We start from the raw sequence: 72,089 nt of genomic DNA, 5'->3' as shown, positions 1-72,089 counted from the left end.
CTTATGGAGGAAGGAAATATCAAATAATAAAAGCACACGTAAAGGTCTGGGCTATTTTAGACTCCAAGAGAACAGCTGAACATTGTATTTAGTGTGGTTGTAGGAGAAATGACAGTCACCTTTAAAAAAAACCATGAAGGCTTGTGAGATGCATCGTGTCAGTAGGTGTCAGACAATGGTCTATAAACTACGAACTAACAGCACTGCACTGGCAGACATGCTGGAACAGGTCGTCTCCAGGGTGGATTAACCTTATATATAAACTCTCCTAAACTAAAAATTATTTCTGAACAGATCAAGGATTATGAATTTCAGGTGACATATGCATTATAAAAGAATGACCTCATGGGCTGTATAAGCAGGAGACCACCAACTACTTTTACTGTGTACTAGTAAAATTATAGACAGTATGGTCTCAGTGTATTTGACTCATGTCCGCATCTTCTAGACCAGGGGTGGGCAATTCCAGGCCTCGATGGCTGGTGTCCTGCAGGTTTTAGATCTCACCTTGGGTCAACACACCTGAATCACATGATTAGTTCGTTACCAGGCCTCTGGAGAACTGCAGGACATGTTGAGGAGCTACTTTAGTCATTTAAATCAGCTGTGTTGGTTCGAGGACACATCTAAAACCTGCAGGGACACCGGCCCTCGAGGCCTGGAGTTGCCCACCCTTGTTCTAGATAGTCAACTACTGTTTAAGGAGCAGTCAGGGTTAAATACCTAAGCAATGTCTGACATTCGTTATATTTACACATCATAAAAAGTGGGAAGGACACATATGCTCATCTGTCATATCTATCTGTTTAGACATATCGAGTGGATTTTAAACCATCCCTCACCTGTCGCAGACTCTATGAAGAGACCTATCCCCTGAGGAGACTTCTTTGTTCTGTCTACAGTATAAGTGAGCCGCAAACACAGCTGAAGGACACATCCTCAATACCAGCAATGCAACCATTGCTGGCAAAGGCAAAGCAATAGCTTTTTTACCCAGAGTGTCCTTTATGTGAATGTCAAAGTGTCCATGCAAGGGCCACAGCGCACCAACATGAGGCACTGTAGTCTACAACCAACATTCCCTCAGTGAAGAACTACTTCAGAAAAGGTGGATGATATTCCTTACCTCACTCATCTAACAAGCTATATATAGCAGGAGAAAAAAAACAGATGCCTTACTTTGCAAGAATCAAATCTAAGTTGTAGGTTTCACCTTACATTTGCAATTATAATAGTCACATTTGTTCCTGTTAATACTTCCCAGACATCTAAGCATTTGCTATCCGTTTCATATAGTGCAGTAAGAGACCAAGACACTCATCTTTCACAACTCCTCTTACGTTAAGATTAGGTTGCTGATGTTGACTCAGATTGCTCTGTGAGCAGTGACACTGTATGTATCATCCTCATCTACATTCCCTTGTGCAGCCAAGTCACTCACCAGAGATGAAGTCAGACTTCAGTAGATGAAATTAATCGCTTAACCTCTACACAATCAGCTGCCAATAAATTACACGGGGAAATGACTTATTGCATACATCAAGCTCGCATCACCAGAAGTTAGTCTGTCATACTTAATCAGAAGGTTTGGTGATATGCACATTTTTTGGAAAGAAATTCCATTGTCACTGTAATCAAAAGATACAGTATACTGCAGATGTAGCACAACTATTACTCCCTGTAGTGGAATCACGCAGAGACTGACTCTCATCAAATATAATCTGCAGCTTCCCACCAAAAGTGTCCGTGTTTATCCATATACTGTCCATATTTCTTCACGAAAGGGAAAGAATAACAGAGCTAATGACAAAAATCACATTCTGATTCCGTTGAATGCTCTTATATAAAAGCTAACTTAGCCATATTGTGAGAAAGGATTCCACTGTGAACATCACAGATGAGTAACATTCAATCAAGTGGAAAAAAAAACCTACATCCATGTCCACAGGCCATACCAATATCTGTATTCATGCTGACAACATGCCGTGGGGATTAATGGTGATGTAAATGGGAGCACTCACACTTCACTGCAGCTGGTTTACATCATCCAAGCATTGGTTGAGCTTTGGCTTGGGTTTCAGTTCTCACAGTCATTTCGTCAGTTTTGAGGGTATCCCTAGGTTTAAAGGAGCTGGTCAAGTAAGAGAGCAGAAGAGACACAAATATTATAATAACATTAGTCATTCTGAAGGGGTAGAGTTTATTCATGGTAAGTGGGGCTGTTAAAACCTCTGCCTCTAGCCGACCCCTCTGTCTGGCAATAAATATTTTAAAACAGGCCCTGAAGGTCATTTCTAAGGTATGTGTGAATTTATATTCAGTGTGACAGTGTTTAAACATCAAACTGAGAGTGTTTATTGCCTTGCACTGTCTAAGCAATGCATGCTACTAAATACTTACTGTAGTTTACTTTTTTCCCCGCTATTTATAGAGATTTTTGTTAACACAGTATGGTGCAGTATCAGACCATAAACACAGATACAGTGGGGGGAAATAATTATTTGATCCCGTACTGCTAATTTTTGTGGTAATTTCATTTTAATGGAGAGAAACAGCCAAACAAATCAAGAAAAAACATATTACATAAAAATTATATATTGATTTGCATGTCACTGAGTAAAATAACTATTTGATCCGTTACAACTCTGCCTCAATTTTGTCTCCCACAGATGTGGCAATCAATCAATCAATTACAGATACTCCTGATCTGAACTTATAAAAAAAACACCTGTACATAGAATCAATTTCTTCCATTCCAACCTCTCCACCACAAAGAGCTGTCAAATGACACGATGGAAAAAATGTAGACCTGCACAAGACCATCACAAAGAAGCTTGGTGTGAGGATAGCAGCTGTTAGTGTAATTATAAGGAAATGGAAGAAATATAAATTGACTATCAATACTGTATGATCTTGTCATGGGACGGTGGTGGATTAACCCAATAATGAGCTGAAGGCAAGTGGGACCACATACACCAAGAACACTATTAATACCAAACTATGGCCTAATCGATTGAAATCTTGCAGTGTCTGTAAGGTCTCTCTGCTCAAGACGGCGCATGTACAGGTTTAAGTTTGCCAGTGAAACATCTAAATAATTTAGAGAAGGCCTGAGACACAGTGCTGTAGTCAAAAGAAACCATTAGACCACCACACGTCTAGACCATCTCCCCAGTCAAACACAGAGGTGGAAACAAATGCTGCTTTTCTGATAAGGGTACAGAACAACTTCACCGCATTGAGGGAACAAAGGACAGAGTCATGTACCGTAAAATCTTGGACAGGAACCTCTTTTTCTCAACCGGAGGACTGAAGATGAGTTGTGGATAGGTCTTCCAGCATGACAATGACCCAAAACACACTACCCAGGCAACAAAGAAATGGAAGAAGCACAATAAAGGTGTTTTCACACCTGTGGTGTTTAAACCTTTTAAATCAAACTCTCATTTGTTTTCCCCTCTGGCTGCGGTTCTTTTGCGCAGGTGTCAAAACCACAAGCGCACTCTGGTGCGGACCAAAACAATCACAATGAGAACCTTTCTCATGTGGTTTACAGTGACACATTTTGGTTCACTTGGATTTGGAAACAAACGAAACCATAGGGAAAAGCTACAAGTTTTAAAAGAAATGCTTGCCATCAAGGATTTCTTCACCAAGTACCAAGTACTATTTTGTTTTGGGATCAAATACGTATTTTACATAATCACATGCAAATCAATTTATCATTTTTATGTAATGTGGTGTTTTGTTTTGTTTTGTTTGGTATTTTTGGTTGATATTCTGTTTCTCTCCATTAAAATGAAACTATCAAAAATGATAGACTGAGTGGGCAAACTTACAAATTCAGCAGGGGGCCAAATAATTATTTGCCCCTCTGTAATTTGGCTATTGTGTACCATACAGTAAGGTTAGTATGTAAAAAGAAAATACATACAGTTTAATACATAAATAGATCACTTTTAACAAAGGGGCTTGTTGAAGGCAACAAAGTTGGGTGGAAACACCAACCTAAGGTAATGCAGTCTTTTATTTTAAGAGCCCACCTTGAATTAATCCAATTTAAGGGTTTAGCTACACCGTGCACAGCAGTATTCACTCAAACTAATCCATCTCACACCCACATCGTTGTGCACACATAAGCTTGTGTGCATGTTTGCAAATACAGGCATCCATTCATGCTGTCATACCATATAAACTTTTGCAGAAGAACACACACATAAACATCATATGTTACCAAGATCCAAAAACTGCCGCTACATAACAGCTATTTCTGTTTATCTGCAAGAAAGAAATTGGGATCACCTCTTAGTCCATGGTCATCATCATCATCATCTACCATACTGACACTCTTATAATGAACTTTTAAAGACTTGTGCCATGCTTGCAAACACAGTCTTCGGCTGGACATTTTAACATTAAGAAATATCAACAAAGATTCATTCTGTCCTCTTATTTTAACCTCCTGAATATTCAGCAGCCAAGTTTTAGATGTCTGTTCTGTAAGTCAGAGCTTCGGGGATAAAAATCTGTACACAGACCACAAATGAATGAAAAAGTACCGTGGCTGTCTCTGGGGCTCTATACACCTTCAGTATCAACACGGCCTCAGGGCAAAATGAATGAGAGCTGCAGACTAGAGGAGTGCAAAGGAAGCAAAGAGGCACCTGGTAAATACTCAAGGTTAGGTTTCATCTCCCTCCTTAAACATACATTTTGTCTGTCTATGGAGTCGATGCTGATGAAAGTCTTCCTACGACCACTACTAAAGTAATGTGTTACGCACCAGTAAAATATTAACTCGCATAACTGCCATGCTTTATTCATACAAATGTACTACATATATGTGTGGGTGTATGCATGTGTTGGTGTGTGTGCATGTATGCATGTCTATACTTGTATACATTTACTCTTTGATCACCAACTGCTTACTTCAAGCTATTTATGCAAAAAAATTTGGATTTTACACAAGAGCATCATTACACGCTTTCCACAATAAGAAGTGGATAATTTAGACACAAATTATGCTTATTGTTGCACTGACAGTTGTCAAAGAGTGCATATGAATGATTTTCAGTACTTGATGACTATTCATATCTCTGCATTTCCATTACTTTTTCTACCTTGAATTGAATTCTTGTAATGAAACATTGAACGCCATTGAAAAGACACTAAGTGTGCTTTAAACTGCCTTTAATGTTGAGATGGATCAGCCAATTAGCCATTGTATCTCACAGCGTGCTATTCAAATTCGCTAGAGTGAAATCAAAATGGAGTGTGTCAGAAAACACTATAATTTATTGCTGCAGCCTACCTCACTATTCTGCAAAGCAGCAAATCCACTTACAGTGCAGGGATCATCAGGCATACTCACACTGCATGATGAGGAAAGACAAAGTGGAGGGTAAATGTAAAATTTTAGACATTTATATGAAGAAACAAAATGAAGGGTGAAAGTATAGGTGATGTGAACATCCTTTCACTCTGACCTGAATTTGATCATTAAAAATTTCACCGGATTACATCATGGAATTTTCTCTTAAAAGCTTACCTAAAGTCTGTTACACACTGTGAATTCCTATAATTTCACTACCACATCATAAAGTGTATTAGCAGTAAAAATGCTTCAGACTTTTTGGTTAAAAAAAATCCAAATTAAGTTGATTTGCACTAATGGCCTCAAAATAGTCAGATGATCTCTACAGAGCTTTCATAATAGACAATTAGTATCATCTGTTTATCTGTCTGTTCTGTGGATCCTTATTTGGCTGTCCCCTACAGTTATGGAACTTCAGGACTTGGCATTTGAACATGAGCCCTGGAAGACACTGGCTAATTAGTTCCTAAGGAAGGAGCTATCCATCTTCCTTAGGAAGTGATGTTTCCACTTCCCATCTGTGGTCAGTGCTCTTTAAATTAAAATGTCTCAAACTCAGGAGGCAAAGAGTGACATAGAATAAAACAGTAGTAAACTACAGGGATTTTTTTTTTAACATACCTCATCAAAAACATATGCTCCCCTAACAGTGTTGCAGTTTTTAAAGAGAAAATGACTGGCTGCAAAATTGTCAAAAATTCTAATTAGGTTCAAGATTTATTATTCGTTATTTTTCAGGTTTTCCAAACAAACTACTGCTCCTCTAACTGAAAATAAAGAACTCAACTTAAGTTTAAAAAAAAAGGACAGAAAAGAAGAACCAGCAGGCTTGAATCTGCTCAAAGGAACTTGGCTGATTAATAAAAGTCTCACCTGCTCAGGGGCTGTTCTCTTCTCTTACCAGATTTTATATTAAATTTTGAATAGTATTATTATCATTATTATTAATGGCACATAGCTTCATGTGAGATAACTGAGTTTACTGAATTTACTGTAGGCCAGGTCAATGTAAACATCACCTAAGTTGGCCCGAGTCAGAGTTTGCTGTGAAGTGACAGCTCTAACCACTGCATGATAATCTTGCCACAGTTGTTTCTATAATAAAAATCAAACCGTTGATGTGTTTGACTTTGGGCACTTAATTGATAGTAGTACATTATGATCAGACTGTATTTACTGTTGCATGTATTTTAACATACATTGTCAAAGGTAGGCAAAGACAGACTTGCAGAGAGAATTATAACCATGCAGCATACAGATGAGAGAACTGTCAGGCAAAGAGAGATCTAAACCCTAATCCAATTAGTTATTTTGTTAGAATCCAAAGTGACTACAAACATTGCTTTTGCTCTTGTTGTCACTGTTGGCTTTTTTTTCCCCAAATGCATAGGGATCTTCCACCTGTATCAACTATGAGCAATCCAATTTGATTTTGTGCTATTAAGCTACAATGATTGCATTAATGTGGTTCATTTATGTTTCATTTATGTTTTAATCAAATTAGCATGTATTTTGCCACAGCATGAGCACAGTATGTACCCATTTAACATGGAAATGAGGTTTATGCTAATTGTGTACGGCCTAATATTATCTCACTTACTTTAAAATGTATTTATTTATCTGGAACAGTGAAAACACATTTTGGTATCTACATGTGTTTTTTACAATAAGAAATATTCTGAACTGTGGTCTGAAATGCCATCGCTTAGTGCCTAGCGCAGGGTAAGACAAAGAGGCCCATCTGCAATGAGGATCTGAGATGGAGGCAAGCAATCAAATATGACTAAAGGCATTACCAAGTAATGAGACTGTGGGTGGGGGATCTTTCCCCATCTAGAGTTATTGGATGAAGGCTGTTTGTGTAAATTCTAATCCTCAAAGTAGGAGTTTAGTGGAGAGAAAATAAGTTTACTGTAGAAAAACTATAAGCTTGTGTTTTATTTCTGCACTTGAAGAGAAGATGACAGTTTGCCATATCCAAATTGCTTTTGCACCAACTTATTACAAAAATAATGGGATGGCATGTGGTGGTTCCCTTCAAATCAAGAAAAACAATAAGCAAGATTTCATTGACATTTATGTTAACTAACATCATTATGAAGAGAACCGGTTACATTTATATGAAGAATCTTTAAATGGAGGAGCAGCAAACTTAACAGGAAATGATTTTCTGAATATTAAAGAGTGCAGACCTCTGTTCTGGGTCCGTAAATTGGTTCTCACAGATTGGAGATAATGTGACCCATGCCTCCTAAATACTGGTGGTTGGAGGTAGTGGTGACCAGTGTTGGTCAAGTTACTTGAAAAAAGTAATCAGTAACTAATTACTGATTACTTCCCCAAAAAAGTAATCCCGTTACTTTACTGATTACTTATTTTCAAGAGTAATTAATTACTTAGTTACTTAGTTACTTTTTTAAAAAAATGATTTACAACCTGAACAGGTGATAAACCGATAGAACTTTCCGCCCAATTCTACTTTTTCTGCATAATCCATCATACAAAATGTAATCAAATGGAAAAGTCCCTTTTTAAAACTTGTTTTATTAGTTTTAATCTTTTAACTTTATGCATCAAGCAAAAATTTAATTATATGCAACATTCTCTGACTGGAAGAAATTTGTTTAATATTTAAACCTATTTTCTGCACATTCTAGCACATAAAATATATATATACTTTGTGTTTACACTCAGTCTTTCAAATAGATGCAAGTAAAACACAGCAGAAAATAAATAAAGTCAAAGACTAATGGTCCGTTTGCTCTATTTTCACCTGTAAAGCAGGAGTTGGGTAGGCGGAGGCTTACCCTGGTGCAGGTGTGCCACAGCGGTCAGTGGAAGGATACGGCAGTTTCTCTGTGAATTTCCCATTACGTCATAGCGCACTCGGTGCTTGCTTGGAAGTTTAGGGGGTTTTTTCGCTGTAAAAAGAAGTTTTCTTCCCACGCACAACACACGCTAATGTTTTTGTCACTTTTTATGGAATCAAACTCAAAATAAGGTCAGTACTTCCACACTTTAAACACTGCATTCTCATACTCTCTCCCGCACTCCCTATATGATCCATTGTTGATCTGCACACAGCTGTTGTCAGGAACGTCGCACTTGCTTGCGTCATTGTCATGAGACATTCTGGCAAAAAAATCACGGTCGTAGTAACGCAGTAACGCAGCGTTCCTACGGGAAAGTAACGGTAATCTAATTACCGTTTTTGCAATAGTAATCTCTTACTTTACTCGTTACTTGAAAAAAGTAATCGGTTTACAGTAACTGCCCATCTCTGGTAGTGACTGGTCCACTTGTTGTTATTGTTTTATTAAGTCCAAAATCAACACAACCATCCAAGAGACTGGAGCATTTCATGCTTCCATCTGCTGATAAATGTTGTGGAGACGTTGAGTCTATTTTTCAGGAGGGCTTGGCATCTGGTGACTGTGGCGAAACTAGTGCCAACAAGTACAAAGAGGACAGACAGCTATCAAAGCAACCTAGGCTTCAGTAACACTTCGGCAGTGCCATAATGTGAATCACTTCCATGTCATGGTATATTAGTAAATATCAGTTGTGCTTAGGGTGGAAAGGTCTACAGTGGTTAGCACTTTTGCCTCACTTTTGTTTTAAGTGAGGAATTTGTTTTTCCCCTCCTCTCTACTTACATTTCTTTAAATAACTGTAATGTGTGGAGATGTAAATACCTGACATGGACACCAAAAGGCCCACCACCAAAGAGATTATGTAGGCGGTATGAACAAAATCAGGCAGCAGTTTAAAAAGTCTCTTATTTTATTTGCGTTAATCAAAGTTGCCAAAAATATGTTTTACTCTAAGCTGTACCATGTTCCTTCAGAACTTCTTAAATAACAGTTGATATAATGCTCTACAGTCACACCCTGACATCCGTCATGTATGAATTCTATATTGTAACCTTTACGCTGTTCACTAAGAAAGTTGGAATTAATATAGATGCAAAAACGTTTGGAACATCTTGAGGATCACATTTGCTTTTTAGGCACTGCATGCATAATCATGAACAGAGCAGTGAAAAAAAATACTTTGCTTGTGCCTCATCTAAAAATGATGCAAATGCTACAGCGTGGGAAGCTGTGAAAGCAATTGTAGTCAATTCAAATGCTGCAGACCGTTCTGTGTCGTGAAAATAGGCTTTTTAGAGCAAATGATCCTGTTACTTACAAAATCCTGATTGAGTAACAGTGATGCAAATGCAAAATGGTCAAGAAATGGTCATCTAGTCACAGAAAAATGTTTATCCATATGACTATCAGTAAATACAAATTGTTAAGCGTGGCTCACTGTAATAGTCTGACTTTATATCTCTGCAATGAATATGACACCCAGTTATTGGAATATTTGCACCCTGTTATTTGCATATTTGCATCGTAGGGGGGATGCCTATCCCAGCTGCCATAGGGCAAGAGGCAGGGTACTCTGGAAAAGCTGCTAATCTGACCCAGGGCAAATAAAGGTTTTACAACTCAATTTTTATTGTGTTTCTAAAATATTATTTAGGTTTTCAGCTTGTACTAACAGACAAGTTAAAAAAAATAAAACCATTGTTAAATTTGTGTCTGATGTAATAGAAAAAATAAAGTTGTTCCGTTAAAACAAGTTTTTTTGACTCAACACAGGTCTATTTTATAGAACACATGAAACGGTTTATGATTATAATACAAATCACAACACACTATATAATAAACATGCAGTAGTATTTTTGCATTTCAAACCTACATTTAAATGCAGCAATTAATATTGTTGTCAAAAGCACTGCAAGAGATTTGTACTCATACACACTGTAACCCTGAAAAGGTTGCTTACAACTAAAAATTACAATATTTCCACAGCTGATATGAAAAAGCACACATTATAAAAACAACATAAAATGAACACATTATTAACAATGGTGTTAAAACTCAAATATTAAAACTTAAATACTAACTAAAGATGCAGTTTTTCAGATAATCAGTCATAAATCACAAATATAGCTGATGGAAATTTCACAATTCTTTCTGGTACTTAGTCATTAACTACTGGGCAAATTATAGTTCTAAAGTTAGATAAGTGGCAGACAAAAAGTCAAAATATCATAAAAAGTGTGAATGTCTATGACAGTCCATTCCCTGACTGTTATTTAATTTTTTTTATGGGGGTGGGGGGTTACTTAGACCACAATTCCCACAAAACTGACACAGAACAGGCCACTCCTTTAGCACTATCTAACAATGTTTTCTTCAAATCAATTGGAGAGGGAATGCTGCAGACTTGATGAACGCCATAGTGAAAGAAATAAAGTGTCTACCTCTCTAATCATTTTGTGTTCATTAACTTGAGGCAGTCACGACTGTTGAATTGATTCTCAGTGGCAGTTTACTAGATTCAGACACACTGGTTTTCAGACTTAAAGCATTACTCCAGGTGGAAAAGGTCTATTTCATTGGTGGTCAGTTTAATGTAAAATATTTGTATATAAATCTTTTTTTTTTTTTAAATTGTGAAATCCATGAAAACTGTCTGGGTAAAATAAACACACTGATGAATACTACTCAAAAAGATATGACAGGCATGGCAGTAATTTGACAGTAATTGGCAAATGCTTCTGTTCCTAGGTACTCACAATGATTTAAAGCAGGAAAAAGCAGAAAATCTTGACTCAAAAGTTGAGTCTGAATAAATAACAAACTAGTTATGGGTATTTTAAGTTAGACCATTGATCTAAGAGTACCACAATTACATTTTTAAATACAACTTTCTTTAGTAAAACATATATACACATATACGCACACGCACACATACACACACATGCACACATATACGCACACGCACACATATACGCACACGCACACATATACGCACACGCACACATATACGCACACATATACATACATATAATACAACTTTGAATTTATTGTACAACAAGGCAGTTAAAAAATTACTTTTATTCTGAAAATAATATATGATGATGATGATGATGATGATATCATTACTACTTTCCACATTAAACTCAGATATTGGCAGCATGTTGGTGCAGTGGTCAGCGGTGGCGGGTGGGGGGGATGTAGCCAAATATCGGTAGTATTGATACCAATGCTGGTATTCTTGATGTTGGAGTGATATTAGTGTGATAGGATCGATACTTTGTTTCTATCCTTTCTATTCTACGTGTAATATGTAGCCCACTGAACTGTGTTGCATGTGTTGTTAGTGGGAAAGAAAAATACCTCAAACATGCAACATGAAAAATGTCTGAATCTTCTTGTGTTGACTGTCGCATCCATTTTGTTTATAACCTGAGCATGTTTAAACAACAGAAGCTGACCCAAAGTCCTTTAAAGACTGATATGTTTACAATGCATGTTTCCAAAAACAAAACTTGGCTATATGTAGTTTGTAATCCAAAGTGCTCTGAGTGGTCAAAAAGACAAGAAAAGTGCTATGCCATTAAATAAGCACCCTTAAACACTTAGCAAGTGTTTGTGAAGTTGAAACTTTAATTAGATGTTTATTTGACCATTTTGATTCCAAAACAATTCACCACCTTCATAACTTCCAGGGTTCTCTAACTAATTACAACTTATCCACTCTCAGCAAAGTTTGCTCCTTCGTGTAATGATGATTTCCCACATATTACTTTAGTGAAATTTGAGCCACAAAAACAGCTCATAGTCTCACTTGATAGAAAAAGATAGGTGTCTTTGTTTCTCAGAATGGATCATAGTGTAGCGAGTCAGGGCTGTTTGGGGTTTTATTTTGATAGCTATGTTCTGTTGTTCCAGGCGGCAGCATTATGTTGCCATGGTTACAGATGACGCTCTCTGTCTGCGACTGTGTGTTTCTGGGTGGAGAGAGCACCTTTTTTTTGTTGTTACGCTAGAGCTGCGCCAAGCGGTTGTGTTAGCGTGGTGTGTTCGTCTGTTGAATGCTAATACCCGGCTGTGCTCCCTGGCTGACTCTGTGGGAAGCAAGACCAGTCTGGTTTTCGCCCCTCCCGTAGCACTGAAACAGCACTTATAAAAATAACCAATGATCTTCTTATGGCAGCTGACTCCAGTTTACTTTCCATTCTTATTCTCCTCAATCTGAGCGCTGCCTTCGACACTATTTCTCACTCCATTCTTCTCAGTAGGCTAGCCTCCATCAGTCTCTCCCATACTCCACTAGACTGGTTTAAATTATACCTGTCTGATCGCACCCAGTTCATTCAACTCAAATCTTTTACTTCTCAGCCCTTTCGTCTGACCACTGGCGTGCGTCAGGGATCTGTCCTGGGGCCCCTTCTTTTCATTATCTACCTTCTACCGCTTGGACATATTTTCCGTAAATACAATATCCATTTTCACTGTTATGCCGATGACACCCAGCTTTATCTGTCCACTAAACCCGATTCTGCTCTTCCCCCATCCTCCCTCACCCTCTGCTTAGCCGAACTAAATTCATGGTTCTCTTCTAATTTTCTCAAACTCAATAGTAATAAATCCGAGCTCCTCTTGGTAGGCACTAAATCAACATTATCCAGAACCAATTGTTTCTCTGTTACTATCAATAACTCGCCGGTCTTCGTTTCTTCCTCTGTGAAACGTTTGGGTGTCATCCTCGATAGTACTCTATCTTTCAATTCACACATTAATAATGTTACTCGGTCTGCATATTTTCAATTGCGCAACATTAATCGTCTCCGTCTTTTTCTCACCCCACATGCCACTGCCATTCTTATCCATAGCCTTGATACTTCCCGGATTGATTATTGTAATTCACTTCTTTTTGGTCTTACTCAAAAATCCATCCACAAGCTTCAACGCGTCCAGAACTCTGCTGCCCGTATCATCACCAGGACCCCTTCTATCCACCACATTACTCCTGTTCTGCAGCAGCTTCATTGGCTCCCGGTCAAATATCGTATCAATTTTAAAATACTCTTGTACACATTTAAGGCTATTCATCATCTCTCCCCTCCATATCTTTCTGATCTGGTTAAGATTACGCCCCATCTCGTTGTCTCAGTTCTACTTCTTCCCTTTCACTCTCCGTCCCCTACCCCCGTCTTGCCACCATGGGGAGCAGGGCTTTCAGCTGCTCTGATCCATGACTCTGGAATTCCCTACCTCCTGATTTAAGAAAAATCTTTTCCTTCTCTCTCTTTAAGTCCCAACTCAAAACTCACTTGTTCAAAATAGCTTATCCCACATAACCTCTCCACTCTGCTCTTTTAAATTTGTTTATGTCTTATGCTTTTATGGTTGTGTAAACTGCTTGCTTTTATGTTGCTTTTTATTCTAATATGTACAGTGACCTTGAGTGTTTTGAAAGGCGCTTTCAAATAAAATGTATTATTATTATTATTATTATTATTATTATAAATAAGGTTATACATGGAAAATATTTGCCAGACTGCAGCAGCAGGATCCTGATGGTTATTTAGCCAAACTACCAACATCAGAAGTCACACAGAGTTGTATGTATTTGCCACCCTATGCTGTACCTTTCATTAGTCAGCTTGGCATGTACTTTGGGATTTAAATACCAGGTGTACATGTCAAGGTACTGAGCAGAAAACTCACAAAAAAAAAAGCACATTCCATTCCATTTACTGAATACATCCTATGAGGTTTATAGTTGTAACTGAATTTTTTTAAGTTAAAATTAGAGGTTACAGTCTTTAATCACCTATAAGCCCACTATAAAATAAATAGTGTAGGGCGAAAATCTCATCTATTTGTATCAGAAAGCTATTATGCATATTTTATGACTTGGTATTTTAACACTTTTATAAAATGGTGTTACTGGAATGCATCTCAGATGTGAACAGTATGAATCACAGTTAGAGTTATACTTTAGCTTCTGATCAACATCCAGGGGCATTAGACATGATGCTTCAGCTTAGAGAAGTGAGGATGTGAGGAGTTCCTCCTGTGTCCAGTGTCACAGTGTTGAACAGGAGATAATGTCAGCACTGTAGAGATTAATCTGCCTCAGCTAAGGGCAGAGATTAAGGCCATCCATGAAAGTGGGACAACATGGCATCAGTGCTTGGCTAAATGGAACTGCTGTTTATGAGCTTGAATAGCGCCGCTCTGTGTACAGCACTTAGAGGAGAAGGTACAGCATCCTGTCAACAGAAAACCAGGATATTCTGTATTTAACCTCCCTGAGTGTAACAAAGGACGGTTGATTGTCTGTGGCTCACCCTTAGCTTTGTGTGAATCTCTTAACATGAAGTCAAGAAGTTTTCAGCTTGTGTCATTACAAGCTTTGAGTAAGCATGGGGTGAGAGCTTTTTTTAAATCTCATTATAATACTTTAGTCATATAAATCTAAGACATCCTCATGGATTATTAGGAGTGGTAGACTTGTAAATGTTAAATAACATTGTTACAGCCTCCTAAATGCATCATAACTCAAAACATGGCCTCATATTAAGCAACCTTTATCATTATCCCTACTGCTGGTCCCAGTGACTCACCATTACTCATACATCAAACCCCTTAAATTAGAGCTAATTGCAGTCAGCATCATAAACAAGACACATGCATATTAAGAGTCGTTAATGACCACACAACTAGCTTATAATTTGTGGGTAACAAGCACTTTTAGTGCTCATGCTGACTGAAGAGACACGGCTTTATTGCACTCTCACATATGAAGATAGTCCCAGTCTTTGCATTGATGCAGCTACAGAGCACCTGAAAATCAACCAGTTAATTATAGAGCTAGCTGAGGTTAAATCGGTAGCAACTGTCATTAGAGAAGCAAAGCTGCATTCAAAGACTACAAGTGACACATTTATTAGTTCTTGCTGGCAAATTGGAATCAGATCTGACTTCAAGCATTTACAAAACACCTCCTTAATTACCTTCTATGCTATAAGTTAGTTTCTTCGTATGTGACCTAATGCATGGATCACAATTTGCCCACATCATCTCTCCCTCTCTCTGTATATCTGCTATCTGTAGGTTTCTTTTTATATCTAGGAAACAAACATAACTGGTCTGCTTAAAGAAACTGCTCAAAAAGTTTCCAAATAATAATAATAAGACTAATATAAACTGGAGCTGAGTTACTGTGATATACAGTGAACAGTTAAAGGGACATTTTAATTTAACAAATGGAAAGAGTATTTACCTAAACATTCTCATTAGTTACTAAAGGTTCGCCTTTAGTTGTACACTTGTGATATAAATAGACTTTGATAGTCCTCTGATCCATTACAGATCAATTTTTTAAAGCTTGTGATGTAACCATAAAAGAAAACATTGAATAAGTCCATTGACAGTTAAATTACAGCTAAATTTAGTGTCAAAATAGCAGTTTGCATGGCAATTTAATAGGGATATGGGAACAATATATGACTCTTAAATGTCAACTGAAAATAATGAATGAAGATCACTTTGAAAGCTTAAACAGGCAAGACTTGACAAAGTAACATCATTTATTGAGAACCTGTCAACTGTAGACAGTCATTGTCTCTTAGTGACTTTTAATTATTGTTGCCCTCAGTTTCTTAACTACATAGTTATAATTAGTGACAATATAACTAAATTATTGAGGTTAGAATGCTAATTGTAACCTCAATAACATCAACATTATCTGAGGTTTGTTTTAAGGAGCTTGGAAAGAAAAAAAGCATCTGGACTTCTTTAAGTTTCTTGAAGACATTTCATCTCTCACCTGAGAAACTTCAGTTTTAAGAGCAATTGGTGGATTTTAAACCATATTGCAGTGGCTCCAAAGGGGGTCATTGACCTCCTATTGATCCTCTAACTAATCACACGAGCCAAGGTGTGAAAACGGGTGTGGGTCACAATCAGCCAAGGTTTTGGGTGAACCCATTGTGAGACCTTGCCCCACCCTATTATGTGATTTACTGAGAACAAATGATCAGATGTGAGTGGGCGTTAAGGCGTATGGGAAGGAATTTCAAAACTGGATTATAGATGGCAGACAGTTGGTGTCATAAACTATCCCCTCTGTTCAAAGATGGTCGTTCACAGTGGATATAGATGGCTTCTTTCACTCCTCTTCTTTCAAATCATCTGTCTTCTCTGTCCAAAATATGAACATTGGCATCCACGAAAGAGTGACCTTTGTCCTTTAGATGCAGATGGACTGCCGAGTCTTGTCCCATGGAGGTGGCTCTTCTATGTTGTGCCATGCGTTTATGAAGTGGCTGTTTGGTCTCTCCAATGTAGAGGTCTGAGCATTCCTCGCTGCGCTGTACAAGATACACTACATTTATAAGTTTGTGTTTAGAAGTTTTGTTGTTGGGATGAACCAGTTTTTGTCTGAGTGTGTGGCTGGGTCGGAAGTACACTGGGATGTCATGCTTGGAGAAGACTCTCCTGAGTTTCTCTGATAAACCTGCTACGTAAGGGATGACAATATGGTTCTGTTTGTCCTTCTGATTCTCCCTAGTTGGTGTCCGACTTTCTTCTCTGATTTGATGAAGGCCCAGTTGGGATAAACACATTTTAAGAGCTTTATTTTGTGTGTGTTCCCTCTTTTTCCCTTCTAACTTAGGGGAACATTTTCTGCCTGGTGTTGTAGGGTGGAGGATCAGCACCTCCAAATCTGAGGCCATGGTTCTCAGCCGGAAAATGGTGGAGTGCCCACTCCGGGTCGGGGATGAGTTCCTGCCCCAAGTGGAGGAGTTCAAGTATCTCGGGGTCTTGTTCATGAGTGAGAAGGGAGCCGGAGATCGACAGACGGATTGGTGCTGTGGCTGCAGTGATGCGGACGCTGAAGAGAGAGCCGAGTGTAAAAGTGAAGCTCTCAATTTACCGGTCAATCTACGTCCCTACCCTCACCTATCGCCACGAGCTGTGGGTAGTGACCGAAAGAACGAGATCGCGGATACAAGCGGCGGAAATGAGCTTCCTCCGAAGGGTGACTGGCCTCTCCCTTAGAGATAGGGTGAGAAGTTCAGCCATCCGGGAGGGGCTCAGAGTAGAGCCGCTGCTCCTCCACATCAAAAGGAGCCAGCTGAGGTGGTTTGGGCATCTGACAAGGATGCCTCCTGGGCGCCTCCTGGGTGAGGTGTTCCGGGCATGTCCCACAAGGAGGAGGCCCCGGGGCAGACCCAGGACATGCTGGAGAGATTATATCTCTTGGCTGGCCTGGGAACGCCTTGGTGTTCCCCCGGAAGGTGTGTCCAAACTTTTGACTGGTGTGTATGTATATACAGACAAACACACACACAGTTATAGATAGATTGATAGATAGAGTGCAGAAGGGGATGATCTGCAGTGTCTCCCCCTTCTGGCAATAACAGTAATTGAATGATGATACTTGACTGGATTTTATGTCTGCATTGAAAACAGGAGAGGATGCAACATGACACCCCGCCCCCCCCCCCCCCCCCCCAAAAAAAAAAAAAAAAAAAGATGCCAGCATTCATGGCATGCTGTTGTGACTTTTGAGTTCTTAGGAGTCTCAACTACAATACTTTCCTGCACTATAAAAAGATTGTTTACTTTACTCGTATACTTACTTTTTATAAAGTTTGTAATCAATAGTTATTAAGAGTTTTTTTTGTTGACTGAAAATATCCCTGTTTCCCATGAGCTACATTCACTTTTGTTAATGTCTACAAATCATTTAAACAATGTATTAATAATCATTCATATTATTTATAATATAATTTGTCATTAAATAGAAAAATGCTATGAATCTCAAAGCCATTGTGCTATAAAAAATCTCAAAGGGTTATGACATTGTGTAAAATGAGCATCTTGCAAATGAATTACACGTGTTACGGTTGCAAGCATTTTCATCATCATCCAGATGGAGGTTCAGTGTATAACCTAGATGGTTGATGGACTGTGTGACTTCATGCCTTGATACAATGTGACAGGTAATATGATTAAATTATGACACAAGACAATACAAATATTTTAACAGGGTAACTCATAATTAGATTTGTTTATTTCATTTCTTCTGTCTTTTTACATTAGAGATTTTCATTATATAAATATGTTATGTACAGGCTTTTGCGATCATACATTTTAATTTGTAAACCATTATTTGTATGGGAGAGGATCACATTGCTTTACATTTAAAGTAACACAGCAGAATATTTTAATACCTGAATGTAAAAAGGTTATGTAAAAAACCCTCCAAAAAATGGAATGTGTCACTTTATGATGTGGAAAAAGTGTTTATAAGATCTTTGAAACAACAAATATGCTAATAATTACTGTCATGGGTGGTGTAGGAAGGAAAACAACCCAAATAAAAATTAACAAGATGACAGGACCTGCATTACAGGCAAAGACAGCAAATCTGAACAAAGCTAGTTGAGAGTGAACCTGTAATTGATTAAAGGGAAAAATTTGAAGGCAGGCGAACTTTCAGATGTAAGGACTTGCAGCAGTGTCTTGAACATGTGGCATTGTGGCATTTGATTGGAGTAAGGGCCAGTGTTAATTATTAGGCTGTTACTTGATGGAAATGAATAGTGAATCTGTTGGCAGGTGTAGCTTAGTTAACAGAAAAAGTAGGACAGGTCATGGTAGACAGGTTGTGAGTGGCAGATCTGGAAAGTTCCTGAAGGTTGGAGAGAAATGAGATGTGGATGGAGACAGGGACAAAGGGGCAGACTAAGCACAATGAATAACAATGAGGTAGTCATTGTGACAACTGTACAATAGCCTTCTTATTATGCTGGACTTTTTTGATAATAAAGCAAATTTGCTCTAAATTCTAACTTCTGAGATTAAAAAGAGGGAAAGAGCTTTTGAGATATGGACTGTTTACTGAAGTCCCACTATTTCTTTGCATTGCTGAAAGTCCTCATCAGTTTTGAAAACTAATAAATGTAACACGTAACGGCAGGAATGTCAAACTCATTTTACATCACAGGCAATACCAGCCCATTTTGATCTTGTGTCGACCAGACCAATAAAACTGCATTTTCTACTAGTGTACAGAGGTTTACCTACAAATTTAATACCTGACCTATTTTATATAAAAAAAAATAATAATAAAGTGCTATTTTAACAGGGAAAAAAAATCCATCAATGGAACTCTGAGGCCTTAAATTTTAAGTAGTAAATGTTTAAAATGACTGAAATCTAACTTAATTACTTTGGTGTAGCATGAATGACCACAGGGGAGGTCATTATCAGCAGAAAAACTGTAAAACATATTAAACTACAATTAAAAGTCCAAAATTGCTGTTCTCCTTCACATTTTAAAAAATTATCCAGTAGGCCGGATTGAAGTCTTTGCAGCCCAACACTGGCTCCAGGGCCTGATATTTGACACCTGTTCTGTCCTCACTAGATGTGGGCGTGATTTAGCTTATCCAGTTTGACAGACAGTGAACAGAATGAGAAGAAGAGAATGCTTTGAACTGAGATTCTTCTTTACTTCGATCTGCATCTCCAGTTTACATGCCATGTTACTAAGGCTTCTTATACATGGTATCCCTTATCCATTTTCCTCGTCTCTCCTTTCTCTTTTCTTTTGTAAAACTAAATAAACACATAACAGATAATTACCTTCTCATTCACTGAGCATACATAATGTACTAATTGAAACTTAGTTTTCATGACAACCAGCAAAAACATAAATCTTAAGGTTGCCTAAATTAAACATAAACATCACCTTCAGTTAACTAGCTTTATTGATCATAGCAAGTTAGCAAACATATGCTAATATGCAGTCGCTAGCACACAAGTAGCTTTACAAATGAGTAATGACCACACAGCTGAAATAGTAAGTCAGTATACTCACATTACACATGCATCACAAATCAGATAGTTAAGGTTATAGTACGTAATGGAAACTTACAGGCATGCGTGGGCAAAGGTTTCACCTCCACTGAGCACTTGTAGCAAACTAGCTGGGCATAACAACTTCCCAAGTACCAACTGTGCTGTACTGTAAAACATTGTTTTAGTGTGTTCAATAAATGTTTATCTTGTTTGGCCTGAGACCTAAAGTGTGCCTTGATTTTTGGCCCTCTGTGCAATTGAGTTTGACACCCCTGCGCTAAGGTTATAACAACACAACACCGTAGTGATAGACCAATAAGACATGGTTTCCTAAAAAGGCATTGTCTATACTGCATTTTAGCTTTTACAAAGTTACAGACAAGTATTGCCTTCATCTTGAAACTAAACAAGGGACAGGGAGGGTGTGGGTGTGTTAACACATAGTTTTTATATGTCACTTATTTTTACTCGTGGAGCATTGACACTTCATGCCAAATATCTTTGGCTCAGATATAGGACTGCAACATGGCTTTGCCAGATGTTAATGCTTTCTGCCAGGATCCAGTGCAATCTATCCATTTCCAGATGGATTTCCTCATTTCATTAGCTCTTTATTTGGTCATAAGCCATCTTGAGTAACCTCTGAAGTACCATCATAGCTGATATGTTGGTGGAAATACCTATATATAGAATTCAAAGGCCCATACACATGTAAGATTATATTGTACTTTACATGTCCATTTCAAGAGAGACAGACTGAACTTTGTTGCTTTTTCCAGCTGGCTATTTCTAGTACTAATCAACATTGAACAAAATTTTATAATTAATGCCCATAAAAATCTTATGGTAGTCCATGAAATGGTAACAAAAAGACAGAAACATTGTAATTAATTTAAGAGACCTCAGTTTCATTGCCAATAAACTACTGTTTTTGCAATTTTTCACCTTTTCATTGTCTATACTATTTGGTGTGCAACAACATTACTTAGATGCGGGGTTTAAAAAAGATGACAGCAAAATTTTAACTGAAATCTATTACTTTTATAATCATGCGGCTGCCATAAAAAACAAATAAATACATACATAAAAATATCCTTCTACACTAAAAATAGTACATATTTTGTTTCTCATTGCCCAGGGAACCTAAGGCTTTCGGCAATGATATACAAGGGGTTTTGTTTTGTTGCCCAGATGTAGCTGCTTATGCTATACAGTAATGTTTTAGTTCCCATGAACCACGTTGGGTTTTGTGGTTACAGACAAAGAAGTCCTTCCACCTACAGATGAGTTAAAACTACTTGAAGAAGTCTGCAGCACAATGATCCATGGGCTTGCCACTATCTCAGATAAGCAATCCATGTTCTTTTATTGAAGCAAGAGCTTTTTTCCACTCTGTAGAGGTTTGACTCTATATTGCCAGTACAGACCTTTATGAGTAATGGCCTGTTACATTCGTGATCCCCTCTCCCCAAACCCACTCCAACCCCTCACATCTCCAATCATTCTTGTAATGGTACAGTGGGAGAGTGGTGGGATATACTTGCTTTAGGCAGTAATTACCCAGGTCTGACTGAGCTTATAGTTTTAGTTCAACATAAAGAATGCCCACCCAGGAAATTAGATTGTGGTGAAGCTTGTAATTAAACGGTTACTGTAAATGTCAAGGAGCCACTGACCCTTGACACACACTGTTCTCCTAAAGCAGCCTGTCACTGATGTTTGACACATTGTCAGTGAGGGTGCTGACATTTTTTCTCATTAGTGAGCTTTAAAAATAAATAAGCTGGTCTAAGCTGTGAGGTTTCATGCCAAATAACTGTCTGTCAAATATTTTTTTAAAAATAGGCAACCATCAAGAATTATTATAATATAAATATAAAAATAATATAAAAATCAGGAGAAATTGTCATGGAACACTGCACCAGCTCTTTATCCTCCCGATGATATTCTAGGGTGCGTGTGTTTTGTGGGCCCGAAGAAGGCATTTGACCATGTCCCTCAGGATGTTGTGTAGGGTCGCTGTGGGAGTATGTGGTATCAGGCCTGCTGTTATAGTCCATTTGGTCCCTGTATGACTATATTGAGAGCTTGGTTTGTTTTCTGGCAATATGTCAGTTTCTTTCTCAATAAGTGCTGGATTCTGCCACAGCTGCCCTTTGTACTGATTCTGTTCATAATTTTTATGGACAAATCAAGGCTATTGATTTATCTGTGGATCTACATTCCCACTTATGGCCACAAGCTGTGAATAATGACTAAAAGGATAAATTCAGGGATATAAGTGGTGGAAATGAGCTTTCTCTGAAGGGTGCCTGGACTGTCTCTTAGAAATCTTGTTAGTATCTCAGTTATTAGGGAGGAGCTCAGATTAGAGCGGATACACATAAAGAAGCTAGTAGAGGTGGTTCAGGTATTACACTAGGATGCCATATTTTAGGGCGTGCCCATCTGTGAGTAGTCCCCAGCACAGACCCAAGATATGGTGCATGTGATATCTCTCAGGCTTGAGAACACCTTGATGTCTTACCAGAAGAGCAGAAGGATGTGGCTGGGGAGAGGAAACAAAGAGGTCTGGACATCTTCGGTTAAACCAGGTGTGCAAACTGTAAGCCACAGAAAATGAATAGATGGATGGATAGATTGTAAATGTTGGCCTAGGTTATAGTAACCTTAAAAACACAAATACAAAACACTCAAAAACTGCCAGTATTCTTGGTGAAGCATATTTTCATTCAAAATTGCCATTTTGATTTAGATTTCACATCCTGCTGCAGTTTAAATTGCTCAATTGCAAATAGAAGTGTAAGAACACCAGCAGTTTTTCATGTCTCAGCACATAGCTAATCTTACTCCTGATTTTAATGACTCCCTTTCTTCATTTTTCTCCCTCTACACTGAGTTCTGTCGAAACGTATTGTTCTTCTGGGAAGAAGATGGCTTTCGCTGCCATCCTGACACAAAAATATCTGCTTCTGCTATCTGGTTAATAAGTGTCTTAACTCTGTGGTTACTATACAATATTGTGGCACAGCCTACGCACATGTTTCCAAGATCGACTCAAGTCTCTTTGCACAATCACTCACTTGGAATAAACCATCTACAATATGTTCCCCGGAGTGATTGCAAAAGAGCAATATTTGTCAGACAAACAACAGTTTCTTGTTAAACAGCCTGCCCTTTAAAAGCGACAGCCTTAGATATAAAAGCTCATTAGTGACTTTCTCTGCCTTTTTCCTAGCTCCTGTAATGATCAGTCCATCAATTCAGCAGTGTAAGTTCTGTGGAAAGATGCTAGAGAACTTGTAGACACGACAAGACAATGACATTTTTAAGATGTGATATCTCACATTCTGTGCTGATCATACACGTCACTGTTAATTGGCTGTGCTGGTAATTGTTGCTGGGTCAGTACCTGGTGTCTAACACCTTCAGTGCCACTGTATAACGCACCAGTACTTTATACAGTAAAAATAGAATTATTGTTTTGTTTTACTTTTTGTAAACACATTGGAGCAAAACATGTGCAAAACTTCAAAACCACTTTAAATAGATTTTTTGTGTGAATGTACAAAAACATTTAGACAATGCTATTCTGCTATTTTAGTCAGCATCTCATGTTATGCGTTTAAGGGTCAACACTCTCCTGCAAATAGAATTTCAGCATGAATTAGTTGATTATGTGTATTAATAATGGCACTGGATCAATTAACCTTTCCAATTTGTCAAACAAAGTCACATTTCAAATTATAAAATTCTCCAGAGTGTGCTGTGCGACTCATACATATACGACACAACTCCTCCAAAGAGAGATTTTTCCCCCAAAAAAATTGTCTGTGGTTTGAACAAAAAAAAATAAAAGCTAAGCTTATAAATCGAACCTGAATAATGTAGTTGAATGATATAACAGAGTAAAGACCAGGCTTTTGACCTAATTTATATTAAGAGGTTCACTATGCTGCAATGGAGTAAAAACATCCTTTCAGGTGGCAACTTCACTCCATTCTCACCGTCCCTAAAATGGGTTATTAGATAAGATAAAACTGGCTCAAATTAGGCACTTTAAACACACTTTGTGTAGAGAACAAGGAGCTTTCGTCAATTCTTTTACCACCTTTCTAGTGACTGGAAACATTGCTGGTAAAGATGAATGTGGGGGAGAGAATAGTCCACATGGACATCCTAAAAAATATTTTAGGATTTTTATAGATGTGTATAAAATGGGATTGGGCTGTAAAACAGAAACACCCATATTGAGAGAAACATCACCTTCTGGGAGCCAACCTGGCATTGCTTGTGCTGAGGTGGAATCAGAGCATGGACATAAGTATAATAATTTTGTGTTGTTAAGCTGTGCTGAACTTTTTTCATTATTTGGAAGTTAATGACCATTTTAAAGATGGCAAAGTGGTTGCATACTGCAGTGGTTGTATATGTGTGTTTGTCAGATGTGCACCTCAGTACAACAGCTCCTGTTTGGGGCTTGTTTACCAATTAAATTGCTAATAAGCACATGTCCATGAGATAGCACTTAGCGATGATACTAAGTTAAAATGCCATTAGTTTCAAGATGAGTTTTCTTTTATGTACTGAATGACAGTTCTTTTATTGTCTAATCTATAAAGTTTAATGGTTTTACTGTCCATGTTATAAATAAAAAGAATCAAAAGATTTTCTTAAACAACCGTTTGTAGCGAGCATTAAAAAGCCAGTTTATCAAGAAGAACCTGGAAGGCGAAGTTGTTTGTTTAAATTTTATGATTTCTAATTACTGTATTGATTCTGACTACTTCAAGCCATTTTGCATTATTCAGTAAGGAATTAGAAAGTTTTTGTCAAGAAAACCAAGACAAAGTTTGAAAAAAGGATAATTTGCCAAGACCTTCAAGTTGGAAAAAAGACTTGTGGGTTCCATGAAATGGAAAAAGAAATTCTGCATTTATTTTTAAAGTTTTTAAAGCAGATCAGTTATGTTTGCCTTTTCTCTCCTGAAAAAAGATCAATACCAGTTCATTGTGGAACACAAAATTGCTAATCAGCTCAACAAAAGAGCAGGGCCGATTATGCCAATCATACTGTGAATTCTAAATTAAACACACTATCATCTCTAAATCTCTACGAATTTATACTGATCCTATTATCCCATAATGTCCTTGTGCAACACCACAGGTACTTTTTCTTTTGGTGTATATCTTCCATCTCTGGAGTTTTCTAAAGCATGCAAACAAATAAATGCAACTTGTTAAATAATTGGAGCATGGCAATTGACCTGTTCTTACTTACTCTCTGTTTGCCCGACATTTTTTCCAAGCTCTGAGAAGATAACACAAACTGAATAAAACACTATAACACCATGGTAACACCGGCAATAGACGCAGACTGAAGATCGTGTTTAATTTAATGGTCCAGATGGCTGGGTAGAGGCTTCAGTACTAAATCATGACAGTTAGAAGTCTGCATTGCACTTTCTGGCAAAGAAATGGACATGTACTGTTCTGGCAAATACTTCAAATATATATGAATGCAGTTTCTTTGTCACCCTATTATTAGACATTATATTTATTACTACTGTTACACTTAAATGTCCTATTTTCATTGACATCCCCTTTTTCCCCAAAATAATGATAATAATAATACTTCCATTGTAAAATGAAGATGAAGAAGTTGGTGTTATCATAGTTTCCCTCAACATATGAACCTAAAATGACTCAGTGATGAATGTGCATCTCCCTGATCCTAATCCTAAAAGAAGTTTTGGCATCCTGTAGCATCTGCAGCTACCAGAAAAGAAAAAAGACCCTTCTGGATCCATAATCCCTGTTGAGATCACATACTATCAGTTGATTGTCTTGTTCAGCAGATCCACACACTGTTCAGCTGAATATGAGTTTGTACCAGGTGAACTTTTCATTTTGTTTTTCATTCAAAATGATAAACTGAACTAACTTGAGGCCTCCTGATAAAATTTTATCTATTAAAGCCATTTTTAGCAAAACTACTGCATTAAGGTTGCAAATGCTTATTCTGTAAAAGTTTGAGAGCACAATTTAAATATTAGTGTTGCCTCAATTATTAATAAATGCAAATTGCTCATTATTTTGTTCATTATCTTACTTCATGGAATTCCATGTTTTGCATGCCACTGTTTATAACAATACTGGCTGAATGAGGGTCAAACAGTTCAAATGTGGCTGATGCATGTTAAATGTGCCAAGGAATCTCTGAGACAGTCTGTTCCCTGTTAGTTTTTCTAATGAATTTTCAATAAAATTTCAATATAACACATTGAAACAACGCATGAATCAGAAATTTTAAAAAAACTGTCACGAATGTTTTGAATTGATACACTGCCAAACAGTTCCTTGCTTCTGACACCCTCCTGATTTATGTTTATAATCTCCTCAGATCATCATTATAAAAAACTAGTTCATGCATTTATTACTTCCAGGCTGGACTACTGCAATTCATTATTATCAGGATGTCCAAAAAACTCACTGAAAAGCCTTCAGTTAATCCAAAATGCTGCAGCAAGAGTACTGACAGGGACTAGAAAGAGAGAGCATATTTCTCCTGTTTTGGCTTCCCTTCATTGGCTTCCTGTTAAATCCAGAATTGAATTCAAAATCCTGCTCCTCACATACAAGGTCTTAAATAATCAGGCCCCATCTTATCTTAATGACCTTGTAGTACCATATCACCCTATTAGAGCACTTCGCTCCCGCTCTGCAGGCCTACTTGTTGTTCCTAGAGTATTTAAAAGTAGAATGGGAGGGAGAGCCTTCAGTTTTCAGGCCCCTCTTCTGTGGAACCAGCTTCCAGTTTGGATTCGGGAGACAGACACTATCTCTACTTTTAAGATTAGGCTTAAAACTTTCCTTTTTGCTAAAGCATATAGTTAGGGCTGGACCAGGTGACCCTGAATCCTCCCTTAGTTATGCTGCAATAGATGTAGGCTGCCGGGGGATTCCCATGATGCATTGAGTTTTTCCTTTCCAGTCACCTTTCTCACTCACTATGTGTTAACAGACTTCTCTGTATTGAATCGTATCTGTTATTAATCTCTGTCTCTCTTCCACAGCATGTCTTTTATCCTGTCTTCCTTCTCTCACCCCAACCGGTCGCAGCAGATGGCCGCCCCTCCCTGAGCCTGGTTCTGCCGGAGGTTTCTTCCTGTTAAAAGGGAGTTTTTCCTTCCCACTGTCGCCAAAGTGCTTGCTCATAGGGGGTCATATGATTGTTGGGCTTTTCTCTGTATCTATGAAGCGCCTTGAGGCGACTTTTGTTGTGATTTGGCGCTATATAAATAAAATTGAATTGAATTGAATTATTACCAAATGCAGACATTGTTTTAAAGCACCAACAGCCCACAATATATACAACATTATCATTAGTTATATGCAAATCACAAACGGGAATACATTATCTGTGGATGATTTGTATCAGTAATTAGATGCCAGGGAGGCAGGATGGCTCTGGATATTTGATACGGCGGACCTACGGCCTCAGTCTCTGTCTGGCAGGTAAATTCATTCTAATAGCTGGATTAGAAGAATAGAATACAAGAACAGTATCAGGCATTCTAGTGGAGTCTGGTTCTTCTTCTCTCTAATGTGCCTGCACATTCAATTTGAATGCTGCTACTGTCAAATACAGTAATGACCATTTCTTTTTACTGATAAAAATAGCATGCACATCATGATTTTGTAAAATATTAATGTACATCTTAGTATTGTAAATCAAGCAGACTGAGTAACAAAACACGCTGGAGATATTAACACAGTGAGATATGAATTTATCCCCTTGTGAATCGCAAGTACACATGTTATGCGAGTACACATAAAACACCAAACAAACTCATCTGCATGTTGAATTAATATTTATAAAAGCAGTGTAATGTGTATCCCACTGATAGTCTAATGTTTGTGTCCAGGAGAGAATTAGAGAAGGAAGCCGAGTGCCTCTTGTGCTCTCAGCATGGGTGCCCAGCATAAACAACAAACTCTGCACATCATCTTGCTTCTTTGATATTTCGTTAGTGTTGCAGCAGTGCAATTGAAAACCGAGAAAACTAACTGGGGTCACGCTCCAGTTTTGTTTGTCAATTTCTGATGCATCCCAAACAGTTGACCATATAATAGCCCACTCTGTCTGAAGTACGCTTGTAATTGAGATAATTAACTGCTGTGTGTTTAATAATGCACAAAAATGGTTTGGAGTCTTCTCACACCCCCATTCTCTGCAGCCTGCTTGAGCGGGGGGGCTAGGAGGAGAAGTTGGCCGTCCGACTGGGGTCTGGAATGTGGGGCCTCCCTGCTGCTGCGGAGTCGGGGCGGTCTGCTTCTCCCCACCCCAGGGAAAAGGGTAACACCACCTGGGTCTGGGTGCAGTTTCCCCCTCCAGGGGCAAGGGTACCTAGACCCGGGGCTTAGAGTATGCTTGGGGAGGGTGATTGTGTGTACAGTGTCTCTCTATGTCTGTCTCCACGTTGGGTGAGTGTTGAGTAATTGCATATGAGAGCATGAGGGTGGGAATGGATGTTTGTATCTGTGTGTGCCTGTTTGTCTGTGTCCATATGTCAGGTCGGGCATCAAACGCCACCTCTCTGGGGACATCTCAGGCCCTCCAAGGTATGGAGGCCTATCTCCCCCCACCACTTCCCCTACCAGTGGCAGACGCCCTTAGACATCGGTGCGTTGGTGGTTCTTTGTGTCTGGGGATGGGCGTCCAGGTACGCACCGGCTCACTCCTTGGTGGCTGCTTATTGGGGCCTGGAGCCTGGGGCTCGCTCGGGCCACTTCGGGGGTGGGGTGCCCTCGGCCTCTCAGCCTGGGGCTCGGTCACTCTGGCACAGCTGGCTGCCGGCGGAGCTCACGGGCACGTCACTGCAACCCCCCCTGGCTTCTGCTCCGCGGCTGCTGAGTGACCCCTCATCTGGGACTCTCATCAGCTCTTTCTGGGATAATGGCGCGGCTGCCCCTCTGTTGGTCTTCCTTGGCCTCTTGTGTTCTGAGGGCCTCTGGATGTCTGGAGTTTTGATCTCCTCCATACCTTCTTGATGCCCTGGTGGACGGGGCTGTGGCTCCCCACACCCTCTAGCAGATCATTACATGAAGGAACCTTTTAAAACAAGCGCGTTCATGCTCACAGGTGTACACACGGGTGCTCACACACACAAACTACACCCTTTTTGGCTCCTACCTCAAAGCACACTGTGCGCTGTCGATCTTACGTGCTGCACAATAATGTTTAATATTTAGTATTTACTGTTATATTCCCATATATCATCGTGATGTTGTTTATTCTATTACTCTCGTTTTCTTCTGCTTGTTTTCTTTTTTCATTCTCAACAGGTGAAATTAAAAAAGTATCTACTGTTATCTATTATTAGCTAGTTTATTGTGATGGTGTTGTTTTTATTATGTTGCTTTTTGGTGATCGTGGTGATCCAGGTGTTTTGTTTGTTTTTCTTTTTTTTTTCTTCCCCCCTTTCTCACCATCTCTTCTCTCCTCTATTTTTCTTTCTCTCCCTCTCTTTCTTTCATTCTTTCTCCCTGTCCTATCCCCCAGTCATGTCTGTCCCATCTTTAAAAAACGAAAATAAAATAAATACATAATTATAATAAAAGGTCAATCAAATGGACCAATATGGCAAGGCCATGATGGTCCACTTGGTAAAGTAAATCCACTTGGCATCTTTTTTGGCCTTCAGACAACAATTCTGATGGCTAAAGATCCAAACGGGACAGGCCAAAAAAATAAAAAAATTAAAACAATAATGCACAAAAATAGTGCTGAAGTCATTTCTGCCTGATATCAAATTACTGCATAAATTTGTCTTGAAATGCTTATTGCTTTAATTAAACAGACTAAATTTAAAACACATGTGACATCATTATTGCAATCTTAGGCCTTAAGCATGTATTCTAATGTCTCCTTGCAAAAACGAAATAAAAAAATGATTGCAGCTCACGAGGTCAAACATTTGGTTGGAAAGGTCATATGAACAATATGACTGAAATGTGGGATTTTTTGCTAATAGCACTTTGTCTGCTTGTGTACAGGTGGTGAATAAAAACATGATTAAGAATATGCTGTACAACAATTAAGGCCATGAAAAATGATTACTACATGTTTAAGGTAAGGCAATTTCTCCTTCAGGCTGAAAGTTCTGAAGGTGTAGTGTAGAATAAATCCTATGGTTACAGTGTTAAAAGTCCAGCTCTAAATGTAGAAAATGGGGCTCAGATCAGAAACTTCCTGCAGAGTTCATTTAATGAAACTTTTAATTTGCACATTTTAAGAGCCTAATAATGTGGTTTTCTGCTTTAATGCACAAAGTTTTGAATCTTTATTTATATGAAATATATTTATCCTTTATTGATGTGAAAGACAAAGAATATTCTTTAAAGGTCTTGCCAGATAAAATACAAAGTGCAATAAATTTACTGTGTGTGGAAATATGTGCAAATGGTTCATTTGAGGCCCTTGTTAGTTTTTGTACTAGTTTGAGGCAGTTGACATCAGCATCGTCAGACAGAGGACTGGCACTAAATGTGACTGAAATCCAAGTAAAACCCTTTAAAAATTACATTAACTACACCAAACAAAAGTAAAATGTAAAACAAGATGAGAAACTATGCAACTAGGTTTCCTTCAATTAATTTGATTTTGTTTACCATCCAAGGTCCCCTACAGTTGGGGATAGTGTGTTTGCAGGTCAGTGTGGCTTCACTGCATTTGCAGAAAAATTCTCAATTTTCAATCTAGCATTGGGGTATTGGCACCTGCCCTTGTCGCTCATCTTCCACATGATGCACTGTCTAATCTAGCGTACCCTTCCCTAGCTGCAAATGTGTTTAGTGAAGGACAGATAAGACCTGTCACATATGAAATCTATTTTTCTCCCCACCTCACCTTACTGGTAATGTCCTGACAGATGTAATAGCCACAGCTGATGTTGTGACATGAATAAGGGAAGGAAGTTAATGGAACATTCAAATCTCATTGCATGGCTTCAACTGACTGATTTTGAATTGTGATGCCGAGTCCAAGGTAAATTTGCATATACATGTCGCAAAACGCTGGTCTAATTTCATTGGATTTTTAATGTATTTATATCCAGTCTGTTGTAAATTAGATTATTGTTATTGTACCTTTTAAAATTTTGACTTGACTGTCAGTCTTTTGAAATGTTAAAATTGCATTGCTTTGTTTTGCATTGTTTGGTTGGAGGCTATTAGCGGTCACAGTCAGATTGTCAAATAACTCACAACATTTTGCTAAGCACGCTGTCATATTGAATGCTGTCCCTCAGTTTCTAATGGGTTGTTTGCCTGTCACTGCTAAAACCCTGTGCTTTTTCTGAGTATAGTGAGAGGCCCAGCAGTGTGTCTTTTTTTGCTGAAGGAACCTGAGTGTTTTAATGTTAGGAGAAACATTTTAACAGCTGTCAACATAATACTCACCCAGTCAGATCTCATTTCCAAAATCCTGTTTGGGTTGAAACTATTGTCTTTTTATTAAAAACAAATGAAACTTTCTCTGCTTGTCAACTATATGAAAAAAAACCCAAAAACCTCCTGGTCCTCTTTATTGGACTACATACTAGAGCTGGTTTGGAAACCATTTGGCTGGGAAAAGAAGTATCTGAATTAGATATATGGAGTGAAATCATTAAAGGACGTTGACATCAGCAATTTAACCTCAAATTATTCTGAACTATTAGCAGAGAAAAAGCGCCTTTTCTTTTTGCAGCGCCATGTTGTCTTACAGTTAAAACTGACCCCGCCAATTTATACAAGATTTTTAAGACTGCTGATTTTGCTGAGGAACAAAAGACATTTTGAAAATCATATTTATTTATTTATTTATTTGCTGACAACTAATGGAAAGTATAATTGAGACTCCTAATTCACTCTGGTGACTTTTTTAATATATTCAAAAATAACTAACACATTCTATTTATCCATTTCATAAAAATCTAAATTTAAGCCATCCTTTAAAGTTCTTGCCCAGAATTAACTCTACTTAATCTGAAAGAATGAAGAGCAAATTGTAGTTATGCCAAGTTGAATTTAATCACTACTAATTGCTGACCTTAAAAAAAAATCAATTTATTAGGCAACTTTCAATGATTAACATGATTAAGAAAGATTATTGAGGGCACTTCACAATCAGCAGTGAAAAGTGGGGCATGGGCAAGCCACAATGGCTTTCATTTCAAAAAGGATCTAAAATTAACAAAGAACTTGCTAAATTCTTGTATCCTTAGAGTTTGGGATGTCTTTTCTGGACACATACCACCAATAATGATCCAGGTAGTGTCATGGGTCTGGGTCTTGGACCCAGTGTTCTGAGTTTTGGACTTGAAGTATTGTTAAAAAAAATTACATTTTAGCTTGTTTACTTATTTGATGGTGTTTTGAGTTTCCGATGGTTGTTATTTATAGTTTATTCCATGAGTTTCCACTTCGTGTAGTTCAGTCTTCATCTATCTTTCCCCTCCTGCTACTTAACGGGTGGCTGTAGCTCAGGAGGTAGAGCAGGTAGAGCACGTCAGCTCCTGATCTGAAGGTTGGTGGTTCAATCCCCAGTTTGCATGCCAAATATCCTTGGGCAAGATACCAACCCTGACTTGCTCTCTGATGCATCCATCGGAGCATGAATGCGTATGAATGATAGTTAGAAAGCACTCACCGTATAGATAATAGTGCTTGTGTGAATGGGTGTGTATGGGGTGAATGCGGCATGTTGTATGGAGAACTTTGAGTACTCCAGGAGAGTAGAAAAGCACTATATAAGAACCATTCATTCATTGTAATAAAGATTGATAAAGTTTTTCTGTTTATTCAACTCCAAGTCTGCTTTTTGCTTCCACACATTCCACTCATTTCATATAACAGGGATTATAGCTCTCCTTCACTTATAACACAATTAAATAGTAAAACTCAGTCCAATTCAGGTATGTGTTATTTTTAACCTAGTAACTAACCTAGTAACTGGAGGAGAAAATCCAATATGCCAATATATGAACACTTTCCAAAGGGTGGCTTTGTGGACACTCTGGTATGGGAGAAGGCTGTGTTCTTTTTTTTTTCTTTTTCTTTTCTTTTTTTCAGGGATATGGTTGCAAGCTCAAAAGCACATGTTCATAAAGTAAACTTTATGTTTGGATGTTTGTTTAATGTTTTCTATCTTGAGTTTGATTGTTTAAGAAACTAACTGAGGACTGTATGAACTGACAATACCATGTGTGTAAATGTATTTTCCAAGATGAATCCCATATCATTAAAATTAGTATTTATGTCTATTCCCGTCAAAGCATGGATTTTAAACCACACTTCACATTGTCAGTCCAAAACTAAGTGTGATTATTTTTTTCTTTTTTGAGACAAGTCTGTTCAGCACAAACTATGTAAATTTTAATAAATCTGCAAGTTGGAAAACAATAAAGACTTTTGATAGAATAAGCTGTGTTTACAACAAGGTTGTTAAATCTTTCCAGGTCCAGTTAGAAAAGCTGGAGGCTCTGACTGAAACTAAAAAGACACCAAAAACTCAAATCAGCATTTTATTTGTACCGTTTATCCAGTGGCTATGAATGCATGTGGCAAGAAAATATTTTCTTTGCTCTTTGACGGTTTTTCTTTCTTTGTTTCTCTGCTAGCAAACAACAAAGCCTGCAACAAACATTCATACAGACAAACATTTGGCACTGTGATCAAACACTTATCCAGCCATTCAATGACTAATCATGTATAGACAAATAGAAAATCAACCTGAAACAGATGGCATAAAGGAAATACATTGTTGCAGTAAAACACTTGTTCTATTTATAACCAAATGAACCTCTTAGAAATTAGGATTATGTTGTGCAGGACAGATGGGCAATGGATAACGTTGCTTCAGAAAAATGCACATCGAAGGCAAATGATCCAAAACTGAAGTTTAACACCTCAGGAAAATTAGATTCTTTCTCTACAAGCATCTGCATCCGAAGCACATTGCAAAGCATGTGTACATTTAATTTTAAAAATACCATGTATGTTTTTTTAATTGGTAGAACATTAATTGTCCAAACTGGTCCAAACATATTTAAATAATTCTACCAGTCTGACCCAGAGGCCTGTTTTAAAGTAACTTCTTTAAACATATGTTTTAGATCTCCGTACAAGTCATAGTATAACAAAACAGTGCTTTGTTTAGCATTGTTTGTTCATGAGTTAAACTCTCCCATTACAACATGAACCTAGGGCTGTGCGATATGACCAAAATCTCATATCCCGATATAAGAATTCTATCGTCCCGATAACGATATAAATCACACAAATGTAACATTTTCTGTAAATTCTATGAATCTCGGGCAGCTCGACTTGCGGGAAGTGTTTCCAGCTGCGCGTCATGTAGCTGGAGTCGAGTGTTTTAACAGATGCATGAAACTATACATTTTTAGACATAAGTTGTAAAGGCCGCCGTTTTCTTTGTGAGTATTTATTACATGGCGTGCTGTGGGGAAAAGTCTGTCCTAACGTTTGAGTCTAAGGTTTATTTTTTTAGCACCTGGAGGCTCTTTTTTTAATTCTCATCCGTAAATCTGCTCTTTCACGTGATTCGGTTTATTTTGAAAAGTCTCAACGGGATCTTGAGCTTTATTGTGAAAGGTTTATGTGGAACATAAACAACTTGACACGCTATGGTGTTACCGTCGTTGTTGCTAACCACAACACATAAAAACAGGCGCTTGTGTCTGTAGTGTGGTTATATTCAGTGTTGGGAAGGTTACTTTTAAAATGTATTCCACTACAGATTACAGAATACATGCCCCAAAATGTATTCTGTAACGTATTCCGTTACGTTACTCAATGAGAGTAACGCATTCTGAATACTTTGGATTACTTAATATATTATCATGCTGTTTACAACTACGTGAATGTACTATTGCTGTGATTTATTACTGTTACTGAAGGTCCGCGGCTCCGAACCGTAGTAAAGGGACCTCTGGCTAATACCTCGGGTTCTGTGTCGGGCTCATAGCTGAAAACTAGCTTTACTTTGTTGTCTGGGTCAACTTTGCTTGCGAGAGACAGAGAGAGGCATTGAAAGGCTGCTCCAACGGAACTTATTGTTTTTGGAGGAAAACACGAACACGGTGTACAGTCAAGTCTTAATAGCTTACTTACAACTGGGCTCGTCAGGCTCTCTTCTTGGCTGCAGTGGTTATTATTGTATTTACATGCTTCCAGCTCCCGTTTTTGCTCGATGACAGCTCGTACTTTTCCTTTTTCTCCCTCCCTCGCTGACAGACACATAACGGGTATGACAGTCCATTCTCCCTGCAGCACGGACTACACTGCCTATGATGCTACATTCTTCAGAGCTATACCTGTAGCATTCTGCCTATTAGCTTAGCACGACAACAACAAGGCCTCTCTCACTCAGGAAACACGCAGAGAGAGAGCGTCACCCTGTAACCATGGCAACCGTAACGCTGCTGCCTGGAACAACAGAACGTAGCTGTCAAACAAAACCCAAACAGTCCTGACCTGCGACAATATGAAACGGGGAAGTACCGCCGTGTAATCCATTTATTTCAACAAAGTAACTGTATTCTAAATAGCACCTTTTTAAACGGTAACTGTAACGGAATACAGTTACTCATATTTTGTATTTTAAATACGTAACGGCAGTACATGTATTCCGTTACTCCCCAACACTGGTTATATTACATGTAAGAGAAAGAGAGAACTTTAAGAAATTAATATAGCCACTACAGTGACCATCAAAACGATGAAAAAATATTGCCGTAAACAGTTTATTTTGCGACACCACGAAACAAACGATAGCGTAAAATGAAACAATAGACGTTTTTATATCGTCATCCAATATATATCGTTATATCGAACAGCCCTACATGAACCCTCTAAAATATGCTAGCTATATAAATGCTGTTTTACCAAAATAATTGACAAGCCAGAAAAAATAAATGTTAAATATACAAAAAAACAAAGGAAAGGAAAATACTACCAATTATTACCAATAAAAAAAAAACAATATCTGAACTCTTCTTAAATTGAACAAAAAATTGAATAGAGAAGGAAGAAAGAAATGCTTTCCCTTACTTGTCTCAGACCTATCAAGAAATCAAAGTGAGTGCTTCATCTTGCTCTTTTAGATCACTGCTACTTTGCTGCCTCTCAGTAGTTCACAGCAAACTGGTTATTTGAGGTAAGGGTTGCTGGCATGAAGTGAGGCAGATGGCAGAAGCACATTTAGTCGCTGGCAGCAGATAAGTGGCTAAGAAAAGGGAAGAGCAGAAGCCAGTGAACCCTAAACAGCTCAGTGTAAATATTTCCATTTAATATGGAAATTACTTGATTAGACTTCAATATTCAGTGCTTGATTTTCCACACTAGAATTGCATGACAGTGTGTGCAGATATTGTTTTACCTGTTTTTTGTTTTGTTTTTTGGTAGGTTAATGCCATTAGAGTATCCCAAATATCTTTACTAGAGTTTTAAACAGATTTTATTACAAGAATGCATAAATTGCATTCACACACACTACACACATAAATAAAACATCTTGTGGGGTTTTTTTTTATTATTATTTTGTCTCTGCATCTCCACATATACTGATAAAGAAAAAGAATTCATGCTTTAACTTGCAATGTTTTGCTAGGGAGCAGAACTAAATAGAGAGAAGCAAACGATTTCAAGGAAAGAACAGTTCAGTTTAGAGTTACACCTTGTGCTGTTGTGCTGTTGAATTAAATACGGTAGATGTAGGCAGAACATTCCTAGTCGTGACATTCAAAGGAGATAATATTGTGTCTTTTGTTCCACAGATAAATAAAAAAGTGTGATGGAAAGTAGACATATATTCATTTAACAGCTGTGTGAACAGTTTTGTAGCCTAGTTTCCCAGAGTTGTATTTCTTCTGTTTTTTGTGTGCAGTGCGACAACTGCAAGCACAAGAAAAAGAAAATCCAACAGCAAGTGAAGAAAATAGATCTGACACGGCTCCAGAGCAAAAATCCCCATCATTAGCCTTAAATCTTAAGCAATTAGTAAATGTAGCTACAGCTCAGGGGATTCTATTTTCTGCAAAACGGTTGATGGGCTGTTTTTTGCGTTATAAAACATAATGATTGCTTAAATTGAGAAAGTTGAGTATTTGCTCAAATAGTGTAGTAATGAGGGGGAAGTGGAGGTAGCCTCTCCATGATACAGGAGAACATAGTGTGCAAACTATGTGCTCTGAAAGCAGATGAAAGCTCATAAGTGCAGTAAGAATACAGCTCATCTCTTTGGTTTTATGGCCATTTTCTCTGATGTTTAAATGATTGTACCAACTACAGGTTAGTGGTTAGAGAGCTTATTTGCACTTCAGTGTCACACCAGTGTTAGATAAAAATCTTATCATAGATAACAAATTGCCTTTCTTTCTTTTGCAATAATGGAGGTTCCGCCAATGACATAATGGCCTTAAATCTGCACTGTATGTGAACGGTATTTGAAAAAAACAAAAAATCTTTATTGTTATGTTGACATTGTAGTCAGGTTTAAACTCTTACTGTACAGCTTAGAATGGTTGGAAAATTACATGAATTAGTTTGTTTTAATTATTGATAGTTGACCTATTTCTGTAGACTATTGCCAACTACAACAAAAGTCACATTGGCATTTTGTGCATTGGGTGTGCATTACTCTTGAATGAGTACTGTGTTCACAAGAACTTGCATGATTGTAACATGATTTTTTTTTGACAAATTCTGACCAAAGAGACAAAAAAACAAACAAACCCCAAAACCCTGCAAACGTACACAAATCCACATGTGTAGTAGTTCCTGTTACAGTAGGTGCCTTTATACACAAAAAAGACTCAACATGAAAGAATAGCAGCCAGTCGTTTAGGGTATCAAATTGTTAGTGTTTAGATAAATTCAGTAATATTTGAACCTTTTTCCAATTTTATTTTTCAATTTTTAGTTAATTAAACTTTTGTCTAAGTCTTACTTTTTGATTGACAGTTTTTGCATTGACAGACAGAGAAACCTGTCCTCCCTAAAGGGGCTCCACTGTACTCCACTCACTCGCATTGTAAATAATATTTGTAATTTTGTTTAAACTAACTTAATTATTGATGCCAGTACATAAGTAGGATACCAGTAACGGAATGATTTGGAGGGTGAAATCCAGTTTGCGGGAGTTTGTTGAAGTTGTCCCCAGGAAATCTTTCACACCATTCCGAGGGACGTTGGGGACATCAAGTACGAATGGACCATGTTCCACGTCTCCATTGTTGAGCTGCACAAAGCTGCAGCTGTAAGATGGTTGATGCCTGTCCTGGTATTAATCCCCAAACCAGATGATGGACACCAGAGGTGAAGGAAGTCGTCAACTAAAGGAGGAGTTCTATTGGGCTTGGTTAGCTTGTGGCACTGCAGAAGCAGCTGACAGGTACCAGCAGGCCAAATATTCTGGCAGTAGCTGAAGTAAAAACTTGTAAAAACCATCAAGAGACTCTGGAGGGGAAAGTGGTGCTTGACTCACATTGTGTATAGTGTGAGTGGGGCACTGTCAGTTCAATAGAGTGATGGAAAGAATACTGTGAGGATCTCATCCATCAGTGAAGGTGAAGTCACTGAGGTAGCTAAACAAGTTCTTGGTGGCAGGGCCCCTGGAGTTGATAAGATGAAGTTCCTGAATGTTTTGAGCTGTCTTAGGTAAAACATCTCTGCAACAGTGAAGGTAATGCTTTTGCCTGGCAGACTGGGGTAGTGGATTTCATCTTTAAGAAGGGGAACTGGACTTTGAGCTCCAATTACACTCCACAGCCTTCCCAAGAAGGTCTGACTTGTTGTAATGAGCCATTTGGTCCCTGCAGCAACTGCAGCAAGAGCTTATTCTGCATTGCCAGCAATAATTTGGACTCATTCCTGGTGAGTTGCCTTCATTTCTTAATTCTGTTCATAATTTTTAAGACAGAATTCTAGGCGGATCTTAGTGTCAAAGTGGCTGGTGGATCTCGTCTGTTTGCACATTATGTTATTCTTTGGTTTCATCAGATGGTGTCCTCCAGCTCACACTAAAGCTGCTCACAGCTGGGGAGAGTGAGGTCTTGACTTCTCTGCTGAGTATGGTGCCCCTGCAAACTGGCATCAGGTAAATGGTAGAAAATCCTCCAAATGCCAATAATGCTAACTATCCATCCATCCATCCATCCATCTTCATCCGCTTTATCCGGGGCCGGGTCGCGGGGGCAGCAGCCTAAGCAAAGAGGCCCAGACCTCCCTCTCCCCAGCCACCTCCTCCAGCTCATCCGGGGGAACACCAAGGCGTTCCCAGGCCAGCCGAGAGATATAATCTCTCCAGCGTGTCCTGGGTCTGCCCCGGGCCTCATTTCCGCCGCTTGTATCCGCGATCTCGTCCTTTCGGTCACTACCCACAGCTCGTGGCCATAGGTGAGGGTAGGGACGTAGATCGACCGGTAAATTGAGAGCTTCGCTTTTACACTCAGCTCCCTCTTCACCACGACGGACCGGTGCAGCGTCTGCATTACTGCAGCCGCAGCCCCAATCCGTCTGTCGATCTCCGGCTCCCTTCTCCCATCACTCGCGAACAAGACCCCGAGATACTTGAACTCCTCCACTTGGGGCAGGACCTCATCCCCGACCCGGAGTGGGCACTCCACCCTTTTCCGGCTGAGAACCATGGCCTCAGATTTGGAGGTGCTGATCCTCATTCCCGCTGCTTCACACTCGGCTGCGAACCGCTCCAGTGCGAGCTGGAGGCCCTCACCCGATGAAGCCAACAGAACCACATCATCCGCAAAGATCAGAGATGAGATCCTGAGGCCACCAAAGCGAAAGCCCTCCGCCACTTGGCTGCGCCTAGAAATCCTGTCCATAAAAATTATGAACAGAACCGGTGACAAAGGGCAGCCCTGGCGGAGCCCATCACCCACCGGGAACGAGTCCGACTTATTGCCGGCAATGCGAACCAAGCTCTTGCAACGGTTGTATAGGGATCGAATGGCCCGTAGCAATGGGCCAGACACCCCATACTCCCGCAACACCTCCCACAGGACACCCCGAGGGACACGGTCGAATGCCTTCTCCAAGTCCACAAAACACATGTAGACTGGTTGGGCAAACTCCCATGCACCCTCAAGTATCCTCGAGAGGATGAAGAGCTGGTCCAGTGTTCCGCGACCAGGACGAAAACCGCATTGTTCCTCCTGCATCAGAGGTTCGACTAGCGGACGAACTCTCCTTTCCAGCACCCTGGCATAGACTTTCCCAGGGAGGCTGAGGAGTGTGATCCCCCTGTAGTTGGAACACACCCTCCGGTCCCCCTTCTTAAAGATGGGGACCACCACCCCGGTCTGCCAATCCACGGGTACTGCCCCTGATCTCCACGCAACATTGCAGAGGCGTGTCAGCCAGGACAGCCCTACAACGTCCAGAGCCTTCAGGAACTCGGGGCGGACCTCATCAACACCAGGGGCTCTGCCACCAAGGAGTTGTTTAACTGCCTCAGTGACCTCGCCCCCAGAAATTGGCGGGTCATTCCCCTCATCCCCAGACTCTGCTTCCTCCTCGGAAGACGCGTCAGTGGGATTAAGGAGGTCCTCGAAGTATTCCTTCCACCGCCTGACAATTTTCTCAGTCGACGTCAGCAGCGCTCCGCCAGCACTATACACAGTGCAGGTAGAGCACCGCTTTCCCCTCCTGAGACGCCTGACGGTTTGCCAGAACCTCTTCGAGGCAGTCCGAAAGTCTTCTTCCATGGCCTCTCCGAACTCCTCCCACACCCGAGTTTTTGCTTCAGACACTGCCCGAGCCGCATTCCGCTTGGCCTGTCGATACCTGTCGGCTGCCTCCGGAGTCCCACAGGCTAACCAAGCCCGATAGGACTCCTTCTTCAGCCTGGTGGCTCCCTTCACCTCTGGTGTCCACCATTTGGTTCGGGGATTACCACCACGGCAGGCACCAACCACCTTGCGGCCGCAGCTCAATGCAGCAGCTTCGGCAATGGAGGCGCTGAACATGGTCCATTCGGACTCGATGTCCCCCGCCTCCCTCGGAATGCTGTTGAAGCTCTGCCGGAGGTGTGAGTTGAAGATCCCGCGGACTGGGGCCTCTGCTAGTCGTTCCCAGCACACCCTCACTACGCGTTTAGGTGCACCAGGTCTGTCCAGCGTCCTCCCCCGCCACCTGATCCAACTCACCACCAGGTGGTGATCAGTTGACAGCTCAGCTCCTCTCTTTACCCGAGTGTCCAGAACATATGGTCGCAGGTCTGGTGATACGATTACAAAATCGATCATCGACCTACGGCCTAGAGCGTCCTGGTGCCACGTGCACTTATGGACACTCTTATGTTCGAACAAGGTGTTCGAACATAAGAGTGCTAATGCTAACTATAAGTTAAAAATTACACTTTTAATTGATTACACACATATCTATTGCACTCGACATATTCCTTTTAAAATATTTCTTTATATTGTTTCAGTTGACCCAACAATAACAAAAAAATTACTTAAATTATGATTTATTTAGTTTATTATTCATAACATAACAGGAATGAACTATGGTTGAAGGCCCTCCCATGAACTTTTGCCTAGGGCCCCAGCAGTCTCTAGAATTGCCATTGGATATATCACTTGCCATAACATCCTCTGTGCCTCAAGTTTCACATACAGAGGGCCATACAGAGCAGGAAATGACCCCTAAATTTACCTTTAAATGCACTTGAAGTCTGTTCTCCTCTGACTTTGTGGGTTTGCTGAATTGCTTGCCTGGAGTTAACATCCCAGGAGGGTTGTATTATCCATTAAAATTTTCTAAAGTGCAGCCATAACTAAGGAGATTCGTTTTGTTAAAAAGAGTTGCATTCATTTTATCCCTAAAAAGCAATTATAGCACACATTTGGTGTAAAGCTGCTTTGTCTGGGCATGGTTTTAATTTCTGTAAAGATAGAAGCAGAATGCCCATAGTGCTGTCAGTTAAGGGCAGACTGACAGGTCCTTCTCATTGCAGAGTTTATAGTTAAATATATTCACTTTTAACACAAACTAAAGCGCTTTGAAAAATGAACTCTGTATTTTATCATGGAAGGAAAACAGTAACCCACATCTTTTAATTGTTATTATTTCAGTTGACCTATTTCAGCTTTACTTTTTTTAATTTTTTCAAATGTCAGATAATCTAATGTCAGTTAATTTAAAAAATAAACTTAAAAAATATATTAATTTGGGGAGTAATTTAACTGCACCACAGACTGAACATCTGAGGAAACTTCCCCCTACAGACAGGTTTTGTCGGTGTTATGACCTGTGTGCAGATTTTGGTCTTGTCTCTCAGCACTTGCTTTTTGTTTAACTAAAGAGTCTAAATGAAAGTGCAGCACATTTTATTTTATTTTACCCAAACATTTACTCATAAACATTAAAATTTTTACTAAGTGGAACTGCAATAAAATGCAGAACTTCATTACGCTATAAAACCGTTGAATAAAGCCAAAATTTAAGTGTGTGACATTTCTTTTTATGTTTGGTTAAGTAAGGACAAACACAAAGTACATATCATATAAACTGCGATGCCTCTCTCCAGACTAAACAAAACATATGCAGTATAAAAGAAACCACATTCAGTTACACACAAATAATGTTAAATACAGTAAAAAAAAAATACTTACTTTGACACCTATTGTAGCTTGACAGGTATAAAAGAATAGGGGAGTATCTCACCTCAAAAATATTATTCCAACCCAAATGGGAGAGAGTTGAGTGAGTATTCTATGAGCAGGAAATGTGCTAAACTAAAGAGCAGGGCACCAACATCATATCAGCACAGAACATCTATAACAAACTGTGCAGACATTTGCTCTCTGGTTTGCATGTGCTATTAAGTCAATCATTGGTTCCAGTGAGCATATTGATTCTCCTCTGGAGTCTCGCATTATATAATGCTTGTTTGCACTACCATCACCCCTCCCAAACTTTGTCACTCCGTACTGCAGATGGCACAGAAATGCATGGCTCATTTCTCCTCATGTAATTCTTTCTGACCTATAAAGTCTGCAAAAGAGTGATGAGTCAGTGCAAGCAACATACTGTACATAAACAGCCAAGCAATTAATAGAGTGACGAGGTTGCTAGAGGGACTGTCAGTACCATAACAAATACAAGTGCAAATAAATAGTGCAGATAAATACACATCAAAACAATGTAAAATCTATGCACGTCTGGTGAAAAGAGGCTTGGATGAAAAGTCTGTAACTTTCCAGCCGTACTGAAAGTGAAATGGTTTGTTTTCTGACTGGGTGATGTGTTCAGATTCTATATATCTTGAAGAGGGTATGACCTTTTGGAACAACTTTACAACAGAAGGGCTTGAGAACCACCACATACAGAAATAAAATCAATAGGTGCAGAGCAACCACAAGACTGACAGCTACCACAGCAAAATGTGGTGAAAGAGCACAGAGAGCCCAAAGTCCATACAGGCATATTTCTTATATCATCATGAGTCATTTCCAATACAACAAGCATACATAAAAAATAGCTGTGTAAAGTTACTCTTCACTTGAGCAGTGAGGCAATGGTATCTCATTTTTAGCTCAATTAGTTAAGTATCCTCTTGTCTTACTTGGCAATTTATCTTAGGAGTTTAGTTGTGTTTTCCCACTTGCTTGAATGTGTTGTGAGAGTCTCTGAGTTGTGCTTTTAACACAAAAAAATGTGAGAGTTAAGACAACTAAAACACTATGATGAAATGATTTTCCACTCAAGGGTGTGAAAACGGGCTTTCGATATTTGGCTGGACCATAAATTCACAAAAATTTTCAGTTCCACTTCCAAAATGGGCATTCAAATCTGGAAGTTGCATTACTGAAGATACCCAACCAATGGTGTCTAACTAGTCCATAGTCACTTGCCAGAAAAAAGAAGAACAGTATCTTCAGCAGTGAGAAGAAGAAAAGGTTCTGCAACATATGATGTGGCCCAAACTAAAATCCATACAAAAACCTTTTCTCAGAATCATTAAGTCAGTCTGCAAAGCAAGTGAGACAGTCTCAGTTTTTTTCAATACAAAATCTCCAAGATGTTTGAAGCAATGCACCAAACACAGACAAAATTTAGTCCAAAGTCCAAACTGGCACTGCTATTGAAGGCAAATGGTATTCATACACAAACATGGACTGGTTTTAGGCATTTTCTGAAACCGATTAAGTTATCGGTAAAGGAAAACTACTGAGTGCCTAAACCTTTTCATTTTTGCTTTTATAAGCTGGCAATTTCATAACTGTACAATTTACCATCGGGAACTTTTTATACATTTAAGCAGCTTTTTTTTTTCACTTCTTAGATATTCCTGTGATTCCACCGTCTATCTCACTCCCTCTCTGTTACATTAAGAGGCAAGCTGTCCCAGACTCAATACAACAACCTCTGTCAGAGTTTGGGTTTCTTCAATCAGCAAAAGCATTTCAATAAACACAGTGTAGCAACATTAGATGTGACAAGCTCTTTTATGTGACCTCCAACAGAAGGCTTTGCTAGTTGTACACAACTTAATCACAAAGCCCGAGACACGACAGTCCAGTTCTATTCAAGCAGCATACTGACATAAACATGTCCCAGCACCTGGGCACACCCAACTATCTGCTTGTTAACACATTGTGATCAGTATAGAAATGCAACAAATGCAGAAAAACAGATGGAAAAAAATAGTTGCGATCATGGTATTTATCAGTTAGTATTTAGCCTGAAGAAATATGAAACAGGAATTTATTTTTCATAGTGCAGTAATATATCCCATGCAAACATAGCAATACTGATATATAGCCTTCACAAATACAGAAGGTGGTGAGATGAAAGTAATATTTCTGTGTCTTCCTCTTATCTGTTGTTTGTTTTTTTTTTGGTTTTTGTTGTTGTGGTCAGTCCCTTCTTATCTTGATAACGTCAATCCTTTTATATCTTGCTCACAAGTTATTATTTTCAATGACGGCTCCTACAATGCTTAGATTCAAGAAATATGTGTAAATCAATGCAGTCAAGGCAACACTTTGACAAGTTAGTCTTCTACAACATCTTCCTTATCTTTACTGGAATGGCTATGCTTTATGAGCCCACATAGTCAACAATTTTCACAGAAAGAATTTCTCTGTTGCAGAGACGTACACATTGACTAGGTGTTATCCTCTACTTCATTTTCTATGCAGACACTATAGAAGTAAAGAGTTTCTTTCTTTTTATCTTCCTTAATGCAGAAATTAATGTTTATGTGGTAATCATAGAGGTGCCTGACAAATAGACATTTATGTAGCAGTAGTAGGGCTGGGCGATATATCGAGTTTTTTAAAAATATCGATATATTTTTATACAAGATATAAGATGTAACAATATCTTTTATATCGATATAGTCTATGTTACGTTATAATTATAGTTGTGGAGCCACAAGTTTGCCTCTCTTTCGTCCACTTTTGTCTTTACGCAACGTTACTCGGCCTCGCCTCTCCTTCACTGAACACAACTCCCCCTCCCTCCCCGATTGCTTCACCTGCAGGCAGCGTCAAGATGGACACGGCAAATCTCCGTTAACGAGTTACAGCGTATCGCCCCGTGCGTGGGGCTGGACGGCGTCAACGTGTTAACGAGCTAACCACGCTAACGAGCTAACCACGCTAAAGCCATGTACGGCCTAAAATCCTTTCATTCTCTCAAAAGTTGACAGCGCGCCTTCTGTATGAATTCTGGTTGTGCTTGATGACCGCGAACCGATTTTATGTGGTACACGGCGCTCAGTAATCTGTCAAAAAATGTTTTAGTACGACTTTGGTAAGCTACGGAGCTGCACCGGCTTGATGGATTATCGGAGCAGTACGGCTACCGAGGAGCCTCGCGGAGTGATACGTACTGTGCTTCAACATAATATTACCGTATTGTGTGTGTATAAGGACCATAAATGGCACCTGTTAAGAGACATGGTTACAAAGAGGATTTCAAACTCCAGGCTGTCAGTCACACAGTAGAAGTTGGGAACAGAGCAGCTGTGAAATCTGTCTTTGTTATTATGCTCAGCGTCTTTTAGTTTACATTTTGACTGCCCAATTTTGAGCTCTTTGTTATGCACAAAAACAACAGTTTTCTTTTAGTTATGGAGCATTATTATTTAATAAATGCTCATAATTTATTTTTGAGTAGTTTTTTTCATGTACATCTACGCTGTATGTTAATAAGTGCCCGTGTGACATCTGGGACACAGCTTTGACTAAGAACTCTCTTTTTGTTCTTACCCTGTGGCTTTAAAAAAAATATCGAGATATATATTTTATATCGCCATCCAGCTAAAAAATATCGAGATATGAATTTTGGGTCATATCGCCCAGCTCTAAGCAGTAGTAGATTCCTCTGAATAACAAGAGTACTTTCAATGACTGACTATTAAAGCTGGAAGATGTCGAAGCCCGTTGTTTTGTCTCGCTACATGTTGGATATTAAACTAAAAATGTTGTAAAGTATTTCATTTGTTTGTTGTTCACTGTAACTGTTCTCTTGACTTGTCAAGAGGATCACGTTTTTTGGAGACTGTGGATGTACCCCCTTTTGCTGACGAAAACAATTTGTCTAGTGTTATTTTCTCTGGGTTATGAGTTTTCTTATGTTTTATGAGCTTCCATTTGTTTTTTATTGAGGACAAAAGGAAATGTTATGTTGGTTCATAAGCAGAGACTCGGATGATAAGATGCAGAAGAGCAGAGGTACCTGCTATCTTTTATTATTAAAACACATGCATTCGGTCTATTGATATTTTATCATTCACTACAAACAACTCAAGGAGCAGAACCACTGACATGTTTTTCCTCACCCTGAACGTTTTAAGAAGAAAGTGATACATTTTCTTTTTCCTTTTCAAGAGAAAAGATCTTTTGAGAGGTTTGTTGGTGACTCTGAATGCTGCTTCAGTATAGGTTTCAGTGTACTTCATTATACTTACAAATATAATTTTTGCCTTTAAAATGAGAAGTCAGTGGCAAGCTCTAAACAAAAACAGAGCAGTGAAGTTTTTAGACATTTAAACCACGTGAGTGTTATCAGTATTCTGCACCTTAACTGTCTAACAGTTTGTATAAGGGATGTTTATATAAGGGACACTGGAAATTTAGATTTTTATTTGACTTACAGCATAAACACCAAGCATAATGTCATAGCTCTAGTAACAAGTAACAAGCTCTAGGTCTTGTTACTTTCTATAGTCTGCATTTTGACTTCAGTAAATGGTAAATGGCCTATATTTGTATAGCACTGTACTAGTCCCTATGGACCCCAAAGCGCTTTACACATCCAGTCATCCACCCATTCACACACTGGTGATGGCAGCTACATTGTAACCACAGACACCGTGGGGCGCACTGACAGAGGCGAGGCTGCCGGACACTGGCGCCACCGGGCCCTGTGACCACCACCAGTAGGCAACGGGTGAAGTGTCTTGCCCAAGGACCGACCGAGACTGTCCAAGCCAGGGCTCGAACCGGCAACCTTCCAATTACAAGGCGAACTTCCAACTTTTGAGCCAAGATCGCCTGATGACTTTGTTCTTATGTTTCTAGTTTAATTTCTCCTCCTGCATTTTTGTTAGTTTCCTTGTTAAGGCTCCTCATGAATGACCTTGTGCCTTTTTATAGACTTTGCCTTTTGTCTGCCCCTGCCTGCATTGTCTGCTGACTGACTGACCACTGACTGGCTGTCTGATTGGTCTCCTGTGTCCTCTGTTTGGGTCCTCCACTGCTGAAGCCATTACTCGTAATTTCTAAAATTTTTCAGCCTGCATCTTCTGAAACTGCTGCTGCATCAAGGAGCCACTCCCTTATTACTGCTTACAGTTTGTTATGAAAGTGGTCTTCATCTCTCTGTTGTGCAGAAGGTCTAGGGCATCTATGAATCCCTTTAAAAACATGACATATGAAAATGAAAGTGTTTCAGTTCTGAAGCTATATAATTTTAGAAGTAAAGCAAACAAACACTCCAAATAAACACATATGAAAAAGGTTTTTTTTTGTCAAGTGTAATCCATAAAAAATAACTAAATAAAAGACTCCTACACAGTGCAACATACACCAGTCTTCTGCTGATGACAAAATATGACATATTAGCTTCACTACAACCCCTAACCCAGTTTTGAAGGTAAACATATTTGATGCAATACAGAATAGTACAAGATTCAAGATGGGTTCAACTCCGATGCCTTATTTAAGTGTACTCGTAATTCTCCCTGAATCAGGAGGGCATGCCACCTCATCCTTATTGCATTTTAGTTTGTAGAGCCTTAAATTTGTGTACTGACTGGCATTCATCAATTTTACAAACCAAATATACTCACGGGTTGTTTTTTTGTTTGTTTGTTTTTTAACTTTTATTGAAAAAGTGGCACAGCATACTTTGTCATGCAATTTGTGCCACCCATGAAATTGGCTTCTATTACGCTGATCACACATTTGGTGCAATGTCCCTTTCTTTATCTATTTGTGCCCACGAGTGCTCTCCCGCTGTCCATGAAATACATAAACTTGGCTTTCAGTTGCTGTGTTGGCTCCATGTGTTGTGACCTCTTGCTGTTTTTTCAAAGTTTACCCCTGCTGTCCTTGCTACATCATCATTGCCTCCAACTGTAGCCTCAGAGGCTAAACACCCACTGCAAGATTTTTCTTCTGAAACCATGTTTCATTTACTGAATGTAATTTATACCTTGATGCCAGAACAGTATGCATGAGGGAAGAGGCGTTAAGGACATGGAGTAGCACATTACAAGATGCAGTTTGCCAGCTTACTTGTTCAAAACTGGTTCATTCATTTTCATTTTGTCTTCATGTGTTTCTATTGCTTTTAGCTCAAGTCAGGCAAAAGGGTACTATATTCCTAAATGCCATTTTGGTTTGGTTTGTATAGAACTGAATTGTATTGTCTTGCAAATATTTCAACACCCTAAACGCACAGTAATGTCATTTAATGGTAATACAAAACACTACAACTAGTTAACCATAACTAACTAAGCAATAAAGACTAGCCATTTGTTTGGGGGAAAAAAGAAAGTTATGTGTTAGATCAGCTGTCCCCAACCTTTTTTGCGCCAAGGACCGGTTTATGTCCGACAATATTTTCACGGACCGGCCTTTTATTTATCCACGACACCTTAAAAAAAAAAACAGTACCAGTACAAAAAAAAAAAAGATTTATTCATAACACACGGGAAAAGATCCTGGGAAAGATCCTGAGTTAACGATAAAAACGATAAAAATAAAAAAATAACAGTAAAAACCCTGAAAACCATAAATTTCACACCCGAGCCTCAACTCTCGCAGCCCGGTACCAAACGACTCATGGACCGGCCTTGGGGTTGGGGACCGCTGGGTTAGAAGATGGGCGGTTGTCTATGTTTATTCCTCTTTAACCTGCTCTTTAAAGCCAAGATGTTTCTGTATATTTACATTCTGGTGCAACAATGAGCATCACAAATCCACTAGAATCAAAATTTAAGTAAACAATAAGAAGCATAGAGGCTTTTGTTTAACTCATTTAATTAGAATTGTAGGTAGAGGTAACACATTCACAGAAGTTACCAAAGCAGGCAGCATACCCATGAATTCTGCAAGCTGATTGTACAGGTATAAATGTTTCCTTGTCAAGCTACAATCAAATAGTCAACTTTTTTGATCTTTGTTCATTGGGTAGGTTTTCCATTTTCACGATTCAGAGAATCAGGAGGATTCAAAATCAAATGTAAGCAAAAAGTACCTTAAGCAGTTTCTGATGTAAAATGTAAGTGAAAGTGAAAAATAAAAAAACTGCTGAAAACTTTTAGTTTAAAATTAACTAGATGATTCTGTAAATTATTTGATTGGTTGTCTGTCTCTCTGTGTTAGCCCTGCGACAGACTGACGACCTGTCCAGGGTGTACCCCGCCTCTCACCCTATATTAACTGAGATAGGCGCCAGCCCACCCTGATGAGGATAAGCGGCAAAGAATGGACGGCTAGATTTTTTACCTGGTATGTTTCATCTTGGGTCAAGCTTTTTAACTGGTTGCCTAAAGCCCTCCTTTAACGCGCATAAGTAATTTCCAAACACTATTTGCCATTCCTGCTTGGAGTTCTAATTAGTGCTCCCGAAGTGTTTGCGGGAGTCATTTCTTTGACGGCACATCGCCGAGCTGTTAGTATCTCTTCTTTCACAGCCTGCTTGTACTCAATTGTGTTTTTGTCTCAAGTGGTCAAACAAGTTTATTTTTTTTACACCTTTAGTAGGAAGAGATTTCTTGTATATTTTGGAAAGTACTGTGCTTTACCGGAAGTTGCTGAAGTAGCTCCATTTTAGACAGTGAATCATTGGTGACTAATACACAGCTCTTGCCCTTGTGCCCGGGCTTGCTTGTTGAACATAAACGCATAGAATTGCTATAGCAGTGATATTGATTTATGACATTTTATGCAGAAATTAACACCAGAATTCCCACAGATGCTATGATATGGCCCAGCTTATCTTCTTTTGATGCTTCTTGTAAAACACTGTATAGACAATAGTCCTGCTGTTTTGCAATTTCAGGTCTAGTTTTTCCACAAGAACTCCACACACAGGGTCTTTTTAATTAAGCGCTGTTTACATGCTGCAAACACAATGTTTTGTTTCTTATTTATGCTTGCTAATGGTAATAGTATAAAATATATATAGCCACTATGACTTTTCACAGCACAGCATTGGCCACCCCCATGTTTTATTTTAGACCCAGAAGTTACCGTGTTAGGATTAAAGAGTGGAGTGCTAATTTATCAGCCATTGCTAGCAATCTTGGTTAGCAAGCTTCATTCACAAACTGTACAACTGCAACACACAAGTACATACATCTGCTGATTAATGCAAAGTAAAGGGCTAATAAGTAAAGGGCTAAAAACAGAAACACAAACTTCTTACTCCACAGCAGGTCAAGTTGTTTTGAAGGGGGAAACTATTGTAGCTATCCAAGGTGAGAGCTAGCGCAAAGACTCCTGGAACTGCTCAAGCTGATGTTCATGCGTTAGTTATTTCAGTCCAGTGATTTGCAGCTGTTCATGTGGTACTGAGTGCAGCTAGCAATGGCCAACATGACTGAGACTGCTGTGGCAGTTAATGAGATCTGGTGATTTGAATTTAATAACGAAACACATTCACTGCGAGTATAGATTGGGACTTACCTCCTTTCATCTGAATTTGCAAAACTATTCCAGGGTGTAAATAAGCTTTCTAATGCTCTCAAGTTAGGCATTTTAATATAGAAATCTGGTTTCTCCTTTGGAGCCAAGCTAAAGTGTCATGGCTTTTGTTATTAAGATTTCCTGTGCCCTTTTTAAAATGATATTTTGGATTATGTGTAGTTTCTAAGTTCGATTGTAATTTAGTCCTCAGTTTGATTTCATGTCTATTTTCAACTAGCATTATGTTTGGGGTTATTTTGTTTAGTCTGTTATTTGTCTTAGCCTTCTTGCCTTCCTTTTCTTTGAATTCACTGAAACAGTGACTAAGTGTTTTATTTTATTCATGTGTTGTGTTGAGCTTTGCTTCCCCTTGTCTTGTTAGATTTTGTCCATCTGTGTCTCATTTTACCCCCAGCTGTGTCTTCTCTCCCCATTTACCTCATCTGTGTTATTAAGCCCCGTTTTCCTCAGTTTCTTGTCACGTCCTCCCCACGTGGTAGTGTGTTTTCCTTGCACCACTTGCACTTGTTAGTTTTTCTTTCTTTCCTACTTTTCTAATTTTTTTCTAGATTATTAGCCTGGCTGATGCCTTTGTTTTGGATCAAGAAATCTTTTATAAATTTTCCTTTTGAGGTTACATTCAATCTCATGCATCCTGCATTTGGATCTGCTGCCAACACCATAACAAGACAGAGGCACAGAGAGGAACCACAGTTTTTGCCACTTCTGGCTTAATCTTTCAGTTCCAGATGCTGCACCTTTGCACATAGAGTTGAAATCACAGCTAAGACATTTTCTTTAACGTATGTTTATGATCATGTTTCTTTCCACATTTGTGGTCATGAAACCCAGTCTAAGATTTGATTTGCAATTGATTTGATCATTTGGGACAGTCCAAGCTACTACCAACCACTGCTCACCTGAGCAGTTTAATACATTTAAATCAAACTCTGATCAGTTTTCCTCCTTGGTGAAGTTTACTTATACAAATGTGAATACAGTAATCAGATTTGGTTGTGGCAAATCTCAGTGCAGTTGTGTGACAACTTCAGAGCAATTCAGTTATAGTGAGAACATGAACCAACCTTGCACCAATACAGCTATACACTGCAAAACTGAGCTAAAGGCAGCCGGCTGTAAGTTTGTTGCCTTCTGGGAAGTTACTTTTACTGTAGATATGCAGAGAACACAAACTGTAAAAAGGAAAACAAATGCTTACAGTAAATGTTTCTTGCTAGTTCAGAACACAGCGCCTTCGTCCTTCAATTACTTTTTTGGTCTCGCCCCAGGCATATGGCCAATAAGTGGAGTTAATGTTTTCATGTGGTTTATAGTGCTGCGTTTTGGTTCACTTGGAGTTTTTCTGCATGAAAAGAAACCAAACCACTGAAAAAACTACAAGTTTACAAACTTGGCAACTCATCCGAACCAGTAGACAAACTAGGTGTGACAGCACCCACCAAAAACTGGACTTCCTATGTTTGGCGCTTTTTTTTTTTTAACTTAGTTGTTGAGATTTACTATTGATAGACACGGAAAAATAACAAAAGAAAAGACAAACAGGTAAACATTGGTTGTTGGTCTGTGACAGTAATGTATTTTGACTGATGCAGCTGAATGCATCTGTAGTAAAGTCTCAGGAGGGTTATACAATTCTGGGCACAGCCCAAGCGCTTTCTGTTCACCTTACTGCTTAATTAATCAACACTTTTGTCCCTTGAGTAGTCCAGGCTCAAACTATCAATTTTGAATGTGTGCTCGCCTATCAGCAACCTTGATTATCAAAGCGATCATGAAACCAAAAAGAACGCTCTCTGATTAATAATGAATGCCAAGAGAGAGACAAAGAGACAGGGAGACATACCTCACAAACTGTGACAGGCACTGCAAATACTTCTTAAGTTACCAAGTGAACATCTAAACATAGTGTAGATATATGAGAAGAATTTAAATATGCATAATCTGTTGCATTATGTAAGCACACTATTTTTTTGTACGTATCATCAGTGTTTGATAATTTGATATAGGAGAAATATTTCCTTTTGAGCAAGGACTCAGAAAATCAGGCTACACTTTCCCTGACATTGTGGTTGACCACTGTCTATTGAAACTATTTGGTATAGGATGCTTGCTCAAGGGGAGCATTTTAGTAGTGAAGTAATACAAAACTTGGAGTAATTGAGATACTTTTTGTCTGCACAAATCTGCTTTTCTTTCATTACTGGGGCATTATTCTAATGTCCACAGATATCAGCTCACACGAAATTGCCTCTAGACAAATACAGATTTTATGCTGTTGTGCACCATAGAGTGCACGAAGGAAAAATGGTGCACATTGGATTTTGCAGCGATATGGAGGATATATGGATTACATGTGCACTTGCTCGATAAAAGATGTGAGCAGTTGGATGTGCAGTACAAGGCAGCAGGTAAAGTTTCAAGTCCAATGATAGCTTGAAAAGTTTTTCAAAGTGTTGTTCTAGCGTAAAAACACATTCAACCATTAACTAATGTCTCAGCTCTCAATACAGTATGTTTACAGCGATATGATCCACTATAATTTTCTCTGCAGGCATAAATCTTAAAAGTTTGATACAGTTTTTCAAACGTTGACATCGTTTTTTCACATTTTGCATGGAGAGATTGCTTCTGTACATGCTCATGTGTCACTGCCACAATCCATTTGGATGTACTGACACTGACAGCACATCTAGTCTCCCCTGCTGACTTGAGTGCTTTATTGAGCTACGCTCAGTATGGGCTTTGGATCTCAAATGTGAAGCAAGTGTGCACAGTAAGCCAACCATGAGTGGCGTAAGCTGTCTTCCTCCAAGATCTCTGTCTCCCTTTATCTCTGTCTCTCTTCCTCTCTCCCTCTTTCTCTCTCCCTCGCTCACTCTCTCATTCTCTGTTGTTGTGATGAGCCACTGCAGTGGGAAAAGGACTTTGATCCACTGGCTTGACAGCAGCCTGCCAAATTCCCTCTCCCCACGCAAAAATGCACAGATCCTGCCTTCCAGCAGCAGGGCCCACTTATTTGTAATCTCATAGATTACTGTCCCCAGGCTTAACTATAATGAGCCACAAACATCCAAGAAAAACATGTTATTTTTCACTCTAACTTTCAGGTGTAGTATAAAGAAGACTTACAGTAAACCAGGACATGGAATACATGTATTTTGCGGTGTGCTGTAGCATATGCTACAATCACAGCAGAGGAGAATTAATCTGCGATTACAACCAAAATGTGTGGTGGACACTGGATGTTATTTTCATCTGAATTATTCTTTATATGTTTTTTTTTTCTCTTTTCAGATGTATTGAATTAAATTGATTAGGAGAACCAGTCAGGAATCAATTTCCTTTCGAAGACTTTGGATTAAACAGGCCACTGCAAATAATCTAATTCTTTGCTCAGATGAAGTTCTTGTATAGTTAATTAGAAGTGTTTTAATCAAAAGAATTAAGCAAAGAATTGTTGACAGGACAACAAAGCACACCAAGATGGAGTCACGAGAGAGCAAATACTTGCCTGGGATTGCTTGAGGTAGATATTAAAATCACAGCAACAATTATAGTCTGCAGGAACACAAAGCAAAGGAAAACTAGCAGGAGGACTCTAATATCCATTAGTAAAGAGAAGAAGAGTTAATCAGAGAGGAATGGGCTGCCATAAACACATTTTTGTCATCCCCTATGCAGATGAAAACATATTGATGCCATCTTAATATCTTATTTTCAAAAATCAAGTCTTATAAAGAAGCAGTTACACTTTTTAGCAGTTTGCTGATTAATTTATGAAAAGGCAGAGGTATAAGCAATATGACCTTGAACCTTGTTAGTCTTCTTCCCAATACTCAACCCAGGAGGATCCCATTTCCATTCTTTATTTATTTTGCTTGAATGACAAAATCTCATAACCCAGAAGTTAGAATTTTTCATTTTTCCTCTGTAGTCCCTGCTGCCTTGAGAATGTCCCTTAGGAAAATGTCTTGGTAATAAAAAAAAAATAAATAAATAAATAAAACCAAATAAAAGAAGGGGGGGGGGGGGGGGGGCATAATACATTTCCTGTATATGCCTGGGTTTGTAAGGCAGGATGGCTCAAGAAAATTAAAGAAAAATGTCATTCAATAGGTAGTGTCTAATATTTTTCCACACACTGTCCTTTTATCCCCACAGGCAGTTTTCCTGCAAGCAATAAAAAATGCTGACCATTCACTAAACCCCAGCCCAGTCTGAATTCACCCTCTATTTTAACCACAACTGCCACAGAACATGAAAAAGTAAATAATGGTTACTTAGGCATCTCTAATATTGGATGCACTCACCTCTGACAAATTGTAATTTAGATTTACACACAATGCTGAAAACAGCTTTTCCTTCTTTCTTCAGAGTACATTAGCCAGGTCAGCATGACTTTTGGAGGGCTGTGGGGATGGCAGTTAGTGTTAGCATTGCAGGTGAAGGCTACTATGGAGAGAGATACTATAGGAGGTGGATTTTCTTTTTAAGCAGGCTCTAAATGCTTTTTATGATCTTAGTAGGGGCAAATAGACCATTTCAGGGAAACAGCTACCTGTGAAGAGAGATACCAGTTCACACACATTTCCAGACTATTTTGATTTCACGAGAAGAAATATAAAGTCAAATGTCTGATATTCTGAAATAAACTAATTAGATCAAGCAACAGCATCATGATCCTATGGACAGTTTTCACCTGGTTGTTATTGCACAGATATCTGCTCAAAGTTGAGGTCAAGTGCTTATTTAAGTTTAGTTGTCAACCTCACTCAGTAGAATAATTTTTAGGTTAAATAAGAAAAGTTTAAGCATTCAGACATATGCACACATATAGTAGGACCCCAGGAAGTGGTCAAGTACCTGCCCCTTAGCCACTTCCTTGATAAGTACCCTTTCTAATGGCACTAATAAAGGTTTCTCACATCTACTGTAACACCGTGAGGAATATTGGAATGATTTTTGACTAGTATATGTCTGAGCACATAATAACAGCCTGTAGAGGACTACTTTCTTGCATTTGTGCAATATCTCTAAAATTAGAAATACCCTGTCTCTAATAAAACTAGTTAATCTATTTATTATTTCTAGCTTTAACTAATGTAATTCATTATTATCGGGCTGCCCTAAAAACTCCCTGAAAAGCCTTCATGAGCCTGGTTCTGTTGGAGGTCTTTTATTGTCAAAATGGAGTTTTTTCTTCCTGCTGTCACAAAGTGATTGCTCATATCACAGATAGTTGGGGTTTTCCCTTTATTACTGTGGGACCTTTACCTTACAATATTAAGTACCTTGAACTGACTGTTGTGATTTGGTGGTACATAAAACTAAATCGAACTGAGTTTTTTGTTTTGTTTTTTTAGGATTTTTTTTCCAGTTTCTATTTTATTATTTAATATTTATTGTTAAATTTGACCCACTGAATCAACCCGCAGTTAAAAGCATCTAATGCCCAACATTTGTATTTTGTAGTTCTGCTGGATGCATGTACTCCATCTGCTGCTTTCACATTCCTTGCCAACCAGCTACACATGCCATTCAAGTGCCCTGAGGAGCAGCCTCACATCTTAGACCTGCTTTTACTGGTGACAACAAGGTAACAATAGTGTTTTCACTTGCCTTGTCCATGTTTGTTATGTTATGAAATGAAATACTGTAACAACATGTCAATACAACCCACTATTAGCTTATAAAAGCAAGCTAGTATAATTTAAAATGCACACGTGAACTCCATTAGGCCCTTTGTCTGACAACAGAAAGAATTAGGGGAAAATTAGTCTGTGCAAATATTGAGATGTCAGAAATGTTAGTTCCCGACCTATCCGTCTGGAGACATACGTGTCAACTGTAAATCTTAAAGGTGTTCCATTATTTTCCATGCTTAAATTTTTTTGATTATTTATTGTGAATTCACAGCCACACACGGTGGTGGTTGAAAGCAAAATACACACATCCACTCATGGTGTGTGCACAAGTAAACCAGATGTCTGGGCACTGGCTGTGCTCCTCAAGAAAGAGCTTTCTTTTTGAGTGAATTGTTCAGTGGTACAAGAAAGGCAAAACAATAGCTCAAAGTCAAAGTTTGCGTGAGAGTTCAAGAGACATGAGTAGCAGCATGTTGTGTGTAAGTGGAAGCCTGACCTGCTTAACAACAGAAAGCCAGAGATGACAGTTTGTGCACAATGCCCCAACTAGTGTGAATAATTCGTGCTATATCTGACTGAAATGTTACCATGTATTCATAGAGGCGCAAAACAGCAAGTCCAACACCTAGTGTGCACTTAAAATCAGCTTGAAGTGCCGCTGTCTGTATAATTTCTTTTTTGCCTTAAATATTATACATTATTTTCATCATCATTTTGTTTTATTTTTTATTTAACCGCAAATTATTTTTAATGCTTCATTTGAGTATAACTGGGCTACATGTTGTTTAACAAAGGGCTTTAATGAATGTAAAAATACAACAACCAAAAAACAGCTGAACTGTATTTGCAGATCTTAGAAGTTTTAAATGATATTTGTTATACAGTATGCCCTTGAAGTGGCATATAGGAAGAAGAATAAAGCAACTTCATCTTCACTTTTGAAGTACATGCTGTATACAAAGCGATTTCGACTTTAGTCTGGTGCAATCAGCATGAGTTTAACACAAAATCAGACACAGACTGACATTTAAGATTGTTAAGGGCAGGAACATTTTGTGATCTATCAAAAATCTCGCTTTCCTTTTATTTCTCACCCAAACTGCAATGTGCTATAATTTTGTAAAGCTTTCTAAAATTGCAAATTCATTACTGATTGGGTTGTTAAAACTATTTGAGTGCTATGAAATATCATTTTGCATAGCAACACAGCCCATGAGCTCAGTGGTATAAGGGTAATTTGTAATATATGACATTAATAGATGTCTAACCACAGTGGCAGCGCATTATAGCAATAGCCCATCAGTCAGCTCTCAAGTCCTGATCTGGAAGTGTGCACCCTTAACCTTTTTCACCCATGTGACTGATGACTTGTTTAGCCCTGTCCATGCAGAGCTGCAGTAAAGAAAGCATTGTCCTTTTCTGCTCAGGAGTGAAAGCTAGCTTCTGACCACTATTATAAGCCTAGGCTTTCAGTGACCTTATGTCGAATCTGGAAAATTCACCTCTGCAAGCTGTGAAGCACGTATTAGACCTTGACCTCAGAAGTTGGAAAGTTGGCTAGAACAAATTCAAAACTTGCTGGACAGCAGAAAAAGTGCATATTTCCACATCCTACAAACTCAAAAATCAATCTGGTATTGTGGTACAAGTAGTTAGCTCCCAAAAAAATTTAAAAAAAGGTTTAAATCTGACCCATTATTTGTGTGCATCAGCAATCACAAGGAAGTGCTACATCACAGAATTCATTTCATATCACACATGACATTTTGATATGTGGGTTTTTGTGATTACAGAATATGAGGTGGAAAATGAGTTTTGAAAGCCAGCAGTCTCAGGACCTGCCAAAGCAATCAGTGAATCATATTGATCAGCAACCCTATCAATCACGGCAGACCTATTATGGTGAAACAGGGCTGCAGAGATCATATCTCATTATTCGAACCCAGCCTTTAAATACAATGTCCAGCGAAGCAATTATTTCACTTCAAAAAAAAATTCAAATGAGGCAGCTGCTGTTTGTGCAACATATGCAATGGATGAGTCACAGGCGCTGATCAGCTGACATGGTCAAGGTGCCAGGTATTAGGGGATGTGAGGGACAGGATGTATTAGTGGAAAGCATGATGAGTGTGACCCCTTCCTCCAGCAGAGACACAAAGCGACAACAAGTACTTGGCACCAGCCTCGCACTGATTGACTTGTCTCCACAGTGGCTCATATAAGTCTCTGTCACCATTTGGCATACCATGCCAACATCGGACCATTAACGTTGTTGTTTTTGCCACACAGCATTAAAATGCAATCAGTGTGACTTATTGTGGTCAGTTACGCATTAAGACAGGATCACCACTTCTCAGACCATTTACTTGATGCTGAACTCCAATTACTATGAAGGTCATTGAAATGCCCATTTTTTCCAGATGTCTATACCTGCTGTAGGAATGGGCCAGCAGAAGGGTTCAAGACCGGACAGAAAATTACCTTTAGTGTTGTTTGTATTGTTGTTATGAACTAAAATTTTCAGTCTTCATTTTTCTGTTCTATTTATACAGTTCTTTCAAAAACCTTGAATAATACAGTAAGAGTATAGTGTAATTATTAGTTACTAGAAATACACAATACATCACAGAATGTGCACTTGTTAAATTAAGGTATGCAGGTACAAAATGAGTTCATGAATAAGAGCTTTTTGGACAAATTAAAGATTGTTATGATTAAATTAATTAGTATTAGTTTGTAATTTCTTTGTTTCTTGGACATTGTGTAGATTATCACAAATAAATAACTGCAAAGTGGGGTGTGCGTAATTATTCAGCCCCCTTTGGTCTAAGTGCAGTCAGTTGCCCTTAGACAAATTTAAAGCAGGCTTAGGCTACAAAAAGATTTCCCAAGCCTTGAACATCCCACGGAGCACTGTTCAAGCGATCATTCAGAAATGGAAGGAGTGTGGCACAACTGTAAACCTACCAGGACAAGGCCGTCCACCTAAACTCACAGGCCAAACAAGGAGAGCGCTGATCAGAAATGCAGCCAAGAGGCCCATGGTGACTCTGGACGAGCTGCAGAGATCTACAGCTCAGGTGGGGGAATCTGTCCATAGGACAACTATTAGTCGTATTATTATTATTTGTAAAAAATGTTTGGAATCATGTATGATTTTCATTCCACTTCTCACGTGTACACCACTTTGTATTGGTCTTTCACGTGGAATTCCAATAAAATTGATTCATGTTTGTGGCTGTAATGTGACAAAATGTGGAAAAGTTCAAGGGGGATGAATACTTTTGCAAGCCACTGTAAACCTATAGAGATAAACAGTAGCTAACCTGACTAAATAAAGGTCAAGTACCTACAACTTACAAATACTTAATGATAAAAATCACCAGTGTTCTAATCTAAACAACATTTAAACATTTATCTTACTAAAGATTATTTATTATTTTTAGTTCAATAAATCTCCCAATATAGTAAATATGACACACTTTTGACTGCCAACAAGAACTTGGGGTGAGCATGATACAACACTTCTAACGTTTAAAGTCCAAACAATCATTAGGATTTGGCCTCACAGATAGATATTGATATAGTCAGGTGCCTACTATTATTTGTTTGTTTTCTTTTTAACTGCAGAATTATCATTTAATTGCATATTTTTATTTAATTTTTACATTATTATCAGATAGCAGACCCCATTAACAGAATCATTTACCAATAAAAAAAAGTTTCATAACAGTGTCACTCCTACTGTGTCATCATAAAGTTGCCTGTATCCAGGGACTAAAACATTTGCTAAATTTTAATTGGTATTATCACATCCAGGCAATATGTTTGCTTATTTTCCAGTAATTTTGCCTTGAGATATGTTTTACTGAATTAGGACAGTCGTTTTCATATTCCTAAGAAACACCAATAATGAACAGGGAGAATGGCAAACATATTAAAATTGCATTTTATCTCTTAAAATAGCCTGAGGTTATACATGCACAGTGTTTGTTTTTTCTTTCTGTGGAATAGACAAAATGATTTTACTGTTCTTCTTCACATGGACTCTATCACCACTGTGCATTTGAAACAAGAATATGAAGAAGAATATGAAAAACAACATAACTGACATGTCTTTTGTCCAGTATGAATTTGCTTGTTCAGACAATTAGTTATGAATTATGTTAGTGTCACGGCTGGCGGGGTGAGCCGTGTGGTGTGGAGGAAACGGAGGACCCAAAATGCAGACAGCCGATATGATGATTTGAGTGAGGGTTTAATTTACAGTGTACAAATAACAGAAGTGAGGGCAGGACAGAACATAAACCTAAACTGGGTGAGCTAAATAACAAACCGGATCATACAAATGGGGTGGGAGGCAGAGAGACACAGACGAGGAACAGACACCATGAAACACAGACGAGCCGACAACGAACACAGACCGACACCCACTATAAATACACACACCAGGTAATCAGGAAATGGCACACAGGAGGGGACACAGCTGGAACTAATGGACATAACGAGACACAACCCTACAAAGTAAAACAGGAAACACACAGACTGTTTTACATAACAACACGAGGACATGAACAGAGCACCGAGGGAGACGCAGGTAGGGAAGATAAACACAACCAAACACCAACAACCAATACAAGATCAGAAATAAACTAGAAAGTGATAATCATAAACTGAAAGCGCTGGGTCACCGACCCAGGACCATGACAGTACCCCCCCTCCAAGGGCTGGCTCCAGACAGCCCAAAACAAAAACAGACGATCAACCCAGGGCGGGCGGCGGGGGGTCCAGGACGGAGGGACCACAATCAAACAAAAAACAAGCCCCAGTGGGCCAAACTAATTGTCCAAAACACAACACATACTGGAGTTCCTGAACAGGGTCCCAAAACATGGTTCAGGAGGCCGGCCCGGAGGCTGACAACACAGGTCCAAAAGCCGACTGCGCGGAAGGCAGCGGCGGCGAAGTGGAAACAGTTCAGGAGGCCGACCGTGCACACGGCAGCGGCGGCGAAGTGGAAACAGTTCAGGAGGCCGACCGTGCACACGGCAGCGGCGGCGAAGTGGAAACAGTTCAGGAGGCCGACCGTGCACACGGCAGCGGCGGCGAAGTGGAAACAGTTCAGGAGGCCGACCGTGCACGCGGCAGCGGCGGCGAAGTGGAAACAGTTCAGGAGGCCGACCGTGCACGCGGCAGCGGCGGCGAAGTGGAAACAGTTCAGGAGGCCGACCGTGCACGCGGCAGCGGCGGCGAAGTGGAAACAGTTCAGGAGGCCGACCGTGCACGCGGCAGCGGCGGCGACGGCGAGAAAACAGTTCCGGAGGCCGGCCGCGGCGGCGAAGATGCCCAACATGCGGCCCGGCAGATGACCGACGATGTTGAGGCGGCAGTTTGAGACCTGAAGGCTGCGTGGCCTTCGCAGCACCAGACGAGACGGAAGCTGAACCAGCACCAGACGAGACGGAAGCTGAACCAGGACCAGACGAGACGGAAGCTGAACCAGGACCAGACGAGACGGAAGCTGAACCAGGACCAGACGAGGCTGATGCAGAGGCTGGACCAGACGAGGCGGATGCAGAGGCTGGACCAGACGAGGCGGATGCAGAGGCTGGACCAGACGAGGCGGATGCAGAGGCTGGACCAGGCGACGCGGATGCAGAGGCTGGACCAGGCGACGCGGATGCAGAGGCTGGACCAGGCGACGATGAAGCCGGAGCTGGACCAGGCGACGATGAAGCCGGAGCTGGACCAGGCGACGATGAAGCCGGAGCTGGACCAGGCGACGAAGAAGCCGGACCAGGCGACGGCGAGGATGAAGACACGGCTGCTGCAGCCGGCGAGGATGAAGACACGGCTGCTGCAGCTGGCGAGGATGAAGACACGGAGGCTGCAGCTGGCGAGGATGAAGACACGGAGGCTGCAGCTGGCGAGGATGAAGCCACGGAGGCTGCAGCTGGCGAGGATGAAGCCACGGAGGCTGCAGCTGGCGAGGATGAAGCCACGGAGGCTGCAGCTGGCGAGGATGAAGCCACGGAGGCTGCAGCTGGCGAGGATGAAGCTGCTGTTGCTGCCGGTGGTGTGGATGAAGCTGCTGTTGCTGCCGGCGGCGTGGATGGAGCGGCAGCCGGCGAGGATGATGAGGCTGCAGCTGGCGGCTGGACGGGCTCCTCGGGATCTCCAGCTGACGAGGCAGAAGACTGGACGGGCTCCTCGGGCCCTCCAGCTGACGAGGCAGAAGACTGGACGGGCTCCTCGGGCCCTCCAGCTGACGAGGCAGGAGGCTGGACGGGCTCCTCGGGCCCTCCAGCTGACGAGGCAGAAGACTGGACGGGCTCCTCGGGCCCTCCAGCTGACGAGGCAGGAGGCTGGACGGGCTCCTCGGGCCCTCCAGCTGACGAGGCAGGAGGCTGGACGGGCTCCTCGGGCCCTCCAGCTGACGAGGCAGAAGACTGGACGGGCTCCTCGGGCCCTCCAGCGGACGAGACAGAAGGCTGGACGGGCTCCTCGGGCCCTCCAGCTGACGAGGCAGAAGACTGGACGGGCTCCTCGGGCCGTCCAGCTGACGAGGCAGGAGGCTGGACGGGCTCCTCGGGCCCTCCAGCGGACGAGACAGAAGGCTGGACGGGCTCCTCGGGCCCTCCAGCTGACGAGACAGGAGGCTGGACGGGCTCCTCGGGCCCTCCAGCGGACGAGACAGGAGGCTGGACGGGCTCCTCGGGCCCCCCAGCGAAAACAGTCTCAGAACCAGTGGGCACTGGAGCCCCTGGCAGGGACGGATCAGAACCAGCAGGCGCACGGGCCTCTGGCAGGAACAGATCAGAACCAGCAGGCGCACGGGCCTCTGGCAAACACAAGGCTGACTGCAGCTGCACCGAGCATTGACTCAGCTCAGGCAGCGACAGCCGGGTGCAGTCCTCAGCTGGCTTCTTTACCTCCAGGGGTCCAGAGTCTGCTGGGGGCTGAAACCCAGCCTCTGGGGAGGCCCTGGAGTGCATCTCAGAACTGGCCAGCTCTTGAGGAGTGTTTTCAGGATTGTGTGGTTTGTCTCTCTGCAAAAAATACTTAGAAAAAGAGTCCAAAACGGGAGGCAGAGACGCAGCCTGCTGTACAGAGGGAGTCGGTGAAGATGGCATAGATGACTGGGCTAGTGGGGATACCGGGGGCCGAGCTGAATGCTGCTGTGCAGCTAAACGAGCTTGCGGCTGTGCAGCTAAACGAGCTTGCGGCTGTGCAGCAGGCTCAAAAAACACAGCCCCGGTATAAACCGTCACAAGTTCTGGTGAAACAGAAAGAGTGTCTTGTCCACTCACCACAGCCGGCCGCTCAGAAATCCCCAGGTCCGACTGTGGCGAGGAGCGTCGGCAGCGTGAGCGCCGTTTCCCCCTTGAAGGCTGGGTTGACGGGCCGGGCAGAACATCCTCTGTCGGAAGTGAAGCATGAGTTGCAGGGTGGGTGGTAGCAGCCGGGGGGTGAAGACGGAGCTCGTTCAGAATGAAATTCTGTGCGAGCGGGTGGAGTGAGTCCAGTAGCCAGGAGTGAGCAAAGATTAAGTGCTGTAGCCTGGCTTCTACAGCGCGGTGAAATTCCTCCCCCTCATGTTCCAGCCACAGGTTAACTAACCTTGAAACGGAGTCAATCACCCCCTCCCGAAACTCCTGGGAAGGTGCGGATGCTGCTGGGTCCATGTTTGGTCGGCTCGTACTGTCACGGCTGGCGGGGTGAGCCGTGTGGTGTGGAGGAAACGGAGGACCCAAAATGCAGACAGCCGATATGATGATTTGAGTGAGGGTTTAATTTACAGTGTACAAATAACAGAAGTGAGGGCAGGACAGAACATAAACCTAAACTGGGTGAGCTAAATAACAAACCGGATCATACAAATGGGGTGGGAGGCAGAGAGACACAGACGAGGAACAGACACCATGAAACACAGACGAGCCGACAACGAACACAGACCGACACCCACTATAAATACACACACCAGGTAATCAGGAAATGGCACACAGGAGGGGACACAGCTGGAACTAATGGACATAACGAGACACAACCCTACAAAGTAAAACAGGAAACACACAGACTGTTTTACATAACAACACGAGGACATGAACAGAGCACCGAGGGAGACGCAGGTAGGGAAGATAAACACAACCAAACACCAACAACCAATACAAGATCAGAAATAAACTAGAAAGTGATAATCATCAACTGAAAGCGCTGGGTCACCGACCCAGGACCATGACAGTTAGTAGTGTTGACAAATGTAGGACTTAATTATCATTATCAAAAAGCTCTTTGTTACAGTAGGAAATGTTGAAAAAACAGTGATTATTGTTTTTAAAATCTATCACAACCAAGGCTCTTTAAGGATTTGCTCTAGAGATTAAGAAAGGTGCCACAGAATATCAGAGTCAATATCACTGTAGATTGTTTTGCTTGGTAGTTCAGACTTATTGACTTGGCATCCAAACATGCTGGTTTAAATCTGTTGTCCCCAAGGGAACTAAACTGATATGGATTCTTTAAAATAGAATAGAGGACAAAGCATTACTGTGCTACACAAATATTCTTCTTGTGTCATTTTAAGTCTCTATTGTATTTCATGTCTTCACAACGTGCCTTTTCATCAATTAGGATCCATTTGATCATTCAGAAATACAAACTAGATCCATTCATCATTCCCTCTTTCTTAAAAAAATGCATTGATCCCTTTTTATCTATGTGTCCGGTTGCTGGTGAGGTACACTTGTGCATAGAGGACACTATGGAACAAAATTACAGTCATTAGCCTTGTTTTGAAATGTGAGAACCACAGAATCAAACAGTTCTAATCAGAGACATAGCCTGTAATGGGTGTCAAATTACCATTATTTGTCTTCTCATCTAACAGCTAGCTTAAAAATCTATCTGTGGTGTCATGATTTGTTGGGAAAAAATAGAATGCTGACAAGAAAAAACATTTAGTTGGAGTTCGATTTGAGAAATCCCACCAATACCTTCTCTCTTGTTACTTCAGGTCAACCCATCAAGATCTTTTACCAGTGTTACACATTACAAAGTAATGCTTTACTGTAGTCACACACTAATAATGCTGTAATGTAATGCATTATACCAATTTCATTAATTAATCACATTATAGTTACAATTATGCTGCTTACAGTACTTGCATTAAAAAGGTTCTTCAGCATCTCCAAGTAGGAAGAAAATAGTGGTAATAATGGTGCAACTTTAAGGAGTGGCTATATGAACATTTACTTATACTTTAATTGCACAAAAGGTCAAGAGTGTGATTTTAAAGTGCTAAACTGAATCCAGGACACAAACAATTGCGTTATACTGCTAACACACCACAGACTCTTAACAGTTTTGAGGAGTAACGGAATACATGTACCGGTGTGACGTATTTAAAATACAAAATATGAGTAACTGCATTCCGTTACAGTTACCACTTAAATAGGTGATAATTAGAATACAGTTACTTTGTTGAAATAAATGGATTACATGGTGGTGTTTTCCTGTTTCATATGTTAGGCTTTCCCTAAATAGGAGGCTTCAGTGTAAGCGTCCTGTTAATGTTAGTGGCATCAGTCACACAATGTGGTAGCTACCTAGGTTATGTGCCACTTCAGTATCTTCGATGTAGTATTGCTGTGTGATTTATTACTGTTAATGAAGGCTGCATTACAACCTGCTAGCTGCAAATAATCATGTGCATTTCTGAACGCACACAGAAAGAAAAACATACAGAAATGGTTTTCTATACAATATCAAAATGTGCAGCCTTACCTAATGACCACCGTACTGCTACTAATTTTATTTTGAGATTTAAAAATTAAGTTGGTATTTCTTTCAGAACTTCACATGATTATTTGCAGCTAGCAGGCTGTTAATGCTATCCATCAAGTCTAACAGTCTGCGGTCTATGAACTAACCTCAGCTAACACCACCTAACAATGTTAGCTTGGTGGTGAGTTGCGTTCAGTAATGGTAATAAATCACACAGCAACAGTACATTCATGTTGTTGTAAAAAGCATGATAATATATCAAGTAATCCAAAGTATTCAGAATATGTTACAAAATACATTTTGGGCCATCTATTCTGTAATCAGTAGTGGAATACATTTTAAACTAACCGTCCCAACACTGTTAACAAACACACAGCATGCTAACACAAAGGTAGTGAAGCACCCAGAATGATGTTAACGCTGAGGGTACATTGACCTTGACATTGCTCAGTGGGAACCACAACTTCTTCTGAAACCCTAGGACATAACCTACGTTGTAACTTTACATGCACCTTCCGGGAAATGTAACTGCACGTTGCATCGACACATCCAACAACTACTGGGATTAGCCACGGTAGCTGCAGGCTCAACTATTCAATTCAATCCAATTCTATTTTATTTGTATAGCGCCAAATCACAAAAACAGTCACCTCAAAGCGCTTTATATTGTAAGGTAGACCCTACAATAATACATACAGAGAAAAACCCAGCAATCATATGACCCCCTATGAGCAAGCACTTTGGCAACAGTGGGAAGGAAAAACTCCCTTTAAACAGGAAGAAACCTCCAGCAGAACCAAGCTCAGGGAGGGGCGGGGCCATCTGCTGCAACTGGTTGGGGTGAGAGAAGGAAGACAGGATAGAAGTGTGTGGAAGAGAGACAGAGATTAATGACAAGTACGATTCACTGCAGAGAGGTCTAATAACACATAGTGAGTGAAAAAGGTGACTGAAAAGGAAAAACTCAGTGCCTCATGGGAATCCCCCAACAGCCTATGCCTATTGCAGCATAACTATAGGAGGATTCAGGGTCACCTGATCTAGCCCAGCTATATACTTTAGCAAAGAGGAATGTTTTAAGCCTAATCTTAAAAGTAGAGATAGTGTCTGTCTCCCGAATCCACACTGGAAGCTGGTTCCACAGAAGAGGGGCCTGAAAACTGAAGGCTCTCCCTCCCATTCTACTTTTAAATACTCCAGGAACAACAAGTAAGCCTGCAGTGCAAGAGCGAAGTGCTCTAATGGGGTGATATGGTACTACAAGGTCATTAAGATAAGATGGGGCCTGATTATTTAAGACCTTGTATGTGAGGAGCAGGTTTTTGAATTCAATTCTGGATTTAACAGGAAGCCAATGAAGGGAAGCCAATACAGGAGAAATATGCTCTCTCTTTCTAGTACCTGTCAGTAGTCTTCCTCCAGCATTTTGGATTAACTGAAGGCTTTTCTGTGAGTTTTTAGGATTTCCTGCAGCCAAAAAGACACATATACAAACAAATAGTACACAGGACACAGAACAGAAACATATACAATTTTTCTTATATATTTACATTAAGGACAATGGTTACTATATACAGAGAGTATTGTACAGTTATTAAATTAAATAAAAATAACTACAGATAAGAGGCAAACCAGGTTGTAGTGCGAATTGGTTGATTAACTTATTGCAGTTACAGCATTGATGTAAACATCTATGTTTGTTGGGAGCAGTTCTGCAGGGAGGAAGGACCTGCGGAAACGCTCCTTCGTGCATCTAGGATGCAGCAGTCTGTCACTTAAGGAGCTCTGCAGTTCAGCAACATTTACATGCATGGGGTGGGAGACTCTGTCCATCAGAGATGTTTTTTTGGCCATGTTGTGCAAATGGAAGAAAGCAGTCTTATATATTTGTTTAATATGTGCGTTGAAGGACATATCCTAGTCAAAAATGACTCCAAGGTACCTCACAGTGTTACTGGAGGCCAAGGTAATGCCATCCAGAGTAAGAATCTGGTTAGATACCATATTTCTAAGGTTTTCAGGGCCGAATACAATAATTCAGGTAAAACTGAGGTTAAAGAGCAGAAAGTTAGAGGCCATCCAGGTCTTTATGTCTTTAAGACATTCCTGCAATTTAACTAATTGGTGTTTGTTATCTGGCTTCATGGACAGATAGAGTTGGGTGTCATCAGCATAGCAGTGAAACTGTATACTATGTCTTCTGATGATACTGCCTAAGGGAAGCATGTATAGTGTAAACAGAATTGGTCCTAGCACTGAACCCTGTGGAACTCCATAATTAACCTCAGCGTCTGAAAAAGACTCTCCCTTTACACGAACAAATTGGAGTCTATTAGATAGATATGATACAAACCACTGCAGCACAGTACCTGTAATACCTACAGCATGTTCTAATCGCTCTAAAGGATATTATGGTCAACAGTATCAAACGCTGCACTGAGGTCTAGCAGGACAAGCACAGAGATGAGTCCACTGTCAGAGGCCATAAGAAGATCATTTGTAACCTTCACTAAAGCTGTTTCTGTGCTGTGATGAGCTCTGAAACCTGACTGAAACTCTTCAAATAAACCATTCCTCTGCAGATGATCTGTTAGCTGTTTGACAACTACCCTTTCAAGAATTTTTGATATGAAAGGAAGGTTGGAGATTGGCGTATAATTAGCTAAGACAGCTGGGTCTAGAGATGGCTATACCCCATTAGTGTTGATTCCTCTACATTTCTACTACTGCAGTTTTGAATTTATCAGTAAGAGAATAAAAATAATCATCTCAACATAAAGAACAATAACCATAGTATCAATATGAGGACAAATGTCAGCCCATTCAGCAGGGAGATTCTCTAACGCTTCAGAAAGGAGGAAAAATAAGTAGAGAATCTCAACACATAAATATGTTTGCCTTTGAAACAAACAATAACCACAACAAAGAGTGGGGACCCAGGAGGGAAAATAGTCCTGGAATTTTATTTGTTTCCCTTGTGGCTGGTACTGTGTGTAAAATGTGGGGACAGAACTAGAAGGTAATTAACACATAATACTGTGTGTGTGTGTGTGTGTGTGTAGGTGTGTGTGTGTGTGTGTGTGTGTGTGTGTGTGTGTATTTTTTTTTTTTTCGATACAAAAAAATGTTCATGCCTTTTTAATTTGTCATTTATTAAAATTATAAATAAAAAAAATAAAAAAATAAATCTGATTGAGAAATCACTCATCTTTGGAAAAGAGAATTTATTACAGAGAAGTGGCTCTTTCCAAAATAAAAGCTATACGCTGGGCTATATTCTCAGCAGCATATTAAACATATCAGGTCCCCATAAGGAGAATCATGTGCTAACGGCTGTCTAAATGACTCTGGTAAAGTTTGTAGCATGCGTGATAGTTGTTTTTGTCTGCTTCCACTTGTCTTTGCACTAGGATGATGTCGGTGTAAATGTGCAGTCATATTCGTTGTGTTCCCACTAGTGCTGTCAGTGTTAATCTCGTTGAAATGACGTTAACGCCACAACACGGCAAATCTCCGTTAACGAGCTACCGTGGATTGCCCCGTGCGTGGGGCTGGACGGCCAACACGTTAACAAGCTAACTGCGCTAACGCAGTAGTTCCCACCAATGTAATTGAGCATTGCGTGGCACATCCGACATACTGTTTTACTTTTGTCCATGACGCGCTTACCTTCAGGGTCATACGTCACATGAAAACCAAAATAGTTCCAAACGCCAGATCTGAATTAGGGTGGGGGAGGTTCAATTTGTCATGTTGCAAGGCAAACTGTCTCGCTAGCTTGCCCTGCGCTCAGTGAATCTGTGTTCGACTACTCCGCCTAGGCTGCACTGTCGAGCACAGATCCACTGAGCACTCAACACAGACAGCATCGTCAGAAGAAAAGTTGATAAAATAAATTAAAAATTTTGTATTGTTCGATACATATGCGTACCGAAACAAAAGCACTGTATCGAACGGTTCAGTATCGATACGAGTATTGTTGCACCCCTAATATATATATAGCTAAAGATTGCTGTTTATGGCAGAAAACAGAAGCAGAACTTGTCTACCATATGTAGCTGAGCCCAGTTACTCTAGTTAAACAGCTGTCTAGTTAAGGAACACCTTGACTCTGCATTGCATTGTAATACATTTGGGGGGGTGGGGGGGGGGCTTGATTCTATTTCTATGCACACATTTACTTTCTGGATATGAACAAAACAGTCAGTTATGCAGTTACACAGTCTATTCAAATAGCTCACTACAAAAGAATGAGGCACTTGTAATTACATTTTTAATCGAAACATTTAAACCAGAGCTGCACACTCATCCAGCACATATCTCATGATTACTTGTGAGATTTACATAGTAAGCAAATCATCCTTGAGTAAATAAATACACATGGACTAAGAATGTATGAAATAGCAAATGGCAAGAACAACCTTTGTACCTTTTCTGTTCTTGGTTCATATCAAATCAGAAATAATGGTCTGCCATGATGAAATGGGTTTGGTAATACTTTTAGGAACATCAAGGGTTTTTTTTCTATACATTTGTGTATTTATGGATTTTCATACACATTGAAAGTGTTATATTTCTCAACAATGCTCGAAAATATTTATTAACACGTTTTACATCATGCATTCATTTCTAAGAGACGAGGATTGCTCCCGGGAACCTTTGCAGTGTGGTTCTAAGAAATAATTTTCTGCTGCCATTGCACTGCTTTGCCTTTATGTTCCACACAGAGTATTCCCAGTTGTTCTTTCCTTAATGGAATGCCTCACACACACCTTGTCTTAGATGACACGCCATACACAGCTCTCTGCTCCCTACCTACACTGTTGATTCATTGGCTAGTGGATTGAGAGGCTTCACTTGCAATTTGGGAAAATAATGTAATCTCAGGATGGGCAGAATTGTTGAACCCTCTCTGAGATTACTCTCTCCTGCCTGCCTCAGTGATTACTGATGACAGGCAAAGGGGGTAAAAAGAAAGTCTTCCCTCCATTGTATGTTTCTATTTTCATTCTCACCTCATCTGTCTAGCAAGAGTAATTTTCAATAGGTTTTGAGAATTGGAAATCTCTCTACTACTCTCCTTCCCTGTTTGTATTGCTTGTAGAGTGGCAGTGTTTTAAAGTCCAAGAGCATAAGTTGTGTTCCGTCTCACATTCACTTCGACTGATTTGCAATCAACACATTTTTGAGTAATATTGTGGCAAATATCGGGACATAAAAGTGAATCTGCATGCTCAGAATTTTGTTTTCATCTCCACTGATCACAGACATGCAAAGACAAACATTTTCTTGGCAGTTCTTAATTTTAC

General features: G+C 39.9%; 1 pseudogene; it reads right to left on the bottom strand.

Annotated features, from left to right (window-relative positions):
• Positions 1 to 16,144: 16,144 nt before the first annotated feature.
• LOC148102803 (uncharacterized) lies at positions 16,145 to 64,682 on the bottom strand (annotated as a pseudogene).
• Positions 64,683 to 72,089: the final 7,407 nt, after the last annotated feature.

This window comes from Neolamprologus brichardi, chromosome 5, assembly GCF_056152115.1.
Source record: "Neolamprologus brichardi isolate AB-2024 chromosome 5, ASM5615211v1, whole genome shotgun sequence".
NCBI classification, from domain to species: Eukaryota; Metazoa; Chordata; class Actinopteri; order Cichliformes; family Cichlidae; genus Neolamprologus; species Neolamprologus brichardi.
This window is presented reverse-complemented; position numbering and strand designations above follow the sequence as displayed.